This window comes from Triticum urartu, chromosome 3 (genome assembly GCF_003073215.2).
Source record: "Triticum urartu cultivar G1812 chromosome 3, Tu2.1, whole genome shotgun sequence".
Classification (NCBI taxonomy): domain Eukaryota; kingdom Viridiplantae; phylum Streptophyta; class Magnoliopsida; order Poales; family Poaceae; genus Triticum; species Triticum urartu.
In genome coordinates, this window is record NC_053024.1 from 130,738,096 (window position 1) to 130,808,089 (window position 69,994).

At 46.4% G+C, this 69,994-nt stretch overlaps 6 protein-coding genes across 11 annotated transcripts in view; 3 read left to right on the top strand and 3 right to left on the bottom strand.

Annotated features, from left to right (window-relative positions):
* Positions 1-22,502: 22,502 nt before the first annotated feature.
* LOC125543279 (D-3-phosphoglycerate dehydrogenase 3, chloroplastic-like) lies at positions 22,503-27,449 on the bottom strand. The gene is made up of 5 exons (XM_048706577.1): positions 26,718-27,449; positions 23,996-24,372; positions 23,791-23,901; positions 23,597-23,692; positions 22,503-23,502 (listed from the first exon to the last, which is right to left on the bottom strand). The coding sequence occupies exons 1-5, from the start codon at positions 27,319-27,321 to the stop codon at positions 22,828-22,830; spliced, it is 1,863 nt and encodes a 620-aa protein (XP_048562534.1). The 5' UTR covers positions 27,322-27,449; the 3' UTR covers positions 22,503-22,827.
* An 11,773-nt stretch (positions 27,450-39,222) lies between these two features.
* Positions 39,223-43,630, bottom strand: LOC125543280. 4 transcript variants are annotated; one of them, XM_048706579.1, is made up of 12 exons: positions 43,167-43,630; positions 42,999-43,068; positions 42,786-42,914; positions 42,561-42,677; positions 41,866-42,237; positions 41,221-41,534; positions 41,020-41,119; positions 40,861-40,920; positions 40,690-40,776; positions 40,041-40,181; positions 39,609-39,953; positions 39,223-39,286 (listed from the first exon to the last, which is right to left on the bottom strand). In XM_048706579.1, exons 1-12 carry the CDS (start codon positions 43,316-43,318, stop codon positions 39,275-39,277), a joined length of 1,899 nt encoding a protein of 632 aa, XP_048562536.1. In that variant the 5' UTR covers positions 43,319-43,630; the 3' UTR covers positions 39,223-39,274. The 4 variants fall into 4 exon arrangements, with proteins under 4 accessions (XP_048562536.1, XP_048562537.1, XP_048562538.1 ...); XM_048706580.1 differs by having other exon boundaries at positions 39,224-39,295; positions 39,618-39,953; XM_048706581.1 differs by lacking the exon at positions 39,223-39,286 and having other exon boundaries at positions 39,453-39,953; positions 42,999-43,053.
* Positions 43,631-45,937: 2,307 nt separating this feature from the next.
* Positions 45,938-50,453, top strand: LOC125543282. Of its 3 annotated transcripts, none has more exons than XM_048706582.1 (4): positions 45,938-46,098; positions 46,322-46,397; positions 48,421-48,602; positions 49,756-50,453. In XM_048706582.1, exons 3-4 carry the CDS (start codon positions 48,492-48,494, stop codon positions 50,206-50,208), a joined length of 564 nt encoding a protein of 187 aa, XP_048562539.1. In that variant the 5' UTR covers positions 45,938-46,098; positions 46,322-46,397; positions 48,421-48,491; the 3' UTR covers positions 50,209-50,453. The 3 variants fall into 3 exon arrangements, with proteins under 3 accessions (XP_048562539.1, XP_048562541.1, XP_048562540.1); XM_048706584.1 differs by having other exon boundaries at positions 45,944-46,098; positions 46,325-46,397; XM_048706583.1 differs by lacking the exons at positions 45,938-46,098; positions 46,322-46,397 and adding an exon at positions 47,061-47,385.
* A 1,395-nt stretch (positions 50,454-51,848) lies between these two features.
* Positions 51,849-54,016, top strand: LOC125548173 (VAN3-binding protein-like). The gene is made up of 6 exons (XM_048711846.1): positions 51,849-52,272; positions 52,367-52,751; positions 52,869-53,015; positions 53,198-53,251; positions 53,359-53,412; positions 53,524-54,016. Exons 1-6 carry the CDS (start codon positions 51,862-51,864, stop codon positions 53,757-53,759), a joined length of 1,287 nt encoding a protein of 428 aa, XP_048567803.1. The 5' UTR covers positions 51,849-51,861; the 3' UTR covers positions 53,760-54,016.
* Positions 54,017-59,276: 5,260 nt separating this feature from the next.
* On the top strand, positions 59,277-68,163 carry LOC125546732 (probable glycerol-3-phosphate acyltransferase 3). The gene is made up of 4 exons (XM_048710882.1): positions 59,277-63,124; positions 63,220-63,318; positions 64,584-64,683; positions 65,179-68,163. Exon 4 carries the CDS (start codon positions 65,726-65,728, stop codon positions 68,000-68,002), a length of 2,277 nt encoding a protein of 758 aa, XP_048566839.1. The 5' UTR covers positions 59,277-63,124; positions 63,220-63,318; positions 64,584-64,683; positions 65,179-65,725; the 3' UTR covers positions 68,003-68,163.
* Positions 68,164-69,835: 1,672 nt separating this feature from the next.
* The window catches only part of LOC125548174 (cell number regulator 6-like), a 4,423-nt gene continuing 4,264 nt past the window's right edge, over positions 69,836-69,994 (bottom strand). The window contains exon 4 of the mRNA XM_048711847.1: positions 69,836-69,994. This exon is cut by the window's right edge and continues 361 nt beyond it. The gene's annotated coding sequence lies outside the window, so the exon portion shown is untranslated.

Sequence of the window (69,994 nt, forward strand, 5' to 3'; positions counted from 1 at the left end):
GGCAAATTTTCGTTGGGTCTATCCCCATTTTGCGGATTGTGTCCTGATATATCAGGTTTAGACTGCTGCCACCGTCCATCGGGACTCGTGTGAAATGGTATCCGTCAATTATTGGGTCTAATACCAAGGCAGCCCATCCTGCACGCCGTATACTTGCTGAGTAATCCCGATGGTCGAAAGTGATCGGTTGAGACGACCAGTGGCAGGACTCCGCGGTGATAGGCCCTTGGGCATATTTCTCTGGGAGTGCCGCTTTGTTTCTCCCCTTGATCACATGTAACACATTCACTGTTTTGACTTCTGATGGAAATTTCTTTTGTTCCCCAGTGTCTTGCTTGAGAGGCTCATCCTCGTCTTCGCTTGGTGTATCCTCCCCCTTGTGTACGGCGTTGAGCTTGCCGGACTACTTGAAGACCCAACATTCTCTGTGGGTATGATTTGCAGGTTTATCGGGGGTGCTATGGATCTGACATATTTGGCCCAGAATTTTGTTTAGGATGGACAGTCCATCTCTGGCGCCTTTAGAGGGCGGCTTTTGCTGACCTGGCCGAGAACTTCTGAATCCGGCGTTTACCGCCGTGCTCTTCGGGTTGTCTTCTTCATTCCGGCGCTTATTATTTTTGCTGCGCCGTGATTTCCCGTTTCCATCTCTAACTTCGGATGTACTGGGGTCGCTGGTGCTGCATCTGGCTAGCCAGCTATCCTCACCCGCGCAAAAGCAGGTCATGAGGCTTGTTAATGCTGCCATTGTTCTCGGCTTTTCTTGGACGAGGTGTCTGGCAAGCCATTCGCCGCGGATGCTATGCTTAAAAGCTGCCAAGGCTTCGGCGTCTGGACAGTCGACTATTTGGTTCTTTTTAGTAAGAAACCTGTTCCAAAGCTTTCGGGCTGACTCTCCGGGCTGTTAAGTTATATGACTCAAATCATCCGCGTCCGAAGGTCGGACATAAGTCCCTTGAAAATTTGCCTGAAAAGCATCTTCGAGCTCTTCCCAGCTTCCAATGGAGCTTTCGGGGAGGCTTTTAAGCCAGTGCCGAGCTGGCCCTTTGAGTTTGAGGGGTAAATACTTGATGGCGTGGAGATCATCTCCTCGAGCCATATGGATATGGAGGATATAGTCCTCAATCCAGACCCCAGGGTATGTTGTTCCGTCGTATGCCTCTATGTTTAAGGGTTTGAATCCCTCTGGAAATTCATGGTCCAGCACCTCGTCGGTGAAACATAGGGGGTGTGCGGCACCCCTGTATCTGGGTGTACCGCGTTGTTCGGATGTTTGTTGTGTTGCATCGTATGCTGGAGCGCGCTTGCGTGGTCCATAGATGGATCTGGTTGTGCCGTCCTTTTGATGCGAGCCCTCGCGTGGATCGCATATTGGCTTATGTGCGGCGTTGTTTGCCGCTCTATGTTGGTCGTGAGGTCATCTATCCGGCTAGATGGCCGTTTTAATTTTTGGTTGCGGGGGATCTAAGGCCTCCTCATCAAATTCAGGTAGCAACTTCCACTTCGGGTAGCTCTTGGTGTGGCGATTACCGCCGTACTTCGCTACTGAGTTGAGTACTTTACTCCATCTGATTCGGAGTGTGTCTTGCGCAGCTTTGAGCCTTTGCTTCTACTTTTTTAGACTCCTCGCGGTGGCAACAAGCCTTTGACGGGCATTATGTTGCTCCGGGTGTCTGTCTGGTGTGATGTCGTCCGGACTATTATCTTTGACAGAGTCGGGTTGTTCAGTTTGATTCTCCGTATTGCCGTGGTCCGGGGATGGTTCACCCTGCTCTAACGTTGGGTCTATATGATCGTTGTTTCTGCCGAGGCGTGATTTGGAGCGGCGCTTACACCGCCGCTTTGACTGCTTCTCGAGGGGACAACCCTTCGTTGCATCCTTCCGTTCCTCGTCGTCGTCGTCTTTTGGTGTGTCCACCATGTATACATCATGTGATGAAGTGGGCGTCTAGTGCCCTGTGGGCAATGGTTCCTGTTTGTCTCCTGCATCATCGTCCATACCGTCGATGTCTTCGAAGTCGGAGTCGAGCATGTCGGTTAAGTCATCGACAGTGCCTACTAAGTGGGTGGTGGGTGGGCGGTGAATTTCTTCGTCATCCGCATCCCAATCTGTTCGGCCAGGATTCTCCTGACAAGGAGAGAGACCTTAATGAGTTCAGTATGTCGCCAAGGGGTGAGTGCTGAAAAATATCCGCGGAGGTAAACTCCATGATCGGCGCCCAAACGGATTCGCTAGGAACAGGCGCAGGCGGTTCGGAGTCCGTGGCCGGAGAAGGATCCGGCAGTTTGACAACACGGCTCTCGTGCAGGGTAAGGTCGATGTTCGGCTCGATTGCCGCTGAGGGTAAGGCCTCCGTGGCAGGGTCCATCAACCCGTCCATGGACGGCGCAACTGGCTCTGAATTGAGGGTCGGAGCGGCTGCCGGTGCGATCTCCTGAACACTGTCTGATGGTAGAGCTAAATCGTACTCATCGTGACCGCGTGACGCACAAGGCAGAGGCTCGAATCCATCGAAGATCTAGTCTCCGCAGATATCGACCGTGTAGTTTAAGCTTCCAAACCTGACCTGGTGGCCAGGGGCGTAACTTTCGATCTGCTCCGGATGGCCAAGCGAGTTGGCCCACAGTGTGAAGCCGCCGAACACAAAGATCTGTCGGGGGAGAAAAGTCTCACCCTGGACTGCATCGCTATCGATGATAGAAGGAGCCATCAAGCCTAACGGCGATGACACAGAGGAACTCTCAATGAAAGCACCAATGTCGGTGTCAAAACCGGTGGATCTTGGGTAGGGGGTCCCGAACTGTGCGTCTAAGGCGAATGGTAACAGGAGGCAGGGGACACGATGTTTTACCTAGGTTCGGGCCCTCTTGATGGAGGTAAAACCCTATGTCCTGCTTGATTAATATTGATGATATGGGTAGTACAAGAGTAGATCTACCACGAGATCAGAGAGGCTAAACCCTAGAAGCTAGCCTATGGTATGGTTGTATGTTGTCCTATGGACTAAAACCCTCCGGTTTATATAGACACCGGAGGGGGCTAGGGTTACACAAGGTCGGTTACAAAGGAGGAGATATACATATCCGTATTGCCTAGCTTGCCTTGCACGCCAAGTAGAGTCCCATCCGGACACGGGGCGAAGTCTTCAATCTTGTGTCTTCATAGTCCAACAATCCGGCCAAAGGATATAGTCCGGCTGTCTGGAGACCCCCTAATCCAGGACTCCCTCACCCGCGTGATCCTAATTTTTTTAGTGAAATTTGAGAAGAGAAGAGTTAAAACTCTACATCAGGATGCCTCACCAGAGCGACGAAGGGACTCAGGAGTAAAAAGAATCCTACTCTCCAATATATATAATCCTAAATGACTCAAAACATTTTTCTATACTCAACAACACCAACGATTCGATCAGGCAGGGGGTCCTAAGTCGGGGAAGGCTCTGATTACCAACTTGTAACACCCCACGATGCGGCTATATCTCCCACATGTCGGAGCACGACTTAGAGGCATAACCGCATTATAGGCAATGTCGCAAGAGGGGTAATCTTTACACATCCCATGTACTGAATAAGAAAAGAGGTACATAGTTGTCTTACAATTGCCACTTCACACAATAGCATAAGTATATCATTACAATCATCCAGATACAATCAAGGTCCGACTATGGAACCAAAATAAAGACAACCCCAAATGCATAATGTCCCCGATCGTCCCAACTAGGCTCCACTACTGATTGTCTGGAAAGGAAACGTAGTATCGTCCTGAGTCCTCATCGAACTCCCACTTGAGCTCAGTCGAATCTCCTGGAATGGCATCATCGGTCCCTGCATCTGATTTTGGAAGTAATCTGTGAGTCATGGGGACTCAGCAATCTCACACCCTCGCGATCAAGACTATTTAAGCTTATAGGTAGGTAAAAGGTATGAGGTGGAGCTGCGGCAAGCACTAGCATGGATGGTGGCTAACATACGCAAATGAGAGCGAGAAGAGAAGGCAAAGGCACGATCGATAAATTATGATCAAGAAGTGATCCTAGAACAACCTACGTTCAAACATAACACGAGACCGTGTTCTCCTCCCGGACTCCGCCGAAAAGAGATCAGCACGGCCACACACTCTGTTGATTCATTTTAATTAAGTTTAGTTTCAGGTTTTCTACAACCGGACATTAACAACTTCCCATCTGCCCATAACCGCGGGCACGGCTTTCGAAAGTTCAAAACCCTGCAGGGGTGTCCCAACTTAGCCCATCACAAGCTCTCACGGTCAACGAAGGATATTCCTTCTCCCAAGACAATCCAATCAGACTTGGAATCCCGATTACAAGACATCTCGACAATGGTAAAACTAAACCAGCAAAGCCGCCCGATGTGCCGACAAATCCCGATAGGAGTCGCACGTATCTCGTTCTCAGGGCACACCGGATAGGTCAAGCTACGAGTAAAACCAACCCTCGAGTTGCCCCGAGGTGGCCCCGTAGGCTGCCCATTTCGGACCAACACTCAAAGGAGCACTGGCCCGGGGGGGTTTAAAATAAAGATGACCCTTGAGTCCGCGGAACCCAAGGGAAAAAGAGACTAGGTGGTGAATGGTAAAACCAAGGTTGGGCCTTGCTGGAGGAGTTTTATTCAAGGCGAACTGTCAAGGGGTTCCCATTATAACCCAACCGTGTAAGGAACGCAAAATCAAGGAACATAACACCGGTATGACGGAAACTAGGGCGGCAAGAGTGGAACAAAACACCAGGCATAAGGCCGAGCCTTCCACCCTTTACCAAGTATATAGATGCATTAAAATAGACACGATATAATGGTGATATCCCAACAATAAACATGTCCCAACAAGGAACAAACTCCAATCTTCACCTGCAACTAGCAACGCTATAAGAGGGGCTGAGCAAAGCGGTAACATAGCCAAACAACGGTTTGCTAGGACAAGGTGGGTTAGAGGTTTGACATGGCAATATGGGAGGCATGGTAAAGCATGTGGTAGGTATCGTAGCATAGGCATAGCAAAAGAGCGAGCATCTAGCAAGCAAAGATAGAAGTGATTTCGAGGGTATGGTCATCTTGCCTGCAAAGTTCTCCGAGTTGACGTAAGCTTGATCCTCGTAAACGTTCTCAACGGGTTCCTCGATCATGTACTCGTCTCCTGTCTCTACCCAAAGCAAGAACACAAACAAAGGGAACCACAATCAACCTCGGTGCAATGCGCAAGAAACATGATGCAAAACATGACATGATGTGCGGGATGTGATATGCAATGCATATGCATGTTTCGGGAAGGAAAGATTGAACCTGGCCTCAACTTGGAAAACCAAGAGTGCCGCTGGAAAGATGAGTTGATTTCGGTCGAAATCGATATAAAGATCACCGGAAATGGATGCACGGTTTGCAAATGGCAAGCGAAACAATAATGGCACAAAGCTGCGATTAACAGCACGAGGCCATCTAAATGCATCAAGAACAACAAGCTACTGCACTCTAACATAACAACAAAGCACATGGCAGTGATCCACTCAATATTCTTGACAAAAGATGAACACTGAGCTACGCCCAATTCACTCAATAGCAGGTTCAAACAAGCATGGCAAAAGTGCAAAAGATAATAGGTTACAGACTTAGTGAAAATAACATGTCAGGAATTTAACATCAGGAAGCAATGTTTAGAGCAAGATATCAACATGCTACAGGAACATATCATGGCAAAGCAAGGCATGACATGAAACTACACAAAGCATACAACAAAAGTCCCTTACTGACCATAAGCCAAAAGGGATCAGAAAATACAATGGCAACCATGTGAACATAGCAAGTTTCGTTAACAGATTCAGACTTGGCAGAAAACTAGAACATGGCAAAACAGATTCATGTAGGCATGTTTACGAGCTCGATGCACTCACCACAAGGCATTTCATGACAAACTAAGCATACACCCAGCAAGTAGACATGACATAGAAGCTAAACATGGCAAGAACACTCTCATAGCATGCACGGATCAACTACAACAACCTCGGCAAAATTGCTTAACATGTAAACAATCTGCCAGAAACATTTTATAGCAAAATTAGAGCACGATTGAGTCACCCTAGATCACTCCATAATTGCAAACAAATACATGGATGGATAGAGCATAACAATATCTCCAAAACATACTTACTGAACATGCTCAAAAGAGGCATGGATCGCTCTGTAGCAACAAGAATACATGGCATAAAAATATTAACAGGGCAAAGACTTAGAAGATTTCTAAGTCCCTGAAATCAGCAACATTACGAGAGCTACTTTGCATGCTTGTGCTAGTCACCACAAAGATCACAAAAAATACATGGCATACACCCCTGTAACGATGGCATGGCATACTTTAAAACACATGAAGGGCTCAAGTTCATAGGAGGCACACATTAATCATGGCAAAAAAGACAAATGTCCAAATTCTGATAAGAATCTGAAACTAACATTGCATAGCACTCTTGCAACAGCATTTAGGGCATCAAGATGAACTCAAATGAACATGGTGCAATGGAATGAAATGAAGTACTCATCGAGACGAACAATTTGACATGCTACACGCCCAAAACGGAGCCACGGATGCAAAGTTATGGCATGATGAAATATTCTAAAATTATTAAGAACTAGGGCAAAAGCCAACCCTAATCTCAGATCCAGATCGGGCATGCGGATCGAGGTCCACCAAGATCTCGCCGGAATCCGTGGCTGCGGCGGCCGGAGCTCGACGAAGCTCGCCGAAGTTGCGGAGGTCGGCGGCCGGAGTTGCGGAGGTCGCCGGAAGCGGCCGGGAACGGGGTCGGCGAGGAGAGGCGCTAGGCGCCGGCGGGGAGGAGGCCGTGGCGGTGTAGCGGGCTCCGGTAGGGACGGTCGCCGGCGATGGCCGCGGAGGCGGCCCGCGACGGAGGCGTGGCGGGGCGAGGGAAGCGGCAGGGGCAGGGCGGTGACCGGCGCAGAGGAGCGGCTGGGCCTTGGGGGCCTGCCCCGGGCCTCGGCGGGCCGGCGGCGAAGGGAGGCGGCCGGGCGAATGGCGTGTTGCCACGTGGCGGCGGCGGCGCAGGTGGACACGTCCGGCCGGCTGATATTTGTCCGGCGGCACGAGGAGAGGGAGAGGTTAGGGTTGGACTGCGAGAATTTCGGGGGAGATGCCTTTTTATAGGTAGAGGGAGCTAGGAGGCTCCAAATTGAGCATGATTTTCGGCCACGTGATCGTGATCGAATGACCGAGATGATGGAGGGGGTTTGGCTGGGCTTTGGGCCACTTTGGAGATGTGTTGGGCTGCAACACACACGAGGCCTTTTCGGTTCCTCGGTTAACCATAGGAGTATCAAACGAAGTCCAAATGGCACGATACTTGACAAGCCGTCTACCGGTTGTAAACCAAGGCCGCATGGCAAGTCTTGGTCCAATCCAAGAACGTTTAACACCCGCACACGAAAAGAGGTAAAAGGGGACACCGGAGGACATAGGAGTGTCGGAATGCAAAACGGACAATGGGGAAAATGCTCGGATGCATGAGACGAACGCGGATGCAAATGCGATGCACATGATGACATGATATGAGATGCATGACAATGACAAAAACAACACGGAGACAAAAACCCAACAACAAGGAAAATCATAACTTAGTGCTGAAAATGGCAAGAGTTGGAATACAAATATGGCATGTTACATACGGGGCGTTGCAAAATCCCTATGCATAGGAAGTGGGTTAGACTTAAATGTGCTAATCATATTCTTCATGATGCTCTCTTTACATTTCAATTCTTATCTTTTATGTGAGCATCATTGAAATCATCATGCCTAGCTAGGGGCGTTAAACGATAGCGCTTGTTGGGAGGCAACCCAATTTTCTTTTTGTTCCTTGCTTTTTGTTCCTGTTTAGTAATAAATAATTCATATAGCCTCTGTTTAGATGTGGTTTTATTTTTTAATTAGTGTTTGTGCCAAGTAGAACCTTTGGGAAGACGTGGGTGAAGTCTTTGCGATCTTGCTGTAAAAACAGAAACTTTAGCGCTCACGAGATTTCCTGCCATTTTTTACTGGAGAGTGAGATTAAGTTGATTCTTTTTGAAGATGATTAATAGATAAATTCCTCACGTCCAGCAATTTATTTTAGAATTTTTGGGGTTCCATAAGTATACATTTGATCCAGATTACTATAGACTGTTATGTTTTTGACAGATTCTGTTTTCTATGTGTTGTTTGCTTATTTTGATGAATCTATGAGTAGTATCGGAGGGTATGAACCATAGATAAGTTGGAATATAGTAGATATTACACCAATATGAATTTAGAATGAGTTCACAACAGCACCGAAGTGGTGATTTATTTTCTTATACTAACAGAGCTTACGAGTTTTCTGTTAAGTTTTGTGTTGTGAAGTTCTCAAGTTTTGGGTAAAGATTCGATGGACTATGGAATAAGGAGTGGAAAGAGCCTAAGATTTGGGATGCCCAAGGCACCCCAAGGTAATATTCAAGTACAACCAAGAGCCTAAGCTTAGGGATGCCCCGGAAGGCATCCCCTCTTTCGTCTTCGTTCATCGGTAACTTTACTTGGAGCTATATTTTTATTCACCACATGATATGTGTTTTTCTTGGAGCGTCATTTTATTTTATTTAGTTTTGATTGCTGTTTGAATAATATCCAAGATCTGAAATTCTTAAATGTTATAGAGTCTTCACATAGTTTCATAATTATTCGACTACTCATTGATCTTCACTTATATCTTTCGGAGTAGTTTATCATTTGCTCTAGTGCTTCATTTATATCTTTCTAGAGAACGGTGGTGGTTTTATTTTGTAGAAATAGATGAACTATCATGCTTCAATTATATTATTTTGAGAGTCCTTTAGAACAGCATGGTAATTTGCTTTGGCTATAAAATTAGTCCTAATATGATAGGCATTCAAGATGGGTATAATAAAAACTTTCATATAAAGTGAATTGAATAATATGAGAAGTTTGATACTGGATAATTGTTTTGAGATATAAAGGTGGTAATATTAGAGTTGTGCTAGTTGAGTAATTGTGAAATTGAGAAATACTTGTGTTGAGGTTGGCAAGTCCTGTAGCATGCACGTATGGTAAACGTTGTGTGACAAATTTGAAGCATGGGGTGTTCTTTGATTGCTTTCCTTATGAGTGGCAGTCGGGGACGAGCTATGGTCTTTTCCTACCAATCTATCCCCCTACGGGCATGCGTAGTAGTACTTTTCTTCGAGGGCTAATAAACTTTTGCAATAAGTATATGAGTTCTTCATGACTAATGTGAGTCCATGGATATTATGCACTCTCACCCTTCCATCATTGCTAGCCTCTTCGGTACCGTGCATTGCCCTCTCTCGCCTTGAGAGTTGGTGCAAACTTCGCCGGTGCATCCAAACCCCGTGATACGATACGCTCTATCACACATAAACCTCCTTATATCTTCCACAAAACAGCCACCATACCTACCTATTATGGCATTTCCATAGCCATTCCGAGATATATTGCCATGCAACTTTCCACCGTTCCGTTTATTATGACACGCATCATCATTGTCATATTGCCTTGCATGATCATGTAGTTGACATCGTATTTGTGGCAAAGCCACCATGCTTATTTTTCATACATGTCACTCTTGTTTCATCGCACATCCCGGTACACCGTCGGAGGCATTCACATAGTCATATTTAGTTCTTTGTATCGACTTGTAATTCTTGAGTTGTAAGTAAATAAAAGTGTGATGATCATCATTATTAGAGCATTGTCCCATGTGAGGAAAGGATGATGGAGACTATGATTCCCCCACAAGTCGGGATGAGACTCCGGACGAAAAAAAAAAAAAGGAGAAAAAGAGGCCAAAAAAAAAAGAAAAGGCCAAAAAAACAAAAAAAACAAAAAAAACAAAAAAAAATGAGAGAAAAAGAGAGAAGGGGCAATGCTACTATCCTTTTACCACACTTGTGCTTCAAAGTAGCACCATGATCTTCATGATAGAGAGTCTCCTATGTTGTCACTTTCATATACTAGTGGGAATCTTTCATTATAGAACTTGGCTTGTATATTCTAATGATGGGCTTCCTCAAATGCCCTAGGTCTTCATGAGCAAGCAAGTTGGATGCACACCCACTTAGTTTCTTTGATGAGCTTTCACATATTTATAGCTCTAGTGCATCCGTTGCATGGCAATCCCTACTCCTTGCATTGACATTAATCGGTGGGCATCTCCATAGCCTGTTGATTAGCCGCGTCAATGTGAGACTTTCTTCCTTTTTGTCTTCTCACATAACCCATATCATCATAATCTATTCCACCCATAGTGCTATGTCCATGGCTTGCGCTCATGTATTGCGTAAGGGTGAAAAGGCTGAAGCGCGTTAAAGAGAATGAACCAATTGCTCGGCTTGTCATCGGGGTTGTGCATGATGGGAGCATTTTGTGTGACGAAAATGAAGCATGGCCAAACTATTTGATTTTGTAGGGATAAGCTTTCTTTGGCTATGTTATTTTGATAAGACATAATTGCTTGGTTAGTATGCTTCAAGTATTATTATCTTTATGTCAATATTAAACTTTTGTCTTGAATCTTATGGATCTGAATATTCTTGCCACAATAAAGATAATTACATGGATAAATATGTTAGGTAGCACTCCACATCAAAAATTCTATTTTTATCATTTACCTACTCGAGGACGAGAAGGAATTAAGCTTGGGGATGCTTGATACGTCTCCAACGTATCTATAATTTTTGATTGTTCCATGCTATTATATTATCAACATTGGATGTTTTATATGCATTCATATGCTATTTTATATGATTTTTGGGACTAACCTATTAACCTAGAGCCCAGTGCCAGTTTCTGTTTTTTCCTTGTTTTTGAGTTTTACAGAAAAGGAATACCAAACGGAGTCCAATTGACGTGCCAATTTTTGACGATTTTTTATGGACCAAAAGAAGACCCCGGAGTAACAGAGTTGGGCCAGAAGAGTCCCGGGCCGTCCACTAGGGTGGGGGGCGCGCCCACCCCTCGGGCGCGTGGGCCTACCTCATGGACGACTCGGGCACCTCCTTGACGTGAGACCGACGCCAAAAATTCCTATAAATACAGAAACCTCAGGAAAATAACCTAGTTCGGGAGTTCCGCTGCCAGACGCCTCTGTAGCCACCAAAAACCAATCTAGACCCGTTCCGTTACCCTACCGGAGGGGGGAATCCCTCTCCGGTGGCCATCTTCATCATCCCGGTGCTCTCCATGACGAGGAGGGAGTAGTTCTCCCTCGGGGCTGAGGGTATGTACCAGTAGCCATGTGTTTGATCTCTCTCTCTCTCTCTTTCTCTCTCTCGTGTTCTTGAGGTGGTACGATCTTGATGTATCACGAGCTTTGCTATTATATTTGGATCTTATGATGTTTCTCCCCCTCTACTCTCTTGTGATGAATTGAGTTTTCCCTTTGAAGTTATCTTATCGGATTGAGTCTTTAAGGATTTGAGAACACTTAATTTATGACTTGCATGTGCTTATCTATGGTGACAATGGGATATCACGTGATCCACTTGATGTATGTTTTGGTGATCAACTTGCGAGTTCCGTGACCTCGTGAGCTTATGCATAGGCGTTGGCACACGTTTTCGTCTTGACTCTCCGGTAGAAACTTTGGGGCACTCTTTGAAGTTTTTTGTGTTGGTTGAATAGATGAATCTGAGATTGTGTGATGCATATCGTATAATCATACCCACAGATACTTGAGGTGACATGGAGTATCTAGGTGACATTAGGGTTTTGGTTGATTTGTGTCTTAAGGTGTTATTCTAGTACGAACTCTATGATAGATTGAACGGAAAGAATAGCTTTGTGTTATTTTACTACGAACTCTTGAATAGATCGATCAGAAAGGATAACTTTGAGGTGGTTCCGTACCCTACCATGATCTCTTCGTTTGTTCTCCGCTATTAGTGACTTTGAGTGACTCTTTGTTGCATGTTGAGGGATTGTTATATGATCCAATTATGTTATTATTGTTGAGAGAACTTGCACTAGTGAAAGTGTGAACCCTAGGCCTGGTTTCCTAACATTGCAATACCGTTTGTGCTCACTTTTACCACTTGCTACCTTGCTATTTTTATATTTTCAGATTACAAAAACATTTATCTACTATCCATATTGCACTTGTATCACCATCTCTTCGCCGAACTAGTGCACCTATACAATTTACCATTGTATTGGGTGTGTTGGGGCACAAGAGACTCTTTGTTATTTGGTTGCAGGGTTGCTTGAGAGAGACCATCTTCATCCTACGCCTCCCACGGATTGATAAACCTTAGGTCATCCACTTAAGGGAAATTTGCTACTGTCCTACAAACCTCTGCACTTGGAGGCACAACAATGTCTACAAGAAGAAGGTAGTGTAGTAGGCATAAATCAGTGTGAACTATTACTTTAGAATCAACAATATAAGGTCTGAACTTATCACAAGCAAATACAGCTGCTAAAAATTCTTTTTCAGTAGTAGCATAATTTCTCTGGGCACTGTCTAGAGTTTTACTAGCATATTGGATAACATTTAATTTCTTATCAAGTCTTTGTCCTAAAACAGCGCCTACAACATAATCACTAGCATGACACATAATTTCAAAGGGTAAACTCCAATCAGGTGGCTGAACAATGGGTGTAGAAATCAAAGCTTTCTTGAGTATTTCAAATGCTTCTACACAATCATCATCAAAGACAAAAGGAACATCTTTTTGTAAGAGATTAGTCAGAGGCCTGGAAATTTTTGAGAAGTCTTTAATGAACCTCCTATAAAAACCGGCATGACCAAGGAAACTTCTTATACCTTTAATCTCCTTAGGGCACGACATCTTTTCAATAGTATCAACTTTAGCTTTATCAACTTCAATACCTCTTTCAGAAATTTTATGCCCCAAGACAATACCTTCATTAACCATAAAGTGGCACTTCTCCCAATTCAAGACAATATTAGTTTCTTCACATCTCTGCAAAACTCGATCAAGGTTGCTTAAGCAATCATCAAAAGAAGTTCCATATACAGAGAAATCATCCATGAAAACCTCAACAATCTTTTCACAAAAGTCAGAGAATATAGCAGTCATACATCTTTGAAAAGTAGCAGGTGCATTACATAAACCAAAAGGCATGCGTCTATAAGCAAAGGTACCAAAAGGACAAGTAAAAGTGGTCCTTTACTCATCCTCTTTTGACACATGTATTTGAGAGAAAACAGAATAACCGTCTAGAAAACAAAAATGTGTATGTTTGGATAATCTTTCTAGCATTTGATCAATGAAAGGTAGATGGTAATGATCCTTTTAGTAGCTTTATTTAATTTGCGGAAATAAATTACCATTCTATAACCTGTAACAATTCTTTGTGGGGTCAATTCATCTTTATCATTAGGAACAACAGTAATACCTCCCTTCTTAGGGACACAATGGACAGGACTTACCAACTGACTATCAGCAACATGATAAATTATACCTGCCTCCAGAAGCTTTAGTATTTCTTTTCTTACCACTTCTTTTATCTTAGGATTTAACCGTCGTTGGCGATCAACAACCGGTTTAGCATCTTTTTCCAATTTTATTTTGTGCTGGCATAGAGTGGGACTAATGCCCTTAAGATCAACAAGAGTATATCCAATAGAAGCACAATGCTTCTTCAAAGTTTTCAATAATTTATCTTCTTCTTGATCTGAAAGGTTAGCACTAATAATAATAGGATATGTCTTTTTTTCATCAAGATAAGCATATTTAAGAGTATCAGGCAATGGTTTAAGCTCAAACATGGGATCACCCTCGGGTGGAGGAGGATCCCCTAGAATTTTGATAGGCAAGTTGTGTTTCAAAATAGGTCCCTGTTTAAAGAATACTTCATCTATTTCCCTTCTTTCATTCATAAACATATCATTTTCATGATCTATCAAATATTGTTCTAAAGGATCCCTAGGAGGCACGACAATAGAAGCAAGACCAATAATTTCATATTTACTAGGCAATTCTTTATCATGGGGTTGTCTATGAAATTTAGGAAAATTAGAATCATGAGACATATCCCCTGAACCAACAGAAACAATATCCTTTTTGCAGTCCATCTTAGCATTAACAGTATTCAAGAAGGGTCTACCAAATATAATGGGACAAAAGTCATCTTGTGGGGAACCAAGAACAAAAAAATCAGCAGGATATTTAACTTTCCCACACAAGACTTCAACATCTCTAACAATCCCAACCGGTTAAATAGTATCTCTATTGGCAAGCTTAATTGTAACATCAATACCTTCTAACTCAGCAGGTGCAATATCATGCATAATTTCTTCATATAAAGAATGAGGTATTGCACACGCACTAGCACCCATATCACATAAGCCATGGTAGCAATGATCTCCTATTTTAACAGAAATAACAGGCATGCCTACAACAGGTCTATGTTTATTTTTAGAATCGGGTCTAGCAATTTTAGCAGCTTCATCACAAAAGTAAATAACATGCCCATCAATATTATCGGACAAGAGATCTTTAACCATAGCAATACTAGGTTCAGCTTTAATTTTCTCAGATGGTGTAGGTGTTCTAGTATTACTCTTACAAACCATAGTTGAAGCTTTAGCATGATCCTTTATTCTAGTAGGGAAAGGTGGTTTCTCAATATAAGCGGTAGGAACAATAGGATCAACATTATAAGTGATAGTCTTTTCTTCAACTTTAATAGGTTCAACTACTTTTACTTCAATGGGAGGATGATATTTAAGCCACTTCTCCTTCGGGAGATCAACATGAGTAGCAAATGATTCACAGAAAGAAGCTACTATTTTAGAGTCAAGTCCATATTTAGTGCTAAATTCACGAAAAGCATCGGTATCCATAAAAGATTTAACACAATCAAACTTAGGTGTTATACCTGACTCCTTACCTTCCCGAGTTCCCAATCTTCAGAGTTGCATTTAATTATTTCCAATAAATCCCATTTGAATTCAATAGTCCTCATCATAAAAGATCCAGTACAAGAAGTATCGAGCATGGACGATTATTGAGAGAAAGCCGAGAATAATTTTTTTGAATAATAATTTCTCTTGAGAGCTCATGATTGGGGCATGAATATAACATTGACTTAAGCCTCCCCCAAGCTTGAGCGATGCTTTCTACTTCACGAGGCCAAAAATTATATATATAATTACGATCACGATGAACCAGATGCATAGGATAAAACTTCTGGTGAAATTCCAATTTCAAGCGGTTGTAGTTCCATGATCCAATATCATCACATAGCCTGAACCATGTCAATGCCTTTCCCTTCAAAGATAAAGGGAATACCTTCTTATTGATAACATCCTCGGGCATACCCGCAAGCTTAAATAATCCACAAACTTCATCCACATAGATTAGGTGCAAATCGGGATGCAATGTTCCATCTCCTGTAAAAGGATTAGCTAGCAATTTTTCTATCATACCTGAAGGAATTTCAAAGTAAACATTTTCAGTAGGTTCGGTAGGTTGAGGAGCAACTCTGTGCTCTACTGGTCGGGGTGAAGATACCCCGAACAAGCCCCTCAAAGGATTGCTTTCCATAGTAACAAGTGACAGTAAATTTCAGCACACTATATATTTTTTCCTTACCAAATTCCACCAACCAAAGGCGCTTCACTCCCCAGCAACGGCGCCGGAAAAGAGTCTTGATGACCCACAAGTATACGGGATCTATCATAGTCCTTTCGATAAGTAAGAGTGTCGAACCCAACGAGGAGCAGAAGGAAAAGATAAGCAGTTTTCAGTAAGGTATTCTCTGCAAGCACTGAAATTATCGGTAACAAATAGTTTTATGATAAGGTAATTTGTAACGGGTAACAAGTACAAAAAGTAAATAAGGTGCAGCAAGATGGCCCAATCCTTTTTGTAGCAAAGTACAAGCCTGGACAAACTCTTATATAAAGGAAAACGCTCCCGAGGACACATGGGAATTATCGTCAAGCTAGTTTTTATCACGCTCATATGATTCGCGTTCGGTACTTTGATAATTTGATATGTGGGTGGACCAGTGCTTGGGTACTGCCCTTACTTGGACAAGCATCCCACTTATGATTAACCCCTCTTGCAAGCATCTGCAACTACAAAAGAAGTATTAAGGTAACCCTAACCATAGCATGAAACATATGGATCCAAATCAGCCCCTTACGAAGCAACACATAAACTAGGGTTTAAGCTTGTGTCACTCTAGTGACCCATCATCTACTTATTACTTCCCAATGCCTTCCCCTAGGCCCAAACAATGGTGAAGTGTCATGTAGTCGATGTTCACATGACACAACTAGAGGAAAGACAACATACATCTCATCAAAATATCGAACGAATACCAAATTCACATGACTACTTATAACAAGACTTCTCCCATGTCCTCAGGAACAAAAGTAACTACTCACAAATCATATTCATGTTCATAATCAGAGGGGTATAATATGCATAAAGGATCTGAACATATGATCTTCCACCAAATAAACCAACTAGCATCAACTACAAGGAGTAATCAACACTACTAGCAACCCATAGGTACCAATCTGAGGTTTTTGAGACAAAGATTGGATACAAGAGATGAACTGGGGTTTGAGATGAGATGGTGCCGGTGAAGATGTTGATGGAGATTGACCCCCTCCCAATGAGAGGATCAATGGTGATGATGATGGTGATGATTTCCCCCTCCCGGAGGGATGTTTCCCCGGCAGAACAGCTTCGCCGGAGCCCTAGATTGGTTCCGCCAAGGTTCCGCCTCGTGGCGGCGGAGTTTCATCCAGAGAGCTTCCTTCTTATTTTTTCCAGGGAGAAAGACTTCATATAGCCAAAGATGGGCACCGGAGGCCTGCCAGGGGGCCCATGAGACAGGCGGGCGCGCCTCCCACCCTCGTGGATGGTGGGTGGCCCCCCTCTGGTGCTTCCTTCGCCCAATATTTTTATATATTCTAAAAATGACTCCCGTGGAGTTTTAGGACTTTTGGAGTTGTGCAGAATAGGTCTCTAATATTTGCTCCTTTTCCAGCCTAGAATTCCAGCTGCCGGCATTCTCCCTCTTCATGCAAACCTTGTAAAATAAGAGAGAATAGGCATAAGTATTGTGACATAATGTGTAATAATAGCCCATAATGCAATAAATATCGATATAAAAGCATGATGCAAAATGGGCGTATCACGATTCAAATCGCGGAAGATCCGATCAAGCGCCGAACGGACAGCGCCTCCGCTTTCAACACACGTATAGCCCGGGGACGTCTCCTCCTTGTCCTCCGCTGGTGGTGGATGTGGATCACGACGGCGACTGGATGTGGAGCCTGCCGAGCTCCATCCTCCGCAGCCGACTCGAGCGGGCGCTCCTCGAGGATCCCCGGTGGCGTCGCCATGGGAAGATGAGCACGGGAGCGACGACGACGACCGCGCGGTAGGAGGAGGCGGCCATGGTGGCCCGGTGGCAAGGGCGAGGCGCTAGAGCTGGCCGGGGCGGCGAGGAGGCGTCGAATCTGGCCGAAATCGACCGGTGACGGCAGCAGCAAAGGGATCAATAGTTGAAAACTTTCATGATGACGGTTGGTTGACGCGTGGCTGGCCGTTTTACATCTAGGTTTACATTTCCAGCGGTTGGAGATGCAAATTTGTATCTTTAAATGTTGTATTTACATTATCTGAAGCAGGTGATGTAAAAATATATACATCTACATCATCCGTTGGAGCGGCATTTTTAGGCCTTGATGATGTAAAAGATAGTTATTTATACACCTATATCATTTATTGGAGATGCTTTTATAATTCAAAAAATGTATCGCCCCTTAAGGCCACGACAATTCACATCCAAGGAAGATCTTGGCATTAATGTCATATGAGTACATTTTTTTCTTTTGTTTTGAGATGAGGCCAAAGACTGCGCTGTTTTAGGTAATGCGTAACTAAAATGTTCACATCCGAAATCCTCTCTTTAACCCAAATGATAAGTGTTATATGTGTGGCACGTAGTAACACCATTCTCGCGTTTTTACAACTAAAATTACCATAAAAAAGGGAAACAAAATCTAGAAAACTAAAACTGTTCATCCAAACAGAAAGTTGTCATACTTCACATCCCCGGGTAACTAAAGGTACCATCAAAAAAGTCAAAGCAAAATTGCTGCATGCCATACATGTGGCACTTATCAGAGTCCCTCTTTAATTTCTATAAAAATTGTTATTTTATGCTTGTTTTTGGTAGAGAGGCCATATTTTTTTGCTTCTCTCGCTTATCCATAATAATTGTCGTTGATTTAGTACATCCATATTAATTATCATTGATTTAGTACAATTAATATGTTATTTTAGAATCAGTACAATTAATATGGAAAAAAAAGCTAGTGGTCAACTGACCGATCTTTTCTCTCAAGTCCATGAGGTTCTACGCTTGACACACGTCTTATGGGCCATCACACCGCTTCTCTCCTTCATCCCTTTCTCTACTGAAATGGCCGCATATTTTATCTCTTCTATCCATGCGTTGAATCTAACCTTCGCCTGCAATCTCTTTATGGATCTCATCTGAACATACAAAATGCTCCGTACCGCAGTTCTTGCAACCGGGCACCCGTTTCGAAAAGGCATACCGCAACAAACAGCATGATGCAGAGACCACGGGGTGCTCTCACCGTTGCAGCCGTCGGCGTTCTTACAAGTTTTCGCAACGATAGTACTATTACAGGAATACATAGGAGAAGCTGGAGATGTTTGGTCATATTGCAATGAAGGTTTTGCAACGAGAGTCTTGTTACAGAAAAATAGAGAAGAAGTTTTGCATCAAGGGTTTTGTTGCAAAAAATAGAGAAGAATATTTTTTTTGCAACAGGGTCTTGTTACGGTATATCATAGAAGAGAAGATTTTGCAACAGAGGTCTTGTTACACAAAATTAGAGAAGAAGGAATTTTGTAACATGTCTCTGCTGCAGAAAGTTAGAGAAGAAAAGATTTTCCAACAAGAGCATTGTTGCAGGAAATTAGACAAGAAGAACTGGGCACCTGGTTCGAAAAGGCATACCGCAACAAACAGCGTGATGCAGAGACCACGGGGTGCTCTCACCGTTGCAGCCGTCGGCGTTCTTACAGGTTTTTGCAACAATAGTATTATTGCAGGAATACATAGGAGAAGCTGGAGATGTTTGGTCATATTGCAATGAAGGTTTTGCAACGAGAGTCTTATTACGGAAAATAAAGAAGAAGTTTTGCATCAAGGGTTTTGTTGCAAAAAAATAGAGAAGAATATTTTTTGCAACAAGGTCTTGTTGCGGTATATCAACGAAGAGAAGATTTTGCAACAGAGGTCTTGTTACACAAAATTAGAGAAAAAGGATTTTTGTAACATGACTCTTGCTGCAGAAAGTTAGAGAAGAAAATATTTTCCAACCAGAGTGTTGTTGCAGGAAATTAAACAAGAAGAACGGACGGCACAATCGGACGGCTCGCGAGGCGGTGGATGCCTGACGACGCGTAGCATGGCCCAATTAATATGGATACGAGGGTGAAAACTGAAAAAATAGCGGGCCTCGTGGTGGGCTGCCCGGTGCATGGACCGGGTCCTTGTGTGTGCTGAGCGGGAGCGGGCTTTGTAAAGTGCGAAGGCGCGGGGTCAGCGTGCCTGCCATCCGGCGAGTGACGCCTCCATTCAAAATGAATCGTGTCGGTCTCGGTAACGACCCACCCGCGCGTGCCGCGTGGTATGGCACAGGGGGAGCGGAAGAGACGAACGGCATTCGCTTTGCCTCGCTATCCACCCATTCACAGAATCAACTGATCTCGATTGGGACCTGAGAAGAAAAGGAGTCCACGGATTTTGGAACCTAAACCGAGAACAACTCTATGTTTGCAGGAGTTTCGAAGAAATTTCCGAAGGGCTCGTGCAACGTTTCACACCCGTGGAATCTGGGACAACATTTTTCTATGCTTTTTTTGACACCAAACATTTTATATCCTTATGACTAAGGGCATCTTCAACGGCAACCTATAAATATCTTCCCACATCTGTCCGTTGACACGGGACCAGTCCACGGATACGGATGTGGGAGGGCCATCCAACGCTAGCCGCATACATTTCAAACCACATTTTAACTAATCGGATAAAATTCATGCAAAGTGGCCGATACTAATCAAAGTTCGGATAGAAAACAACACAAATCATCCATACATAGCATGCAAACTAAGTCTAGTACAACAATGTCTGAACACTTGATCTGTGCATTGTGTCATTGCCAAACATACAACTTAGCTATGCTAACATTTGAACATCATGTGATTCACCACATGTATGAAGAACATCCAGAGAATTGATATTTGCCAAACTTCAAAATGAGTATAGGGAGCATCCACAGAATATATTAACAACAAAAATCAAAAGAAAGAAGCTTCTTGGGGCACATCCAACATAACAAAACCATCGAGCAGGTTTTAGGTTTTGTAACTTAGAAAACAACATCATAACAGAGAAGGTCGCCCAAGCAAGGTCATTCCTCTTCTGCAAAAAAAAAAAAAGCAAGGTCGTTCCTGCTACCATTGCAATTGCAGTTCCATATCATGTGGATTGCAGATAACTAGATTAGGACAAGCAACATTCCATACAGTTCATGCATTCTGATGATCAGATCATGCAAGACACCAAAAGATTTAGGAGAATCCTGGAATTAAATTTCTTCCATTTTGGGATGACTGACTCTCGGAACAAAGTACTAAACCGTACGGTATTTTGAAACATGGCAAATTATAGTTCAACCATTTCCAGCTAGGTTTACATGGTTCTAAGTGAATAACAGTTACCAAGTCCTTAGAGGATCTACAGTCAGACTTGGCAAATCCGACCCACTATACGTCTATAGACGCTCCTGGGCAAGCCCGCGGGTGTATCCGGACGGGCCCTTATAATTCACTCCCAGCATTCACATATCTCAAATCTGGACTCTCAAATCCATGCAAATCCATGCACGTCGATCATAAAAGTCAATGTCGTACATAAATAACAAATGTTGGTACTGAGCATAGATAGTGTTTACATAAAATTTATTCTAAGTGCACAAATAAAGCATTAGCTCCTTGGTTTTCATTGTGGGCCCACATGTGCTCCACAAGATCATTGGGTAGCTGTGTGTACATATGATGATCTTGAAGATTCTGATGCATCTGCTGAAAATTCATAAGCTGAGCCACATCTTGATATTTCAGGATTTCAACTTGTTCTCCAGGTGCTTCAAAATCATTGGTTTGGGATACACCATCACCCTCATCCTCGGCAATCATATTGTGCAGAATAACACAATATGTCATCAACTACCACAAAGTTTATGATTCTCACATCATTGCAGCGCTCTACACAATTCCCCAACGAGATTGAAGCACACCAAATGCCCTCTCGACATCCTTTCTAGCCGCTTTCCGCATTGTTGCAAAGTGGCTCTGTTTATTACCATGCGGTTCGAATATGGTCTTCACAAACACCACCCACTGAGGTTAGATACCATCGGCAACATAGTATCACATGTTGTAGTCTCGACCGTTGACGGTGTAGTTGCACGGCGGTGATTTCCCATTGCAAAGCCTCCTGAACACCGGAGATCGTTGAAGGACGTTGATGTCGTTGTGAAAACCCGACATTCCAAAGAAAGCACGCGAAACCCATAAGTCATGTGATGCCACCGCTTCTAGTATGATGGTGGCATCTCTGGTGTTATCTTGATACATTCCCCACAAACCTTTAGGACAATTTTTCCCTTGCCAATGCATGCAATCAATTGATCCGAACATTCTTAGAAACCCCCTTGCCTCTCCAATAGCCAACAACTTCTTCGTGTCCTGCACATTTGGTTCTCCGAGATACTCAGGTCTAAACACCTCCACCACAGCAGGAGAGTGGATTGCTCTACCAGAGCTGGCGGCGCAGAGGCTAGGAACGGCTGCGGAGTGCGCGCGGCGGCGGAGCTGCGAGACGAGCGACGTGGAGGAGGAAAAAGAAAGAAGATAGCAAATGGATCCGACAGGTCTAGGGGGTGGAATTGGTGTAATTTACGATGGGATCGGGCTGTCGGATCCGACATGGCGGACATGTTCAGACGCCCCATATCCATCCCATATTTGGGTTGGATATAAGGTGTCAGTCAGCTCGTACGTTTGAGGCCTGTTTGAGAGAGACATCTAGGTTGAAAAATCGTGACCAAACAGTAACCGGGCAGCCTGCCCGAACGTATGAGGCCGATTTGTGCGCCCGATTGTAGATGCTCTTACGAATTAAAGGTGCACAAAAAAGTTCGCTTGCTATCCTTTTCCCAGGTGATGTTCACCAGTTATCATTACCCTGGAGTTTTCCCAGTTGGGTGTATTCTCCCTTCCTGATTTACCGGTTGGCAACCAGCACAAATCTCTCCCTTCCTCTTAAGTTCGTATTCGTAACTTTGTTTTTCTCCAACTTTATTATAGGCTTATAGCATCCTGCTGTCTTTATAAGTAAATAAAAATAGAAATAAAATGACATGTAAATCATCACCATTACATACAAAATATTTGTGTCTGTATTGCAAGTTTGCAACACACAAACAATTATATCTAGCCAAACAATATAATACTATGATACGACTCTCCATAAACAAGCGCTAGGCGCACAGGTTGACACACACAGCATATACCATACACACACATCGTTCTTATTCAAACGGAGGCCAAACCAAGGCGCCGTGGAAGGATCACTTCACCCCACTCCGCGTGGCATCAAACCAATATGATGCTGCTGCGATGCCACTTATTCTAGCGAGGAGTGGAGCGAGCGCCCCCCGTCCATCATAGCTCGAGGAACACAAACTCCTCGACGGCCGGGATGGCCCCAATCTTCTCGAGCGTCTTCTTGTCCGGCTCCTCGTCCACGCCGATGGCCATGATCGCCTGCTTGCCACGGGAGGTGCGGCCGACGCTCATGAAGCTGACGTTCACGTTCCTCTTCCCGAGGATGTTCCCGACCTTGCCGATCATCCCGGGCTGGTCGACCTGCCGGCACAGGATCAGGTTCCCCTCCAGGCTGACGTCGACCTCGTAGGGCCCGACGACGGTCAGGTGGGGCACGCCGTACTTGACCCTGCCGACCACGACGATGTCCCCGCCGTCGCTGATCGCCCCGGCGAACCTGGACTGCACGTGCGAAAGGCGCACCTGGATGGACTCCAGCGGCGCCTCGGCGGCGGCGTTGTCGTGGGAGACCCGCTCCTCGGCGATGCGCAGGCCGCGCTGCTTCGCCGTGTAGTCCGCGTTCACGAGGTTGACGAAGGTGCTGGACACGGGCTCCACGATGCCCTTGGTGACCATCGCCCGGAGGAGCCTCGTGTCGAGGTCGTCGGGGTCCCTGGCTGAGGTGTACACCACCTTGACGCCCTTGATGCCGCTCTCCCCGGCGACGAGCTGCACTGCCAGCCTCCCCAGCTTCTCCGCCAGGGAAACATACGGAGCTAGCTCTGACATGACCTGTAAAAGGAAGAAACAGATTCAGAAGAAAGATTTGCCGCATAATCACAGTCTATCACCGACATCTCAACTTCTCAAGAAGCTTCATGCGTACCTCTGCTGGGACCATGGGAGCATTCACGGCGGTCGCTGTGAGCTCACCTCTCAGTGCGCCGCCGACGGCTTCAGCAATTTCGATGGCAACGCCTTCCTGCAATGCGGCAAGTTCGGGTGTGTTGGTACCTCAAAAAGAGCGGCAAGTGGTTTGATTACATCCACTGAAACATTTATCGTAGCCAAGACGCCGACCTGCGCCTCCACTGTGCTTGCTCCAAGATGGGGCGTGACAGTGACATTCTCATGAAGAACCAGCTTGTTGTCCTTCGCCGGGGGCTCCACAGTGAAAACATCAAGAGCTGCCTGATCCAGATTGGCAAACAAAACCTCCACCTTTCAGAGAAATCTCCACACCGGCGAGCCAGAAGAAAGCTGAGAAGAGGAAGCTTCGAATCACCTGAGCAACTTTGCCGGAGTCCAGTGCCCTGACCAGAGCATCCTCATCGATCACTCCGCCCCTGGCCACATTGACGATCCGCACGCCGGTCTTCATCTTCCCGAAGGATTCGTCGTTGAAGACCTTGGATGTCGCCGGGGTGAGCGGCATGTGGAGGGAGATGAAGTCTGCCTTGGCGATGGCCTCCTCGAAGGACACCAGCTCTGCTCCAATGGCACGGGCCTTATCGACCGGGGCATAGGGGTCATGGGCAATCACATGCATCCCTAGCCCTTTCGCTCGCCTTGCCACCTCTGAGCCAACCTTTCCAAAGCCCATGATGGCAAGAGTCTTTCCAACTAGGGAAACTCCAACGTACTTGGCTCTTTGCCATTTGCCTGTGGGAAATCAGTTCAATACTTTTATTAGTAAGAATGAACGAGTTCACTCGCATCACCTGTGGAATTTTTTTGCTTTTGTATTCCGTGATTAAAAGTTACTCCCTCCATCCCGAATTACTCGTCGCTCAAACAGATGATCTAGCACTACAATACGTCTAGATACATCCGTTTGAGCGACAAGTAATTCCACAAAAGAAGTATTTAAGTGTTAAGTTTATGCGACAATGTAAACATGCAAGATAGGAGCATAATCAATTTGACATATCTAGATTGGAAACACTGCTAAGGGCCTCTTTGATTCGTAGGATTTTGAAAATGTAGGAATAGGAAAAGTATAGGGTTGAAGTTTCATGCCCACTTGAATGTTAGCAACAGGATTTCCCCACACTCTGTTACACCCTCCCTTGGGGGACCCGGTTGTTAAACGGCGAGGTGAATTCATCGTTAAAACTTCATGGTAAAAAACTGAAAATACCTACTAGATAGTTAGATAGGATCATATAGCAACTTTTGCAGGCAAAACAAAGGCAGCCTACATCCATCGAATTTCCTCCTTGACAACGCATAATTTTGTTGGCTTCATAAGTGCCAGAAAGCAACAAGTTCCAAAATATCATAGACCGATTTTGCCTCTACATGTAGCACTAAATTTTTGCCACATAGCAGATGAAAATGCTAAAGTTGAACAGGGATCATATTCCCCACTAAGCTGAGGTATCATGCTTGGGACCCATCAAATTTTATTAGTTTCATATTGCCAAAATAGTTTTGCACAGATTCCTCAGTACGAAAAAGGCATCATCCTGCTGAATTTGCAACCGCTTATCACGAGAAAGGTAAAGCCCAACGAAAGTGGACCAGAGAATCTAAAATTATATTCCACTTCCGTTGCTGCTATTTAGTAGTACTACTAAGTAGCAATCATGACATTCAATAGTTTTCATACATATTCACTTTAGTACGCTTCAGTGTGTGATTACACTTAGATTCGCAAAGATGTTGAAAGCATAACTTCCTACTATCTGAACTAATCCCAGAAAGCAAAGACTCCTCACCCACAGCTTTGATGCACCCCTTTTGGCTACACTGGTAAGCTGTCATGATCTTCAAACAGACTTCAGAGACACACAAAAGATGCAATATACTGTACTCAATCAATCACCCACGGCAAGCAGGTCGTCGATATCACAACCCAAATGTCATCTGAAGGCTCTTACCAAATACATTGTTCATTTTCCGTTGTAACGGTTCATCATACTGATACAGTTGGGTTATGGGGGTCATGCGTGTGTACTTTTCCTCCGTTTTCAACACAAAGAGGGAGGTACATTTGTTTATTTTTGGATTTGAGTGCATACAGCTATTACAAAGTGATTAAAAGGAAATCAAACTAGAGATTAATGCTCTCGTGGAGTCACCCTGACAATTGATCTGCTTTTTTTGAGCTGAAACCCTAGAACAGTCGTTCTATGGTAATTTTATTAAATATTATAACTTGCTAATGGGGCATTTTTTATGTTCACAAGTCGAAGGCTGATTTTTCGAAGAAAACCTATCCTGAATATCGTCGGCTCAATCATTGCTGGCTAGTAAAGCGAAGAGCAAAATACTATAATCCCAAAGCAAGCACACGAGCAAACCTCAATTGATCATACGTACTACTAGCTTGTGTGGTTTTTACTTGACTGATCACTACCCTTATATCAGAAAACAGCAAATCTAATTTCCACTGTATGAGCTGACAGAAAAGGAGAGAAGGTAGCAAGGGACAATTATTTCATGGATCAAGACACGTACGCAAGCCTGTGGTCACGACGGCTTCTTTGGTGGTGCCAGCCTAGAAAAATGCGGGTCCTAGCGACGTGGCGGTGTTCATAGGACGCAATAATTTAACATAGGCTCCAACGGAGAGATTCAATCGCCGTCATGCAGATTTACTTTTGAGCTTTAGTGGTTACTTCTTTGTAGCATGCCGCTTCATCCACCTCCGCTTTGGTTCGCCGGCTATTACCCTCTTTGATACGACAACCGTTGCTTTCTACTACTAGCATTGATCCTAAGTATTGAAAGGTGTCCGTCTTAGACACAATATGTCCATGTAAAGTCTAAATTTACCTTTCTCTCGCACCCAACACCACTAAAGTGACACCACCAAATTGGAAATTTAATCACGTGTTCCTATTCTGAGGAGGAGTGAGCGCCAAAGATTATTTGTGGTGTTAATCTGCCGCCCTCCTTCAGAATCGGACGTCGATGTCAAAAATAGTGCTAAAATCTGGAACAATGGCAACTAAAACGGACGTAACTAAACACCATCACAAATGAAGCGATCGGTCACTCACCGGCCTTGAGCGCGGCGTCTGCCTGCGAGACGTTGCGGGCCATGCAGGCGAGCAGCGCGATGCCATGCTCCGCCGCGGCGACGGTGTTGGCCGTGGGGGCGTTCACGACGAGGCACCCCGCCTCCGTCGACGCCTGCAGGTCCACGTTGTCTATCCCGACGCCGGCCCGGCCGACCACCCGCAGCCGCCCGCGCCCCGCCTCCAGCACCTCCCTCGTCACCTTGGTGCCGCTCCGCACGATGAGCGCGTCGAACTGCGCCACCTTGGCCAGGAGCTCGGCGGGGGACATGCCGTACGCGCACTCCACGTCCGCGAACTGACGCAGCACCTCCAGCCCGGCCTCGCCCAGCTTCTCCGCCACCAGGACCGCAGGCTTCGCCAGCGGCGCCGAGTCCGACACGGAGCGCGAGATCCGGCGCTTCGGCTCAGCAGAGGTCACCGGCACAGTGGCCGCCGGCGACGACAGGATCGCGGTCCGGGCGCGGAGAGCGCCGGAGCGCGCGAACGGGATCGAGGGCGCGGCGAGGCGGGCCGGCGCCGCTCTCGTGAAGGTCCGGCTCGCAACCCCGTGCGGGCTCGAGAGGAGGGCGCGTGAGGCGGACATGTTCAAACAGGCTCGTGCCTCACGCCGGTGATATTTGGTTACCGGAAGAGAGGGAGGCGGAGGAACAAGACTGGTCTTTTCTCTGTTGAGGCAAAGTAGGAGGAGCAACGATTGGCTGGTTAACGCGAGGGTATGGGGAAGTTGGTGGAAGTTATTTTGGGGAAATAAATTTTGACGGGTGGATGGGGCCGGAAATTATTGCTTGGGGGCCCTGGAAATGCAATACATGGATTAAGACATGAGAGGAACACACCAGGAAACAAAGCTCAAAAGTGGAGAAGTACCCCCAAAGCAAGCCCTCTGCAACACAGATGGCTCCAGATTGTATAAACCTCCATCGTCCACGTGCCAGGGATCACGTGGGGGGATGGCGCATCGCCCTCGTCGGAGTTGGAAGACGGCAAGCCGCTCTGCCCCGAGTGCGATGAAGCCATGTCTGGCTGAGGCGAGCAGCAAGCGGGGGAGAGTATCTTGAAGTACAAGAACGTAGGGGTGGGATGCTAGTACTTAAACTAGGTTGCTAAACTGATCAACAGAGCCTTAAATACATCACAGAACAAAAAGTCTCTGAGAAAATTTCCCTTCTATTAAGCGATAAAAAGCAATTGACGAAGTCAGCAGAAAGTCCGTGAAGGAAGGGACCAAACTTCGACTCGATCCACATGGATGAGCATGCCGTACCGCGTTGCTCCGGGCGGCGGCGCCACCCGGCGGTTGGGTGCCAAGAAGCCCTGCATCTCCTTCACCTTCCAGCGACGCGCGGCAGCACCCATAGCATGTGCTTGGTGGGAATGTGGGCGACATCCCATGCCCAGAGCCAGCAGACAAAAGTCTTGGTGTCGCCACGCTCGAGCATTCTGTCGAGAAAGTCCACGCGCACCTTGTCGCGAAGGAGACTACGCCTTTCAGGGACCAGTACTGCATCTGCACCTTCTCGATGACGACCCTGGCGTGGAGGTTGAAGTTGCCGAAGCCCGCATGGTCATGCTCATGCCACGACGCAATGTTGAAGACGGCGCCATCGACCCGGAATGGACCTGCGCCTGGCAGCGTTGACGTGGTCCGCCGGCTGGTTGAAGATAATGAATAAATGCTCCGGATGGTGAGCCGTCAAGTCAGCAAACTCTACCGCCCCCCTTGTAGAGCTACCACAGGCGGCCACATAAGACAACTCCGATCCCCGCGGCGATTCGGTGGAGGCGTTCTTCGTCGCCGCCAAGAAGCCATTGGCAACCTAGGCCGCGGTAGACTGCATGGCCAACGAGCTGCAGGCAGCGGCTAACGCTGCGGTCGCAGCCCCGCTGGACTTCATCAACAGTGAGCAGAAGGAAAGTGTGGGTCCCGAAGACCAGCTGGATGTGTTTGGCCCCATGCTCTCTGGCCCACGGGCGAGCCCAGTCAATTTCCACCGCCAAGCCCCACCACCCGCATGCACCATGGAGGTCCAACTAGGCGCGGTCACCCGCCAGGTCTGCCAGCTAGAAACCGTCGGCGACGAGGAGAGCATCTAGCCCCGCCGCCTCTTTTGAGACATCCCGACTCTAGTCTTCGCCAACGCGCCTCCCCAACACCCCACAGTCCTGCCCAAGTCGTGTGCTGCCTCGGTCCCCGTCGCCACAACGCGCGCCAGGCTGCGATCGCGTCCAAGGCTACAGTGGCTCACTGAGCTTCTCTTCGCATTGTCAAGGAGCTCGGGCTGCTTAGGCCAAAGGAGAAGATGACTACTAAAGTGGCAGAGGCGCTAACTCACCGTTTTGATTGGGGGCAATCATATTCGGAGTGGGCTGAAATTAAGAAAAAACTTTAAACTTATTTTGCCTCTCGCCGTCAAGAACAAATAGAAAAAAAATTGGCTCAAAGAAAAGAAGTCTTGCCAATTGGTAAAAGCAAAAAAGAATGACGATTTGAAGAGTGAAAGTGTACAATTGAAATGGCTGAATCAACTAGTGTGTGTTTTGAATCCATCATATCCAAAAAGGCAAGTATCATTATGAAAGAGCATGGCAAGTATGGCAAAACAACCGTGTTTGATTTTTCTAAAGTGAACCTACTTCCTGCCCTATGAGTTTCGTCCCATAGAAATTGATGAGCCTAAAGGACGAGAGCAAGTAGCTGAACAAAGTTTGATTGACAAAGATCTTCGAAGTAGTGATGCACAGAATCAAGAAAAGAGGACTGCAAGGTGTTGGGGAGTCATCCAAAGGCAAAGCAAGATATTGTTCAAGTCACATCACCATTATGCTCTCCCAATATATTTGAAGAGGTATGTCTAGGAAATAATTTGCCTATTCTCATATTTAGCCATAACTTTGCTGTCAGTGCATCCATTAGAAAAATCCATATAACAAATCTTGAGAGACCAATGAAGAGGGGTAATTTATTTGTTATATCCATCATGGGACAAGTATGATACGAGGGCACATTCTACATCTTATTTTAGACCGTCTCACAACCGATATCTAGCTCCAAGAAGATCAACATTTGATGAACAATCACATGTCAAAGACCATTTCAATCATAAGAAATCGGTCCGGAGCTCAAGAGAGAAGAAAGAGCCGGTCAAACAAGTATATCGCATCAAAGAAGATTGTCGTAAGTGTGCCACTTCGGATTTGATTTCAAATGGCAAATAAACAATTAAGGTGTTGACATTGGCTACTAAAAGCAATGAGATGATGCAATCAATTGTTCAAAATCCAAAATGCCAAACCTGAAGAAAAGAAGTTGGGAGCGCATAAGGCCAAGAAAGAGAGACCCTTGTCCAAAATGGAATCACAGCCGAGGTGCCCGCTCGGCTTATCGTATTGGCAAAATAAGAAATTGCAAAAGCGTAGTGCACAAGAACTTGAAAAGAGGAACATGCCATGGGTTCCCAAAGGAAGTACTCTAAACAAGAATAATGTGCAAGCTTGTATTGCAAGAAGTGCAGCGAAGGCAGGAAAATAGTGAAAACTATGAACAACTAACATAAGGTTTACATCTAACCACCAGAATCTTCGGTTATCACATCATCCATATTCTTCAACCATGTCATTGATGCATATGCCATGTAATTCATCACCAGGTATGATTGGTTATCCCCCATTGGCTTATTTTGATCCATGGATGCAATACAATTTCCTAGGTCATGAAAGGGTATTACCAAATCACTATACATTTGATTAGCTACATTTTTTGTTGCTGATTCAAAGGATCTAAATATTTGGTTTGTTATTTCATTTGTTTATTTTGGATATACATGCTTTGGTGGATGAAGTTTACATGAACCTTGTGGTAATGGCCGATATTTATCTATCGCCCAAAGAATATATCTAAGCATGACAGGTGTGGTATTCTAACATCGTACTTAGTTTAATTAGAGACCGAGACAAGGTATGCATTCATTTAAAAATATGCTTATATCAATATTGCTTACGTGGAGTTGAGACATTATAATTGATCCATTCAATATATGTTGCATAGACCAATTCATAGTTGTAGAACTGGTGAGTGCGCTTATGCTTTGGCTGGATATGATTTGGCTCATTAATTTATTATGTATGAAAAGCCAAATCATTGTTAGTTTTATTGCTGAGCATTGGACAGAGGTCATGCATAATATTTATATTCACATGGTTTCTCTAGTACCATGGAGATTATATTTTGATGGTTCAATTCATACCAATGGTCAAGGTGTCGGTGTTATTTATATATATCTCCTTGTGGTTCTATTTTGTGAATCCTCATGCCGCTCAAAATATTTTTGCATAAATAATCAAAGCCGAATATGCATATTATTCGGTTTGGGGCTTTTGGTTGTTATAGGTGCTACACATATTGAGGCTTCCGGTGATTCGTTATAATTTATCTTGAGGAATTCCTAGATGTAATATTCACCTTGGGATGCTTTAATATGGCTCATATGTCTAGACATGACGATTGGCGAGCAAATGAGTTAGCACAACAAGCATCCGGCTACCATATTGATAATGGTGTATTGCATATGTATCAATAGCCGATGGTTAGTGTCACCGACAAAGGTAAGGCCGAACTGGATCCCATTGCTTCGGCCACTAATGAATTTTTTGGCAAGCGAAAGTAGGGATTGAGGAAAGTTCATTGTTAATTATATCCAAGATACTAGCAAAAGGGTGGACAATACAGATGGCTTTGAGATGCACAATTGTATATGAAAATTTTATTGTCGAATTGTTGATGGTGTTCTTTTCAAGCGCTTGGATGAAAACTAAGCAAGGAATTGAGGAAGTTCCACCAAGGTTTGCATCAAGAAAGTTTAAGAATGCAATGGCCGATATATACTTATCATCCTAAGCATACAAAATGGCCAATGAAGTGTTGGTATAGTCCTTAGAACGGACTCGGTGAAAGTTAGTTTTTGGCAAGCTAGCTTTGCCAAAAAACAGGGGGCATGTGTTGATGCTCAAAAGTGACACAATCATGAAGAGAAGCTTGATGGTATAGCAAGATGACACCAAAATTATGGTTGGAAGTCACCATTGGATAGCCTTCTTTGAGAAGATCAAGATGGATATGAAGGTGGTCCAAAACAGAGCTCGACCGTAAAAGATATGATAAATCCAACGAAGCATATGTTGACATCAGATTTTGGCATGGCTAGAAACACAATTAAGATGGCCTCAAATGAAAATAGTTGCTACACAAAAAATCTTTGTCTCGTCGAAACAGTCGATTTTGATATAAAAATCATCATAATCCGAGGTTGTATGCATCATGTAGAGCCAAAATAAGGTTAGGGACAGAAGCTGCACAATCTCTTTGGACAGACAAAGTGGATTTGATTCGGTGAGACCAAATGGATGTCAAAAAAATTGTCATGAGACACCCAATGCACTCGATGAGACCGAGTGAAACCACTCAGGAATTTCTAAGTGGGACACAGAAGAGTACATAAGAGCAACTCTAGCAGACCCCGCAAAACGTGTATGCAGTTCGCGCAAAACAGCTTTTACGGGCCGGCGCGGGCTGGCACAGATGCAGACCCTCCAAACGGATCTGTAAAAAAGTATATTCACGAAATATGCTTTTTTACGGGTCGGCTATGCGGGTTCTGCTCTTTGCGCCGCTGCATCGTCGCAAATCATCAGCCCGCAAATCTCAAATCCAACATAATTCAACAATCGAAAACAAACTGAATTATTCAAATCAAACATAAAATAATAACCATCCGTATTACAAATAATTATTCAAATCACCGTAGCAAACTTAAAATAATGCAATACGAAACTTGTCATGAATACAAATACAAATGAATACAAAAATTAGTCACTGTCCAGCCCTTTGCCAATGGTGCTCAATGAGATCTTCCTGCAGTTGAAAGTGTGTGTCTGCATTTTCAATCTCCTTGTATGTCTGAAGAAAAGCTCTAATGCGGTTTGGGTCTCTAGCTGGTTTGACACGGCTACCCACATTATTATGAAAGAATTCTAAGTCCATTCCTCTCTCATCTTTAAGAATCATATTGTGCAGGATAACATGCCAAGTCATATCATATTGTGCAGGATAACACGCCAAGTCATGATGTTCTTCAGGGTTTTCTTATCCCAAAAACGAGCAGGACCTCGGACAATAGCAAACCTAGATTGCAAAACACCGAATGCTCTTTCAATGTCTTTTCGGGGTGCCTCTTGCACCCTTGCAAATTCACATTATTTTTTTATTTTGGGTTCTTTGATGCTCTTGACAAATGTGCACCAAGGAGGATATATATCATCTGCAAGATAGTACCGCTTTGTGTATTCATGCCCATTGATAATGTAGTCGCAAGAAGGAGCATCACCGGTAGCAAGCCTAGCAAACAAATGAGAGCGTTGCAAAACATTGATATCATTGAGTGTGCCGGGCATACCAAAAAAGCAATGCCAAATCCATAAATCCTCGGATGCTACGGCCTCTAGCACAATTGTTGCATCACGAGACTTGCCACAATACATTCCTTGCCAAGCCTTGGGGTAATTTTTCCAATTCCAATGCATACAATCAATGCTACCTAGCATCCCAGGCCAACCTCTCCTCTCATTAGCTGCCATCAATTTCTTTGTGCCATCTTCATTTGGTGCCCGAAGATACTCGGGACCAAAGACACGAACGATCACTTTCGTAAATCTACGCACAAACTCAATTGTGCTATCTTCACCAATGCGAAGATACTCATCAGCATAGTCAGCCGGGACGCCATATGCAATCACCCGCATAGCTGCGGAGATTTTTTGATATGCACTAAATCCCTTTAAGCCCGTGGCATTCCTTCTCTAATTGAAATACCGGCAATTTGCCTCGCAAGCTTCAACAATTTTCACAAAAAGGGATCGGCGCATTCGGTACCTTCTGCGGAAGAGGTGTGCAGGATATGTAGGATTCTCCGAAAAATAATCTTGCATCAACATCTTGTTTCCAAGATGGCGATTCCGCAGAATGCACAGACGCCCGACAGTAGATCCTCGCCTCCTCTTTCGGTACTCGTCTTCATGCTCCTTCACGGCAAGCGCCATGACCAATGTTTGCTGCCGAAAGGTCGCAAGCATGGTCTCCACATCCAAGTCGTCCGAATCGGACGAATCGGATAGCAGGAACTTCTCGCACGGGGTCAACTCCATCTACACGCACGCCGGCACGTCAATCTACTACACAGCTTGCGAAAATCATAAAAAAGGGGACTAACTGGTGGCGAGTGATCCCGGGCGGCGACGAGGGTGGTGCGCTCGATGGTGGTCGGTCCCAGCGGCGGCGGCGACTGGGGGGCGGCTCTTCTCGCCGGATCTGGAGGGGCGGTGCAGCGGCTCGGCACGGGAGGGTGTGGGGTGGCCCCGCGGAGCGATTCCGCCCGTAGATATGGCCGGAATCGTCGGCGGCGGGCGGGCGGCGGCGGAAGGAAGGGGGAAAAGAGCGCGGGCTGAAATGTCCCTCCCGCCAACTGCTTCTCTATGATGCAGGGCACCGCAGCCGCGAGGGGGAAACCCGCGTTTTCCCGGGTTGGGGCCGGAAATTTGCCGCGCCTCCTAAATTTTTTTGCGGGCCGGGGCGGGATGCGGGGTCTGGTCGGGCAGGCTTTCCAGCCCCCACCCGCATTTTGGCGGTTATTTTGCGGGTCGGGGGCTTTTGCGGGGTCTGCTAGAGTTACTCTTAAGGTTGGCCATGTTCACTCGGTGAGACCGGACCAAACCACTCGGAGGCTCAGAATGGATCCGAAAAATTGCCAAAGATTCCTGTCCGAGTTAGATTAGGGTTTTTTATGTTTTGGATGAAATTTTCAGTCATTTCCTTGTACGGGAAGTCCATCCGCCTCATAAATAGATGAGAGGTGACGACCGATTGAGCAACACACAATCGACAAATCGATCTATGCCTTTTTTACCTTTTACCTTCTCCCTTATTCTTCTTCTTCCTCGTTCTTCATTCGTTCATCTTGTTGCAGACGGTGAACCTCGAGGTCCTAGGGGCGATCAGGTCGACCTAGGGCAGCCTATATCCGCCGTGCGCCCTGACTGGGCCTCTCTTGGGCGTGTGAGGTTTCGGGTCTACAAAAGCGCCCGTTGGATTGCTTGCATACCGTGCTTCTCGTTAGGTCTCCTTCAACGTGAGCTGCAGTGCATCATCCCCGGCATTGAGAATACACAGTGACGTGTTCATGTGCGAACATCTACTTCCAGATCAACCCCCCCCCCCCCAAATTACACCGTGAGGCCCAGTTCCCCTGACTTTCTAAATAAATCTTGCAGCACACCCTGTAGCTTCAAACCCGTAAAATATGCCTTAAGGGTGTATTTGGTTTGAGGACCAAAATTCATGGAATGTCATGGTTCCATTTCCGAGGAATCGGTCGGTTCCGTTCTTGTGTTTGGTTGAAGATAGAAAATGGCATGGGTTGGTTCTGTTCCTGCGTTTAGTTCTAGGGATAGAAGGAGGAGAATCTGATTCCACTCATCTCTTTCATAGGAATTGTCAGGCTACTTCCATATGGATATGGTGTAAAATATGAACAAAAGTATCGCTTTGCATCTTTAGCAGACGTAAATTCGCAGGGGCACACACCTACGGAAATGTTCGCAGTCGTTGATCTACGATGTGATCCAAACATATGTTCTCACCAAAATTGGTTGAAAATGGATGAAAATTCTTAACCCTCTGAATACGAGACATTATACGTGCTTATTTTAAATTAATATTTCTGTGGGCTATTCTTATATGTCTTTTCTACCTATGCGTATGCCACATCACGTTCTGTTACACAAACTGTTCAACGAGTTCCCTACACTGTTCAACTTATTCTTCTTTCGTTCTTGTCATGTTCCGCTCTTCGGTTCCGGTACTGTTTCCTCCTCTCCTTTCTATATTTGTTTTCCTTCTCTACAATTACTTTCCTTTACATGATGTGGACTCATCAGTTCGTCCGGTCCCGCGCCTTCGCAAATTCATGCCATCGTTCCTCCCATGAAAAATTGCTACACTTTTTTTTTGCAACTTTTGATTTTCTTTTCCCTCAAATATTCATCCATCTATTCTCCAGCACTCGCAAATTCATGCCATCGTCCTTCCCATCAAAAATTGCTACACCTTTTTTTTCAATATTTGATTTTCTCTTCTGTCAAATATTCATCCTTCTATTCTTCAACACTTGCATGCTTGTACTGTGAAATATTATTTTGTTGAAAGACGTCAATGCCTTCCTTATGAATTTGCCCCTACCAGATACCATTTCGATTTCGTTCTTCAACAGCTTTTTGTATGATTTCATTTCAATTTCAGTCCTAACATTTTGGTTCTTGTTCTACGAATGACTTTCTTTTTAGCAAACTTACTCAGTAGCTTCAGTTTTGAACGTACGAACTTGTGCACATTCTGTTGCTCAAATTTATATGATTTATTACTGTGCGCACCTAACAAGTTGTGTCGCCGAGTTACCTAACATTTATTTTTGTGGTGTGCACTCCGCAGACGCATCAAATTCTCTATCGCTCCTCTTTCTCCCTCGTCTTGTTCCTTTCAACTGTCGTCGTGTAGATCTACTCTCTTTAGACTCCTACCAGACATTGCTTCCACCACTTGTCGGAAGTCGACGACCATAATCGTCAACAAGGACTACAGATACTACCGGTGGTCATCTACATTCCCCTTGCAACTCACGATACAAAAGAAAATCCCAATGGACCTAAATGCAGTTCATGAAATGGATGTAAGTCACTATGGATCCTTCCTAATCTCGTCCAAATCAGGTTCGACTACTTTTTTTTGTACTAAACTCTCTGTTGGTACTATTCTAGTGCCCAATTTGTTACGACTTCAGATGCTTGTGCGATGAGGACAACGTTTCGAAGAACAACTGCTTCTCCCTCCTTTTTACGCCAAACTGTAAAGAAAGAACGATAAGTTTCCAATACTTATTCCAATCTTGTTCATCAGATGTCTGATTTGCTTGTTAGTTCATTATAGCTTTTTCCATAACTACGTGCTCCTTTATTGACTAAACAAGATGTAGATCCAACATTCATTCAATTGCATGTGATTATTTCATCATGTTTTCAAAATTTTTCCTATTAGTCCAACCTAGAACTCGTACCGACATTTTGCATACTGTTGGATCAGTATGCAAGGATACATCAATTCTGTTTGGATACCAATTTCATATTCATGTCTACCTATCTGTAATTTTCACGTTTTTGTAACATCACAATTCTTACATTTCAATATTAAGCCTACACATCGTCATACGAAATATAGTCTTCACAGAAAATAATCTCACCAACATACAATTTTCTTTTTGTAAGAATATCCAGTTCATAGTTCTCTGTAAGAACACTTCTTTATTTACTTCCATTTTGACATCCCCTGCTTTGCAAGAAATGATTACCTTAAACTCGTGGGCATTGCAATATATGTTGCAGCTTTGCTTGAGACAAAAGAAGGGTTCACTTTTGTTGTGGATGTCGCCAGTAATCAAGCAAAAACATATTTCACTGGTAACTCTTGGACACAGTTCTATATGTGTACCACCGCACCTTAGTTGATAAAGAGATGCACCTCACTTTACGTTCCAACCCAGATCGCTCCATATCTGTCCAGCTATTCATCCATGTATGTATCTTACTACCATAGTTTTGTCCAAATTCCCTTCTCTCGTACCTCCACATTTTTATAACATTATCATTAGTTACTACTTGTACTAATACAACGTTCTTTACTACTACATAGTTTTATCCAAATTCCCTTCTCTTGTACCTCCACATTTTTTATAATATCATCATTAGTTACTACTCCTTTATGAAAAAAAATCATTAGTTACTACTTGTACTGATACAACGTTCTTTACTAGTACATCGTACTATCCAAATTCCCTTCTGTTGTACTTTGACATTTTTATAGTATTATCATTAGTTACTACTTCCTTCGGTTCTTTTTACTCCGCGTTTTATATTTGTCTGAAGCCAAACTTTGCTAAGTTTGACCAAATTTATATTAGAAATTATTAACATCTATAATATCTAATAAATATAATACGAAAATATATTCCAAGATGGATCTAATGATTTTCGTGTTGTTATGTGAATGTTAATAATTTTTATATAGACTTGGTCAAACTTTGAAGAGTTTTACTTCAGACAAACCTAATATGCAGAGTAAAAAGAACCGGAGGGAGTACTTGTACTTGTACGTTCTTTACTCCTTCGCCTGAAGTTCCACCTTACTATCTTACTAACATTTCTTATATACATGTCGTAGCTTATCTTCAACTGAATAAAAAACAGAGACATATTGTGAGGCGCATTGATACTACATATGGCACAACAGAAACCTAGAAAGACATTGGCCATGGAATTAAGTTTATTAAGCGTATTAGTGGTTTCTAAAGGAATATGAATTCAAATTCCCGATCGTACATACGTTCCACTGCTGCACACTTTGACGAAGTCAGACATCAAGAAAAAAATTGTTGGTAATATTTTTATTGTTGAATACTCTTTGAATGCTAAGTATGATTGGTTAGACATAGTAAACTTTATGATTCAAGTGATGAAGATGTTGAATTTGATGATGAAGAAAAAGTTAATGGCCCCTCTTATGATGAGTGGGTAGCTAAATATCCTAGGGAGGAAATTACCTTAGATGTTGTGAGGTGTAGTATACCGCGGCGGCCACAACGGTGTGCCAGGGTATCTGGTTGGCTCGTCTCTCGATGATTTGCTGAATCGAGACGCCTCCCCGATGACACGCTTCATTGACAACAAGTCCACATTTATTCTGGATTTATTTCAGGATTTTCGGCGATGCACGTTTAGTGGGAGGGGACGTTCCCGTCGACTACGAGATACCTACGATGACTTCGTAAAATCTCAAGATGATATGCCGGCTCAGTTTCTCGGAGGTGCTCATAAGGGTAGGATATACGTGTGTGCGTTCATAGGGATGAGTGTATGCGTGTTTATGTGAACGCTTGCGTCTGTACTGTGTTAAGAAAAACAAGTTTACCATCTCGCTCTCCAAGAACTAGTGCTCCATGATCGCAGCAAACACATCAACAAGCGCTGCCACTTCATCCACAGCTGTGTTGAGAAAGGCACGGTGGCCGTGTTTCATCAAAACAGGCGAGCGGAGGGCGAACATCCTGACAAAGGCCCTCGGTCGTGTTCAACCCTGCCACGGCACGCAGCCAAATAAAGTCCTGCACAAACTCGATCGTAGGATGACGCGGTCAGTAGTGGGGCGCGATGCACGGCGCGTTTTCTTTCAACAGAAAAAAGAGGAGGAGAAAGAACAAAAACGCTGCAACGTACGCAGCACAAAATCTTCAGTTTGAGTTACAGATGAGACCCAGTAAACTTCATCCATGCTTTGATTGCTAGTTTGAGTTTCACATCATCATCTCAATCCCAAAACCATATATATATACTGTACTTAGTACTCGGCAGCTGCAGCCAGCAGCTACGAAGGCGAGGACAATCTAGGCCAGCACCGCGGCGGCGGAACCAGATCCTCTAACATTAAGAAGGGATGTTAGAGAAGCTACAATACTCTAACTTTTCTTTTTTCTATTCATATAATTATGTCTAAAATAATTTAAATTAATTTGCAATTTGATGATCTACCGTATACATTTATAGTAATTATATGCAAACAAATTGATGATGAAATAAAATTAAATTTAAAGTATTTATATCTACAGTAAATACCAACACTAAACAATCTATTAATTATCTACTAACAATCCCTAACTTTCCTTCTTGATTTTACACTATCCTAACACTGTAGCACGGTGACATTCAGGATCCGGTTCTCGCGGCGGCTTGCTTGTCGACCATGCTCCTGGCGAAGGCGTAGCGGAACCTGGCGTTGTACGGGAGCCACTCGAAGGCCTGCGACGCCCTGCGCCGGCCGCCGGCTCCTGCTGCGGCGGCGGCGCACCGCTGGATGGCCTCCTGCGCGGCCCGGCCGTCCAAGTTGTCGCGCGTCCACGCGAGGACGCCGTCGCCGGCGGGGAGGCCGGCCTCCTTGGCGTACCGCTCCACGAGGCGCGGCAGGAACACCTTCCTCGACTTGCGCACCACCACGCCGGCCTGCAGGAACTCCCGCTTCGCCCGCTCCAGCTCCTCCGTCACGTTCTTCGCCGTGTACACCTTGAGCTGCAGCGCAACGCGACGCCGGAGCTCAGCTCAGGCCTCGAGGAGATCGATCAAGTACGGTGTCGGCGTCAGGGTGTACGTACGTACCGTGGGGTCGGAGGAGGCACCGGTGCACAGCGCGAACAGGGCCTGGGGCTGGCAGTCCGGCAGGCCGAACTTGAGCTGGACCAGCTGCTTCTCGTCGGCGCATCTCTTCCGCATCGCCGTCGACAGTATCGATTCAAACCACTGCGGGTAAAATTGGATCAGACCTCACTTCTCCAGAAATCAGGTTTCCCTCCCTGTGCTAATTTGACACTCCTAGAGTGTTCTTGGTTAGTTTTTTCTGAATTCATGAACAGTTGACCAAGCTGAATTTAGGGCCTTGGTTCACAAGTATTGAGTTCTTCAAGCATAAACAGCCCGCTTCCTAGAAAGTATCCTAAATGTAGAATTTAAAAAATGATTTTTGATGTTTTATCTGAAGCCGTCGATGTTACATGAATTATCTGAATTTATACTCAAAACTTAGGCATGAGATAGAAGGTCGTACGTACTTACACAAGTTGGCAGCCCTCAGTGTGCTAATTTGATTACTAGCGTGTTATTCATGTTGTTCCGTTTGTTTCAGTGAATTTGATGAATAGTTTACCAAACTGAATTTTAGGGTCTTGAATTTTATTTGAAGCTGTCAGCTTCACATGAACTATCTGAATCTAAATTCAGGATTTGGCATGAGATCACAAATCATACGGACACGACCAATCCGCGGGGATCTGCAGCACAGCAAGGAGTGTTCAATGGAGTTGGCTGTCACGGCATATCCACCAACATTGTAGGCAGCCTGCAATATGTGAGTTATTTGTTAGCCACGTCATTATGAACTCCAGCACTCCAGGGACAACTGTAACTAAAATATCCTTTTCACCTTGTGAAATAGAGCCATTCTTTTCAGAGAGCTGTTTGGAATTCCATATGCTAGATATGCCTGCAAAGCGAATCACACGTGGGATGACACACTGGCAAAATTACAAAATTTTAAAGAATAAGAAAACAGAGAAACCAGTGTAGAGTTTTCGGCAATTACATGCATGACAAGAGAATTGTACACGTTGATCCAAAAGGCCAGTTTGATACTGGTTTCTGATATACTCAGATCAACCCTTTCAAGCTGCTCCACAAGCAACCTAAGCTCAAAGCAACACCATGAAATTTGTTATACAATTATTCGGTAAATAAATTACTCTCCAGGATATAAAGCACGATAATCATCATTTTTCCAACAAACCTGTAGTGGGTAATTGCACAGGAGACATCCGGCGTCTGATTCTTTTCGACTGTGATTGAACATACTTCGACAATGCTTTTGTTACTTGATGGATTAGTCTCCTCGCCGTTACCCCTCCGAGGAAGAATGACACTTGTTGATGATCTTGACAAGAACGGCGAGCGAACCTTTTCAGGCTTTTCTGGTGACTCCGTGCGCAGAAGACAGTATATGGAGGCCATGCATCTAACCATTTCTTCAGATATCTTGCTTGGACATTGGTAGAGATGATCTTTCAGAGTACGTGCCAAAGAACTACTCCCTGAATAAGGCAGCTATTTGTAAAGAAAAAAAAGGCAAAACAAAGGAAAAACAGCAGTTAAAATAAGTTCAATATGTGCATTTTCTGCTTGAAAGTACTACATTAATCACAGCATCTCCTGATTTAAATTCAGCGGGTTCAGACGTACAAAATTGGGACAAAAGGCATGCTCCTGAAAGTACAACAATGCAGAGAATTTGCATTCGAGTATAAAAAGGCCATACATCTGACTGTAAATATTAGCAAAGGGAGTAATACATAAAAAAATTAATATAGAGTAGAATACACTACATTTAATTTTTGTATGTATTTAAAGAAACTATATTTTCTTTTGTATGTTTTACCTTCCTTGGATCTGATGCAAGGGAGGCAGGACGAACATCCAACGTTTCGCTGGAGAAAGATTCATGCTTGATCTTGGTCTTGAGCATGTTCTTCGTCCTACCCGACTCCGACACTGATGTCATGATATGGAAAGGTTGGAGAGGCAGCTTCTTAGATGAGCAAAATGCACTTGATATTATGCTCGATTGTCGTCGTCTCGTCCTTGAACTTATGCTCTTGGCATGAGCCGGGGATGAAATACCGGAACTCTGCCCTGATGATGGCCCAGATACGCACTGATCAAATATACTTCTGTAGAGTGAGAGGACGTGCTGCTTGCGGTTCGCGATTTCCTCTTCGAGCAATTCAATCTCTGCTATCAGTTCCTTTGTCTGCAGGAATAGCAACAAGAATCACACTCATCAGCGCACAATTGAAATTGTACTCATTTTGTGCCAGCCATCTGAAATTGCACTTTTTTTCTGCGAATATCTGAAAAACTGTGCTTGGAACAGCATGGAGTGTGAGGTGACACTTTCCCCTGTGTGCTATCTTCACCCGACAATTGCACTGCTTCTATTCAACAAAATGCTAAAATTACACTAGCCTGACGATTGGAAGTAAAATAAAAATCATGGATGGAAATGTAAACAGTTTTTTGGAGGAATTTTGTCGTTGTCATTGTGCAGTAGAAACTGTAGGAGATGAACGGTACCTGAGCTGGAAAGTGCCGATGACCAGGAGACAGAGTGCTGGAAGCCCGGCCGATCGCCCGGTCAAGCATGATCCGGATGGACCTCTCCTGATGCAGATGCAGCTGCAGCTGCGAGACCTGCCACGATCCAGCAATTGCCAACACCAATTACTCAGACGCAAAAAAGAAGCCGTGGTGCACCATAGCGTCAGGAGAACAGCGGCTAATTGTTCTTTTTGTACTCACGTCATTCTCCAGCGAGACGCGGTGGTTCGGCGACGCCGTGGCCGTGCTCGTCCGTTGATCCCTCGGCGGTGCCCGGTGAACCGAAGAACCATCCGTGGAGCAAGAAGACTTCCTCGGGTCCGGCGGGTTCTGCCATGGAATTTTCACAGAATCCGATCAGTAATTTGCACATGTGCTTGCTTGATCAGTAATCTCCGCTCATGAAAGCATCACCTGTGCTTGGTTGAAGCGTTGCTCCATGGTGACATGCTTGCAAGTCTCCAGGTTCCTGCCCGAAGAAGCACTGGACAATGGACACAGACAGAAAAAGAGAACCAGGTTTGAGATGAGCGGCAAGCAAAACCAAGGCGGAGAAAAACCCGGCAAAGGCGCGGCAGAGACCTCTTGGATCGCCGGTGATGCGGCGCAGCAGCGGTGGCGGCCGCCGCGGCCTTGGGCGCCGACGCCGCCTCGGGAGCCTCGCCGCCGACCTTGCCCGGTTCTTGCGCTCCGTTCACGGCCTGCTCCACGTTCCCTTGTTGGGCTGCCGCCATGCCAGCGCCACCAACCTAGCTGCTACATGGCAACAGTCCAGAAGGGCGACGCATGAGCATTATATGAGCAGGGTCCGGGCGGGCGGATTGATCTCGTGGCGCGGGGGGCAAAGAGCATCCCGCGCACAGGGCCGTGCCCACTCCCTGGGCCGCGCTGCGACGCCGGCGGTTTAATACGGCGTGGCACGCGGTAGTAAACCGCTGCTGCCGCGGCAGCGAAGTCGCAGAGGAAGAGGAAGAGCGGGTCGGCGACGGAGAGCGACAGGGAGACTGGAGACGGATGGCGGGGGGAAGTGGGAGGAGTAACTGCGTGGAAGCGAATGAGTTGGTGAGCCGCGTTAGGCCCCCTTTGTTTGGGCTACAGATTCCTGAATATGGGCCAACTTCTCCCCGTTATTACAATGGAAATGCCACCGCCTCCCCCAGCTCAACTTCTCCATCGACGAGTCCTTCCTTCGTCAGTTCGCATCTCATCCACACCGAACAGCCCCCGTCGATGGCTCTCTAGGGTTCGCCCGCCGCCACCTTCGCAAGCCCCGTCGCCGGCCCCGTCTCTCCCCCGCCCCGTTGCCGGCCCGCCCCCGCCCCGTCGCCGACCCTCCCCCGCCCCGTCGCCGGCCCCGTAGCCGCCCTGTCGCCGGCCCCTTGGCCAGCCAGGTCGCCGGCCCACGCACCACGCCGGAGGTCCCCCTTGCCCCCCGTCTCCACGTCCTCCCTGACTGCACCAGCTCTGCCCCATCTCCTTCCTGTGAGGAGAAAAGGTAATTGTTCAGTCCCAAAAAATGTAATTGTTCAGATTTAGTAATAGGTTAGTAATTGTTCAGATTAGTAATAGGCCTTGATTCCATGCTGAATGTTCTGTAAATTGCTGATGGATTGATGGCGGATCAAGTATAGTTTCACATATTATTTGATGAGACTATGATGATTGGTGCATATTTTGGATGATATGTGTACGTATGTAAGACTATGATGTTTAGTACATATTTTGGATGATATGTGCACGTATGTAAGACTGATGGTTGGTCCATATATGGATGATATATTTCGTATGGAAGACTACGAGGGTTGATTCTTTTTTTGGATGTTACTTTTCCTATGTTTGTGTCGGATGATATATTCATACCATCATGTCATTTTTCCATAAATATATTCTATATATTGTGTTTTTGTGCTAGTTTTCACTTTATCAAGTCAAAACATATAACTTGTGCTTTGATCTGCATATAAACATCACAGTCAGCAGTCGAAGGTGTTACTGACATTTCACAACACCCACAACTGCTAAAGCTGACAAACAGCAGGGCAAACAAACAACCAGATTCTGATTCTTAGGAATCCAGAGCCACAGCTGATTCTCAGAAATCCATAGCAAAGTGATTCTCAGGAATCTGTAGCCCAAACAAAGGGGGCCTGAAAGGGGGTTAGTGGCAGCTCCGGAATCAGCAAAATCGCAGATTCCAGCTTCCGCCCGCTGTCCAGTGCAATTAGCAGAATCGATTCTGGGCAGCTGGCCTACGAATCTGCCTCTTTGTTTGTGAATCCGATTTTGACTAGGCTAGAATCCGGGAATCACAATCTGTAACCCAAACAAAGGCCACCTTAATGCACTGACGCGCGCACTGCGGCGGAGTAAATGGCACGAGCAAGAACTCGCCATGCCGTGACATGGCTTCGACTCCGCGATGTCTCTCGCCGGCCCTACGTGACTGCCGAAGTCGCAGTAAGTCGTACCGCTGGCCACTCTCTCCCAAGTTTTTACTGTATAAACTTTCCGAGCGAGTGGCTCTGCTCCTAACATGCTCGTGATATTCTACTCCAAGGAAGAAAAAAGAGTAGAATTCTAGAAGAAGCTGCACGCTGCAGCTCCAAGTCAGAGAAACGCCGCCGCGACTACTCCAAGTCCCCGACGATCAACAGGGCACAAGGGCGCAGCACAGGAGTGCTTACGTGAGAAACTGTTGCATGACGACCCGTCAGAGAAACTGCTGCCGGTGCTACAGTTCTAGACGAACCTCGGCAGCGGATCGACCTTCATGGCTACGGCTACGAGATATGTGATTCCTTCCCTGGCTGGCCTACCCCTACCGGTATGCGTGTTCTCTCCTCCTCCACGGCATTGACCTGAGCTACCTACCGGCGATCGCATGCATGCAGCATGTCACGAGGTAGGCAGGCGACAGGCATGAATGCGGGCGTTCAATGGCCCCTGTACCAGCGTCTAGCGCTAGCAGCGCAGTGGGAAAAGCTAGCTTCCGTCGACAAGGGAACCCGACGACGAGCCGGGTGTACGACTTACGACACCCCGGCGTAATGATCCACCAGCCATCTGAAACCGAGACCAACCGCATGTACAATGTACTCTACTCTACGCGGCCAGAGCCAGGGAGAGCGAGCTAGTGGTAGGATGCGTTTGGATGCTGGGCTATCCCTCTATGGGACAGGGATAGCCGTTTTTTAGGTGGATGGCGGTCGTTTGTTTCACGGACGAGTTGGGATAGGGATGACCAGATGCTTCGAATATTCCTCCAAAACTCGGCTCCGCGGGTCCGCGAAAATCTCGCGGATGTGGGCATCCCGCGCGCGCGGGGGGCCCGAAGAGAGCCCGCGAAACGTTTTTCGGCGCCGTCTCGTTTCATTCACCTACCACAAAAGGGCAACCCTATCTCTTTTCCCCTTTCCATCTCTCTTTTCTCCGTTCCAGCGGCGGCGACAGATCGAAGCCCGACGACGGCGGTGAGTGCGCAGCGGCGCCGGCAGATCGAAGCCCGGCGACGACGGTGAGTGCGCAGCGTCGTGACTCTCTCCTTCCTTTCCTCCGCTCCTCATCTGCCATCAGAGGTCACATGGCGGCGGCGGTCAACACCGGTGAGTGCCGCGCGCGGCCGCCGGAGCCCAGTGGATGTCGCGTGCTGCACGGACCATATGTACTAATACGTGATTTCTCCATTGATTTTCTATCCAACATGCTAATCTTTTTTTGTTGTTTTTTTTGTGCTGCAGCAGCTCAGGTCAAAGGCGACAGGGAAGTCAGGGACTACTACATCTTCCTATTGTTGATTTCTCCCCAAAATCTGAGGTAACTCTTCTCCTATTTACTGCTTGACAGAGAATGTGCATGTTGACTTGTTCCTATTGAAGTTATATCATTTGTACTATTATATTGTAGATGGACAAAAAGACAAAGACGTTAATTTGTGCGGCAATGGCACAATGGTTTACCAATATGATAGCTTTGGTTGTTCAATCTAGAAAAAGAAAAAAGGAGAGAAGCAATTACATATGCCCCAATTGATGAGAGAGATAGGATGAGAAGAGAGTACTTTGATAACAAAGTATGGAAAAATGATACAATTAGTGTGAACATGCTCAGGCTTCGGAGGGCACCATTCTTTCGGTTTTGTCAACTCTTTAGAGATCGCAATTTGCTAAAAGACACGGTCCATATGTCTATTGAGCAACAAGTAGCAATGTTTTTGCACACCGTTGGTCATAATGTCAGGAATAGGGTAATTGGAGGGAATTTTGGTAGATCCGGGGAAGTTGTTAGCCGGTATTTCCATAGAGTACTCCATGCAATTGGTGAGCTTGTCCACAATCAGCTCACAATTGCAAGTGCAATCTAGAATGACCAATTTTTGGCAATTCTGGGCAATCCCACAAAATAAAACTGTTCGTTTTAAACAAGTACCCCTATTGGGCACTGAAATTATGGCCAAAATGCCACTCCCCGACCCAACAGACCCGAGCGCAACTCCTTCCTCCTGTGCCCGCAAACTCCTTTCGTCCCCAACCTTCGTTCTGCTAGGGTTGGCGCCGCCAGGCTGCTCCCCGCCGCCGGCCGCCGCTGCTGCTCACCACGGAAGCAGGACACCGCCCTGACCCGGCTGCCCTCCTCATCGTCTCCTCCTCGCCCGGCCGCCCCTCCCCAAGTCCTTCCCCGGCCGCCCTCCTGCTCGAATCCTCCCTGGCCGGCCCTCCTTTCCCTCCGCCCGGAAGCAGGCCGCCACCACCGCGCCCAGCTGCCCCGTCTCCTCTGCGGCCAGCCACCACCGCGCCTGCTGCTGGTGAGTTCCCTTCTGTCTCCCTCGAATATGGATTGATGGATGCAGTAAAAAAATTGGAATAGGTTTACTGGTTAGTTAAATTGTATGTTAACTTGTTAGTTAAAGTGTATTCGAATATGCCCCTCTGCCCAGCCACCACCTATTTGGGATGCAGTAAAATAATTGTATGTTAACTTGTTAGTTAAATTGTATTTACTGGTTTGAATATGCAACATTTAGCAAAAAAATTGTATGGACAATCTGTAAGGAATGTATTTCTATAGATTAAAACATTGACATGTGAATGTTGTAGATGGATAAAGGGAAGCAGAAAGCAATTTGGGATGCTGCGGCTCATTCCATATATATGGATGTGTGCGTAGAGGAGGTGCGAGCAAACCACCGCGCCATAGGAAACACCACTTTGTCCGATGTAGGGCAAGCTAATTTGTTTACTAAGTTTAATGAGCACTCCGGGGGAAACTATTGTAATATTATATATTTTATGAGATTTGCAGCTCGTTTTCGTGTTCATATTAGACATGAAACTGACCGAAATAACTAGGCATTACCAATTCATCACTCACTTCAATCTAGGGGCATTGCAGACATTTCAACAGACAACTCATACAACAATCACAGGCTAGAATAACAGAAAAGAACTGGACAGGCAATTCTGTGGGCAGACAATTCTGTAGGCAGTTTCCTAGAATTATAATTCTCCAGAATTATGAGGCAGAAAGAACTGGCCCTAAGTGGCTGGCGCAAAACCCACATAACTGCCATGCGGCTGACGCGGCTATTGCCCCATTGCCACATTACATCCTGAGTAGTACTCACCCAAGTAATTGTTGCAGTTTATCTCAAATATTGCTTCAAATTTGTCCCAATTTGATTCAGAGCACTAGTATCCCCACTTAAGATCTGCCCCTGGTGTCTGATGAGTCGTCATCTTGTAGGAACTACAAATGTGTGGCTTTGTTGTGTAGGACTGCCACTGTGAAGCAAATTAGCTGAAGAATTTTGAGCTCTAAAATAACTTCCTTTCTTGCACAGTGACCTGGAGCTTATGCTACAAGTAATCCATGCTTAGTATTTGTTGAGCATTGAGGGTGCTTGAGATAAAGATGCTGAAGAACATCTTGAGTCAGTCATGGAGGAGGGGAGCGCATGTCCTACGGGAAGGGCATCCAGCTGAAGCAATGTATGCTTGTTCAAGTCAATTTCACAGCGGGCAGGTAATAAAACACATTTTTATTCTCTGCCTGTTATCTGGTGATAATCAACCCTTGAAGCATCTATGTTGTTATAGTGCTTGAATTTTAGCAACTTGGATATGTTGATGAAAATTAGTTGGCATTAGCTACTAGAATTTTTGTTGTGATAACTTAGAAATGCTTGTAATAACAAGATAGCTTGGTAATGCTTATGAATAAACTAATGTAATCCTGTCTGAAATCTAGACTACTTGCAGTGACTGCATACCTGCATAGTATGTGATACTGTCTGAAGGCTACAAGTTTCCTGTGGCTGCATGAGCCAAACATTTGTTGTCCTTCTACAATCATTTATATTTCCAGCACAATTTAGATGTTCATTAATGAGCTGAAAAATTCACTTACTTGAGACACATCCCACCAAAGATTCGTTCAAAATTTCGAACCTTGGCTCAAAGTTATGTCAAACAGGTCTAGTAAAGCATTTCCAGTCATTCTTACTACCCTATGCATGTCAGTCTTATGTATATACTGGCTAAATAATGGCTTTAAGTTTAACAATCTATTGCAACTGTACCTGATTCAGTGTACGGATTACCTTTTTTTTTTTAGATTACAGCGGCATCCACAATTCATTTCATCAATTAGTTACACTGAATACACTGGACAATTCAGTCACTTTCATCTACATTTCATTGTAAAGACACTTGGCAGTGCATTGAAGGAATTCATTCGTATAACTTGTTGTAATCACCCGGGTATACAACTGTTTATAAAAGTTTGGTGCTGCCGCAAGAGCTCAAGTCTTGAAGTTGCCTCTGGATTCTTTGGCTGGACTTATGCAGTCAGTTTACAAACATGTATAGGTCTTGTACATTTATAAACCCTGAAATTAGTTGAACAATTCATTTAGCTTACCTCTTTAGACCAAGCGTTTAGCTCTTCAAAAGTTTGTTTACCTGAGATGCAACCTCACACACAATCTATTCAAATTCTGACCCTGCTTCAGACACTTCATTCTGTTGATATATGTTCCACCTTCAATTCAAATTCAAACTCAGTGCAATGGACGCTTCAGTCTGTTGATCCATGTTTCGCTTTCAGCTCCACTCACTAAAAATCTAAAGTAGATAGAAGTCGCCGCTCTGACCTCTTGATTCATTCATTGATTCAGGTGTTGAGGTCGGCGAGGAGCTTCTTTGGCGTGGAGGACTTCATGGACGAGGACAACAGCAAGCCCTACACGTACAAGAAGGAGAAGCGGTCCAAGAACCCGCACAAGCACATCTCGTTCAAGCAGCGGACGATCGCGCACATGGAGCCCTTCACCCTGGATGTGTTCATCTCGAAGCGGTTTGTGTCGGCGTCGCTGACCCACCGGTCGACGTGCCGGCAGGTGGCGGTTGCGGGCACCAACTCCAAGGACGTGAAGGCGGCGCTGACGTCGCGGTCGGACGTGCCGGCGTGCCTGTCAGTGGGGTGGTTCCTGGCGGAGCGGGCCAAGGAGGCGGACGTGTACGCGTGCACCTACACGCCCCGGGAGCGGGACCGGTTCGAGGGCAAGATCAGGGCCGTCGTGCAGTCGCTCATCGACAACGGCATCCACGTCAAGCTCTACCTCGACTGATCCTTTCTCTTTTTTTGCTGGTGTGTGTCTGTTGCCGCTCTGCTTTCTACGCCTGCTGCTGAGGAAGAGTGTTGGCTTGGTTGAATGCGCTGTGACTTTTGCGGATGTCCAATGTCTGTTGCAAGAAATTTCGCAGACTTTTCACGGCTTTACCAGGGTAGCTCTTCTCCGTGTGAAGATGTCAACCACACTTGACATTTTGGTGCCTTGTTTTCTACTAGTAGGAGTACCATTTCTGTTGTTAAGATGGTGATGATATGGTTTTCTACAGCCGAAATGGAAGCCTGGGTTTGGTGTGGGCTGGTGCAGCGCCCGCGACGGATTCCCGGCGTGCGCAACGGCTGAGGAGACGCGCTGGTGGTCTCTGCCCACTTTTCCCACGCCTCCGATGGACGAGGGAGGGAGGTGAGGCCCTCTCCCGTCGCAGGCGCCGGTGCTCTTTATCTATCTGCTCCTTTGGTGATGGCAAAAGTGCGGCCGAGTGAAAAGAGGCAGCCAGCGAGCGATTCTGGCCGTCCCACCCTCCTGTATCTATCTGTATCCATCATGAAGGCCTTCGTTGCCACACTCAATCATGAAATAGGCACGAGGCAAACACCATCATCGCCTGCCGTAGCTCCCTTGGCCGGTTAAAAATCCCGGCCGACTGATGCTGATCATACATTCATACTCGCATGACGAGGAAACGCGTGCCGTTCCTTGAAACTCCTACTAGTTGATACGTACATACTGTACTACTGTACACAGTGTTTTGTTGGGACATGACCGATCCGTCGCTTCCAAGGGACGAGACGCTCATCAGCTACTAACTAGTAATAGTACCATACAACACTAGCATACCTCTCACACATGTGGTAGCACACTTGTTTTGGCGGGAAAAGTTGCATCATGGGTGTTCCCTAAACTGACCAAACAAACCCAAACGTCGAAAAAACAAACCACGGTCGATGCCGTTGCGAACAGGTTACGGCGACCGATTCCCTGCTCAGTCTCAGACTCTTGTTAATCAAGCAGGCAACACGATGATTTGGGTCAGCAGGCAAGTGCTGCCCAATCATGGGGCCGGCCGGGCTTTGGGCACGTTGTTAGTGGAGGGTAGAAGAGGGCATGGCCATCGACCGATGATGGCGATAACGCAGGCGCGCGTGGGACGAGATTCCACTCCGGTGGGGGTGGCGGTGGCCCTGATCATTGGGCGCGCCACTCGTCACCTCGCGCGCGCACGCTCGACATGCTCGACATGCTCAGGGACGGGACAAACATCTCGCATCTCCTGCGACGGTGGCAGGGGCGACCACCTCACGGCACGACACGTAGCAGCACAGCACGTATGGTGCGTACGAGTATTGTTTTTATTTCTGCACTGCCCAGTCCCACCAGCACCTGGGGAGCTTTATACTGCTCGAAAAAACTAATGCTGCTGCTCCTGCCTTGGCGCCTTGGCGGTCGATCAAGCGGCTTGACCGTTCCACCGAGTTTGAAGATCGAAACAAAGGAGATCGATCGATCGCCCTCACGTACCCTACAGATGTACGTGGAAACGGAGACATAGGCCACGCATCAAGCCCCACCGCACCTGAAAATTGAAAAAAGAAACAGACACAGAGAGCCAGAGACGCACAAGCATGAGTAGAATTCAAACAAGCAATATGGATGGATACATGCAACCCAAGACCGATGAAGCAGACCGACCGGCGTCCAGCTTACCGGGTGACGGGTCTCCTGTCGTCAAGCTCCTCCTCGCACCTTGACCGGCCTCCAAGCGCAGCCGTCGCATACATCTATCCCTTCGTGTTAATTAGCGGGAACGCCGGCATCGTCGGCATCGATGTGGTCGAGGAGGAGGAGGATGCGGCGGCGGCGGCGATACCGCCGCCGCAGACGCCGCTCGAGCCCATGGAGTACCTGTCGAGGTCCTGGAGCGTGTCCGCGTCGGAGATATCCAAGATCCTCGTCGGAGGCAAGAAGAGCTGCCTCAACAGGCTGCCGCTGCAGGAGATGGGCATACCGGAGGCCTCCGCCGTGCTCGCCGCCACGGCCATCGTCCCGAGCTATCGACACCACGTCAGCGAGCAGTCCACTGCCCACTCACTCCCATCCTTTCTTTGCTCTCTCCTTTCTGAATGTTTCCGTCTGTTGTCTGCCCATTTTCGAGCAGACGGAAGCAAGGCGGAGTTCCATCAGCGGCATCGGCCACCACCAGTCCATCGGCAAATGGTTCCAGCACAAGGACGCGAGCCGGTCCAGGCAGAGCAGCAACGAGAAGCTGCGCGCCGACAGGGCCCACGTGCACGCCATGGTGTCCGTGGTCCGCGTCGCGGCCGCGGTGGCCGCCGTTGCGGCGGCGTCCACCAGCTCCGACACCCAGGCCTCCAAGATGGCCGCCGCCATGGCGCCGGCCACGGAGCTGCTGGCCTCGCACTGCGTGGAGGCGGCAAGGCTTGCCGGGGCGACACACGAGCAGGTGGCCTCCGCCGTCCAGTCCGCGGTCGGCGTAAGGAGCGCCGGCGATCTGACGACGCTCACAGCCGCAGCGGCAACCGGTAAGGGTTCGACGCGGCGAACGGCCGTGCCGCCATTGCCATCACAATGTGCACTCCCGTTTCCGTATGTTATCTCGTGCAAGAATCAAAGCTGAGTTCGTGTGGAATTCGTGTCAGCGCTGCGAGGAGCTGCGACGATGAAGCAGAGGGTCCAGCGGGAGGCGGCGAGGAGCAACGCGAGCGTTCTTCCTTACGAGAAGGGCCATTCGTGGAGCCCTGATGTCTGGTGCAAGGAGGGTGAGCTGCTGAAACGCACAAGAAAAGGTACAGACATTCAGACAACACAGCCGAGTAATATTCAGAACATTCAGTCATGTGCCAACATTTTACATATACATAATTCGGAAGAGATGAATTAAAATCTTATAATCTACTAGTAACGTGTAAAATTAACACCAAACAATACAATTAAGGTGCACAATCTGAATTTATTTTTCCTGGTGCAGGGGATTTACACAGGACAAAAGTATCTGTCTACATCAACAGGAGGTCTCAGGTAGAAAAAAACTCTGACTGGACAATATCAAATTATTGTCCATTTGTCCTACCAAAAATAAAATAAAATGTGTGTTCAATTACTGACGGCATAGCCAAATGATAATAGGCATGCTGAAGCTGAAAAGCAAGCACATTGGAGGTGCACTGTCCAAGAACAACAAGAGTAAGTTCAGCAGCACCCGAAACAAACATCATATGCTACCATTTCTGCCTCTGTCAGCGTAGTTTGTGAGATTTTAACACTGAGCGTTCCGCCTGTAATTATCGTCTGCAGGCGTGGTTTACGGCGTATACAGTGAGCTTCCGACGTGGGTGATCGAGCCGGGAAAGGCCTTCATGGATGAGAAATGCTGCTTCGGCCTGAGCACGGCGCAAGGGATCGTGGAATTCGAGTGTCAGGACGGCACGAGTAAGCAGAACTGGGTCGATGATGTGCAGAACCTGCTTCGACAGGTTGCTCCAGATGATCGTGTGGGAAATAAGCTGGAGTCGGTAGTGAAAATGGGTTGATGTGTGAGCCGTTTTCTCGGTGTTAAGGTGATAGTATGTTGTGATATAAGGGGGTTGTTACATATGACATAATGATGTTGATGATACTCTTGTGAGGCAGTTTAGTTTAGCTCTGTATTTGTAATGCATACAAAAGGATGTGATAGAGAGTTAGTAGATTTTACTATGTGTGTTCCTCTATTAAGCTCGCCGTGTTAGTGACAAAATGGCAGATTTCATGCCTTTGGTGCAAAGAAATGAGAGAAGACTCACTGGTTGCTCCACACTTGTATCCTGTGGGGGCAAACTTGCAGCTACTTTAGTTAGTTTTCTCTTCCATGCCAGCATTCTACATGTGCTCCAGCAGATGCCATTGATCAGATTAATAAATTCATCACCGGTTGTTTATGAAGAAAGCATGCCAGGGGGGATAAAGGACCATCTCTCATTGCATGAACCAAAGTTTGCAAAGCAAAATCACAAGGTGGACTAGGAGTCTTTTGTGGCAAAATTGGACCTATGAAGGCCCAATTTTTTGGCTTCTCTGAGTTGCTTGCTCAAGTGCAGCCTACGAGAGAATCTAGACACTTGGAGCTACATCTGACAATCAGGAAATTTCTGGCCCATGAAATTACACGCAAGTCATGGTGACCCAACATACTGTAGGTCCTTTCAACTGGCTATGACAAAGCTGTTGTAAACTGAAACATAAAGTTTTCTTGCTTGTACTGCAACTAACAAGAGAATTACAAAGGGAAAACATGCACCTCCCAAGGAAAGTTACATGACGGTGTGCTATACCGGTAGGGGTGGTCCGTCGGGAGGCAAGCCGGCCGCTGGGCTAGCGGGCCATGAGGATTCTACGGGCCTCAGACCAATGTAGGAAGCCTCCCAAGCAAAGTCTGCCGTCTAGGCGCGCAAGCAAATGACTCTTTTACCGAAGAGAACCCTACGTCGGTTTAGTATTCTTGTAATCATAGGCCTCGTCCTAGGCCAGGGGATAGCTGGGGGCATCGACATCATTGTCATCGTCTCAGCGGAAGCAGTAAGAATTTGCGTAACATTTTTTGTCCTACCCTCCCGTGGAAACGGGTCCTAATGGAAACTAAGAGTAATTAAGACGCTCATTTTAATAGAGAACCGGAACAAAGCATTAACACACTGTGAATACATGAACTCCTGAAGTTAAAATCATCCCCATCGATATCCCAAGTCATGGTCACCTTGGGGTTCTAAGGTTCAGAATAATAACAGGTGCATACAACTTGCAGGTAAAATCAGGAACGTAAATATATGCATAAGAGCAACATGTTCAGATCTGAAATCACGACACTCGGATCCTAGTGACAAGCATTAAGCATAGCAAAGTCATAGCAATATCAATCTCAGAACATAGTAGATACTAAGGATCAAGCCTTAGCAAATTGACATGATTACATATGAAATATCATCCATCTCAATCTACCTCCAGTATGCCTACAAGGGAATTACTCACATATGATTGCGAGCATCATGGAATTGTTGATGGAGAAGGGTTGGCGATGACGACGACGATAACTCCCTCTCTCTGGAGCTACGAAAAAACTCTAGATTAGGGCTCCCGACGAAGAACGGGAGGTGACGACGACTCCATATTATAAAACACGATGAAACTTTCTATCTCATTTTTTTCCTTGAAGGAAGTGAATATATAGCGCTGGAATTAAGTCAGAGAATGTCCAAGGGGCCCACATGGCCAGGTGGCGTGACCTGGGGGGTGGCCGCGCCACCAACCCATGTGGCCACCCCCTGGCGTTTCTCTGGTGGATTTTGGTTCCAAGATTTTTCATTTATTCTAAAATAATTCTTCGTAAATTTTCATTAAATTCCTAGAATTTTTATTTTGCACAAATAAATCACCAAGGTAGTTCTGTTGAAAACAACGTCAACTCGGGTTACTTTCACTCAAATCATGGAAATTATGGGGGAAAACAAGAGCAAAAGTGTTCCAAAAAGTAGATATGATGGAGACGTATCACACGTATCACCACCACGTGTGCGTGCTAGACGCTCCCTCTAGATTTCGGTTTTTAATTTTCTGTATGCGTTTTTGGGATTTCAATGGTTTTTTTGGGGCGTTTTCGATTTTCTCTTGGTTTTCCTTGGTTTTGGAGATTTTTTTTTGTGAATCACAAATGTGCTTCTTGAAAAAGAAAAAAAATATGTGCTTCCACTAGAAGCACATATTTGCTCTCTGCTTCTCGTAAAGAAAAGACAATATGCGCTTCCATGAGAAGCACATATTTGCTTCTCGCGGAAGCACAAATTTGCTTTTGCGAGAAGCACAATTTAAGAAAAAAAAAAGTGATTTCACGAGTAGCACAAATTTGCTTCTTGTGGAAGCATAGACTTGCTTCCGTAAAAAGTGTACTTCTAAGGAAAAAGTATGTGCTTTCACAAGAAGCACATGTTTGCTTCTTGTGGAAGCAAATGCTTGCTTCCGTGAGAAGTGTGCCAAGTGAAAAATGTATGCTTCCAAGAGAAGCACAATTGTGTTTTTTGGAAAGGGAAAAAAGTGAAACCCGCTACCGTGCTTTCGGGCTTAGGATTTTATTCGGCCTTCTTCTTTTATATTCATTTATTTTAGTTTTTTTCTTTGATATTTAGCCTTTTCATGGAAAAGTTCATCGAAACCTACTAACATGTGTTCTAGTTTCGAATTCTTGACCCGATAAATCCAACGGTGAAAACGGTTCGGGATTTGGACCATGGTTCAAGAGATCAAATGTTTTAAATAAACAAAATTACAAAAAAAATCCTCTCAGGTTACGATTGATGGTGCACATGCAGTGCGTCACTTGTCAGCCTAGAAGGTGGGGGTGACCTTTGCAAGGGGTAACTCTTAACTAGTGATTTCGTTTTCTTTAGGGCTCGTTGTTTGTTTGTTTTGAGAAAGTAAGCTGTTGTTGGTAGTGAAGGGCCGCTTCCAACAAAAGGAAAGGAAGGCCCAAACTGCGGAGATCATCAGACCTTTTTTTTGAGACATTCTCGCCAGGCTTTATTCAAACTGTCCCAACATTTACAGGAATAAAATTTAAGTTTCCGGGTTGGCCTAATCAAACATGGCGACCAAACCCTAAAGAAAGTGCATGCCTAGCGAGATTGTGAGCCTCGAAATTCGAGCTCCTATACTCGTGAACAATGTTACAAGCAGTAAAAGAACAAGAGCGATCTATGATTTCATGTATGATTGCAGCATGTCCGGCCAACGATCCCTGCTTGATATCATCCACCACCTTTTTGCAATCAGAAGCCACTTGTATTACATACAGATCCTCCGCAAGTGAAAGTGACTCACGTATTGCTAAAACTTCAAGTGTAACAGGGTTATGTATATGTTTGAAAGTGATTGCCGATGCACCCAAAAATACTCCATTGATGTCTCTGCAGACCACAGCAACGGCTCCCATATTATCATTTAGTACTGCAGCGTCAACATTCATCTTCACATGATCTTGTGGTGGTGGTAACCACTGTGATGGTCTGCTCAAAGTGCTCTTGATTGTCTGGTTCAGTATCTCTAGAATTTGAATGTCCTTCAAGAAAGAATTGATGAAGTGATTGATTTGCAACGGACTGTCATATATTGTCACCACCATATCGCCCAAAGTGTCACCACCATGCGCGTGAACTCCTCATGAGGCAGAAGTTCATGCATCGTGAACACCCAATTTTTTGCATTCAGACTCAAATTATCACACATTGTTTCAACTAGCTCATCAGATGATAAAGACCACGCGCACCTCGAAACGACACAATCAATTAGGGCATGCTTCCAGCTGTCCTCTGCCGAACAGAAGGCACAGACACAGCTCGTTGCCATATGCCTATGCTGTAAAACATCCGCGGTCGGTATCGAGTCGTTACACAATCTCCATATAAAGTTCTTTAATTTTGACGAAACCTTGATATTCCACACGGACTTCCAAGCTTTCTGCTCTCGTACCATAGCTGACGATCCTCCCGTCCTGTCCAAGAGATTTTCCCGCTGCCTCTTTAAGTTGGACAACAATTTATACGCTAAACTTATTGAAAACTTGCCACGACAGTCTTCTCTCCAAGCCCAGAAATCTTCTATCTTTTTTGTACACAGTGGGATTTTTAGTATCTCCTCAACATCAACAGGTACAAATATTCTCCGTAGCTCTTCCTCTCGCCATGACGAAGATGAGGCATCAATGAGTTCTGAGACCAAAATAGGTGACTGGGTTACCAGTGAGCAGATCGGCCTCATAAGACCCGTCCTTGGCAACCAGTTTTGATTCCATATACTTGTTTTCTCTTCTGTACCAATCCTTCTAATGATGCCTTGAGCTATCACGTCCCTTTCATCCAAAATAGCTCTCCATATTTGTGAGGGGTGATTACCCAACTCCGAATCCAAGAAAGAAACAGAAGGATAATATACTGACTTAAGTATTCTTGCGCTCAGCGTCATAGGTCCTTCAATCAATCGCCAAGCCTGTCTTGCGAGGAGTGATAAATTGAAAAGCTCAATATCCCGAAACCTAAACCTCTCAAAGATTTTGGTTTAGTGCATACGTCCCAAGCGACCCAACAAGGCTTCCTCTTGCCTCTCTTACTGCCCCACCAGAATTGTCGAATCATCTATGTAATATTTTCACATATACCTCGTGGCAGCCTGAAGCACGCCATAGAATAAACCGGAGATCATCAGACCTGAACAAAGAGTCAAAGACTGTTGGGCCTTGAACCCATCAAGTCGGCTTGGTGGGCCATATGTTTACCGGTCCATACAATAGCCCCGCGGGATAGCGACTGAACAGGACTCCAATTCCTGGTTCTTCCCGAACGCGATTAAAATTTGAAGTGTGATACAATAGGCAAGCACGTAGTCGAGTAGGAATTTCGTTTGGCGCATACTAGTATAGCAGATATAAATGCATGCGGGTTCGGCTCCTCTGCAGTCGAACTATTACTGCACGGGTGCTGTAGGCCTTCATACCAGCCGTCAATTTCCATCTGACCGCCTGCATTTTACCTACTTAATTCTGTTAATAAAAAAAGCCTTTATGCATTCAGATAATTGCTTCCGTTCACACTGCACACCACGCACTAACTAGACTGATGAGGCAGGAGCGAGCAGAAGACCTCACCGCCGGCGAGGGTTCGTATATCCGGCCAAGCGCACTCCCTCACCGAGCGACGGTCCGGCAGATGGCCCTCCATGCCCGCCTGCTGCGCCGCGGCTGCGTCCCCGGCTTTCTCAGGATCTGCCGCAAGGCGCCGTTCCCTGGGCTCGCCGGCCGACGCCGTCGACGGCAGGTATGTGGGAGCACTCCGCCTTCCTCAGGCCGCGCCGCCCGACGCCCTCCACCTCGATGGAAGCTGCCCGCTTCCTCCAGCCTCTCGCAGATGGGGATCTGCCGGCCCCGCGCCGCCACCGCCCAGGAAGGAGTTATTCCTCCGCCTCTCCGGCGCGTGGGAGTCCGCCGTGCAGGCGCTTCTCGAGCTCGGGAGAGGCACCGATCAGTACGTGGCTATCTCCTACCTTGTAGTGTTTAGCATGACAATATGTTTGGTCCCTTGTCCATTGATCTTGTCCGTGCAAATCTTCAAAATTATATGTATGTAGCTTGTGTTTCTGAATGTTGCTGTATTGTGGTCTAAATATCTTACTGCAATTGCATTTGATTTGACTGCGCTGTTGTGTCGTCGTCTCACTATCCATAGAGATTTTGGCATGGTTCTGACTAGCAAATTTCTAGACTACTGTAAATCAGGTTTTGATGATCTTAAAACTATTTGAAAAAGGCTAAGTTGAGGTTCATCTCGTTTGGAAACCAGGATACTGTGATGCAAATGCTAAGTCCTTGCCAATTCACACATCAGCAAAACTAGGTGCTACTCTACTTCTATTTTTCCTGACTTTAAAACAGATAAACAGAAGCAAACGTTCCTCTTCCTTTCTCTTTGCCTACAGGAATTACAAATACCAGAATAGGATGCAAAGGCTGCTCTCTCTGTATTTGCCTTAAGTACTAAACACATAGAAGGAATTACTAGCTGCATTTCACGGCTATAGTGACGACTGTAGTTGTGGTTGACGTAGAGGAGCCGAATCCCACAAATGCATGACTCTCATCTTATTTCCCTATCAAACTATTATCATATCGGAGGAAAATATGGATTCTTTTCCAAGTCCCAAATGTCATCGGCTTCACTCTGTAAATTAAAGAGAGACATAACAGATTACACAAAAATCATATTGCTTACAAATGGATTTTAGGAATTTTGGACAAGATAAGTGGAATACCGTTAGTAAACGAGCATAGTACCCATAGTCCCGCAAACCATCTGCATTTGTTCCAGTCATTTTCTCTGTAGGTGCTTCGCATTGTGCAACTGGAATGTACTTCTCTCCTCTCTATGCAAAATATAAATCAGAACAAACATTAGTTGAGTTATTAGTAAATCTATAGGCTGTTTCGATAAGTGATAAGAGATTTACAGAAGAAGATTGTTTTTCGGGAATGACTTTAGCTGCCCCTTTTTTCTTTTTACTGGGATGTTGATTATCAAGCCATGATTTCTTCCTTTTTGAAGTCTTCTGCTGAATTTCCTTTTTCTTCAGGCAAGCTGTTTGCAAACAAATGTCTGGTTCCTGAGATATGGCTTCAGTTCTGCATGTAGTAGTAGGAGCTTTGTCTTCAACTTGCTTCTTTAGATTCTTCAAAGCATCATCTACTAATTTGATGCACTCTTCTGATGCAACTGCTTGGGAAGCTATGCCAAGGAACTCGTGCATGAAAAACTTCAGCTGCTGCCTATCTTCCGATCTAGGGTCTTCCAAAACAATGTTGCCATGGCTGTTTTGAATAGTGCCGCTTCGTGCTTCTCGAGTCCATCGCTTCAAAATATAGTGGCTTGTGTTAGAGTACGTAATGGGCCTAATGGCCTGGGCTGGCGGTATAGCCCGTTAGTCTTAGGGTTAATTAGAGATAAGGGTCGCTTGCTTAGGGGTCAAGTAAGCCTTGCTTGGGAGTCAAGTAAACCTCTCTATATAAAGAAAGGAGATGTATCAATCTAATTAAGCAAGAATTAAGAAGGAAATCCCTTCCCTCTTGCCCGGCCATGGGCAAAAAGGCCCCCGGCCGGCCCTCTCGCGCCCTCCTTCTAGCAGCGCCATAACAATTTGGTATCGCTAGCTTCGGTTCGATCATGTCTTCACCGCCGCCCAACCCGTCTCTTCCGCTGCCGGTCACGACCGTCGCCCCGCTCCTGCCCGCGCCGGGATCCTCCGTCGCGCCCGCCCCCGTCGTCCTCACCCCGGAGGTGTCCGGGGCGCTGCGGGACCTAACACAGGCGGTCCAGGAGATCCACCTGTTCTTGGCCGGGTCCTATGGGCCGCACCCGGCTGCGCCGCCCATCACCGCCACCGCACCGCCGTGGCTGCCGTGGCAGCCGCCGCACCAAGAGGCCCCCGCGCGCTCGCCGGGCTACTGCAGCAGCCGCTGCAGCTGCCATCCATCGCCCCGTCCTGGCTGTCATGGCAGCCGCCGCACCAGGCGGCCTCCGCCGCGCTCGTCGGGCTGCTGCAGCAGCCGCTGCAACTGCCATCCACCGCCACCACCGCCCCGTCCTGGCTGCCGTGGCAGCCGCCGCACCAGGTGGCCTCCGCCGCGCTCATCGGGCCGCTGCAGCAGCTGCCATCCACCGCCCCGCCCTGGCTGCACTGGCAGCCACCGCTCCTGGCGACCTCCGCCGCGCCCGGCGCTCCGCCGCAGCAGCCGCTGCAACTGCAGCAGCCATCACCGGTCAGCTCCGGCCCCGCATCGACCGCGCCGACGGGAGTCCCGATCCACCAGATCAAGTTCCCGCCGTCGCCATCACCGCTTCCCCAGGGCGTCCCCATCCAGCAGATCAAGCTTCCGCCGTCGCCGTCACCACTTCCAGCTTGGATCACTACCCGCCACGTGTCGGCGATGGTGAGGCTGCAGGCTGCTGCATGCGGCCTCCTAGCGCGTCGGCGTGTGCGGGAGTTGCGTGGTCTGCAGCTGCCGCTCCTCCCAGTTGCGCTTCGCTGCGCAAAGGACCTCGATCTCGTCCACTGCGTCAGGGATCTTGGGCATGCTGTTTTCCCCACGGGCAGCGACCTCCAAGTCTGCAACATTGGCGGTTGGGGGAGCGCACCCCTCCTCGTCATTCTCCATCGCAAGCCCCCCACTCTTCTCTGTGCGGTGCAGACCAACAGCCGTCCGGCAGGAAGAAGGCATGGTGTCACCGACAACAACGCACCACGTAGCACCACTGCATTCCGTCACCGGGCGCCGCAAGGGCGCCTCTGCTGGTCACTCTTGCGACCACTTCCAGGTGGCCATACACATGCACTCCTTTTGTCCAGATGGTGTCCATGGGATCCAGGTGGTTGTACGCGTGCACGTCCGACGTGCGGATGGTATCCACTTTTTATTAAGAGGTCCAAAATAAATCATCCCGGTCCATTTCAGGTTGAGAGTAATAAAACAAGCCGAGATGTAAAAGGCTTGTTTTTAGGTGTTAGATCTGTGTTGCGTCGAGTCATGGTTATAAGTTGGTTAGGCTGCAGCTCGAGGACAAGCTGCATGTCTAGGTGGGTTGTAGTGTTAGAGTACGTAATGGGCCTAATGGCCTGGGCTGGCGGTATAGCCCGTTAGCCTTAGGGTTAATTAGAGATAAGGGTCGCTTGCTTAGGGGTCAAGTAAGCCTTGCTTGGGAGTCAAGTAAACCTCTCTATATAAAGAAAGGAGATGTATCAATCTAATTAAGCAAGAATTAAGAAGGAAATCCCTTCCCTCTTGCCCGGCCGTGGGCAAAAAGGCCCCCGGCCGGCCCTCTCGCGCCCTCCTTCTAGCAGCGCCATAACAGCTTGGAAGATACTTAATATTCATGACATCCAGAGCTTTCAAAGCATGACTACACAATATACCAACTCTTTCAAATTGGCCACAGCTACATAGAACTTTTTGCTCTTCATCAACTATAACTTTGCATTCTTCTTCATAAGAGCATTCCGGATCAAGATTGGCAATTGCAACAGTATATGCATTGTCTTCCTCCGATGGCTTGATGTACGCTGAGATGGATCTTTCGTATTCATTCTGAAAATCTTCAAATATGCTAGGTGTGTAAACTTTGCTTGCTTGTATTACTGTAGGAGTTCTTATTCTAACTCTAGGTAATTTTTTCCTCGACTCATATTCCTCATTTACCTCTTTATCTCTCTTTCCTTGCACAACCCTCTCTACGTGCTTGAAAAAACGAAGAATGTCAAGATCAGACTTCAAATGGTCTTTCAAGTCACTATTCAAGCTCTCACTTAATTGTGTGCTTCTCATGCCTATAGTGTAAGCATTTCTCATGTAACATCTTGCCCATTTCTCTTTTACTTTATAGATACTGTCCAACCAAGTCTGTGTATCCACATTGATTCTTATGGCAGTGAAAGCTTCTTCAAAGTCTTCCTCTTCCTCGTACTTGTACATGCAAGCACTGAAATCAGCAAGTACATTTGGGCCATCCTCGTCTTTTTTCTTATGAGGTAAATGTTTGATGGCATTTTGCATTATGTGAAAAGTGCACAATCCATGCCATGCTTCTGTAAATACCGCCCGAATTGCATTACCCATTGCTACGTCCTGGCCAGTAAAGATAGTTCTAGGCTGTTTTTTGTTATGTATGGATAAGAAAGTGTTGAACAACCATTTGAAGGATTCAAATGTCTCGTCGTATAGAAGTGCAACACCAAAAATGACCATTTCTCTAAAATGGTTGAAGCCAACAAATACACCAAAGGGTCTGTACTCTTTATTTGTCCCAAATGTAGTATCAAACGTAACAACATCACCAAAGTGAGCATAGTCAATGATCATCTTTGCATCAGCCCAGAAGATATTTGCTATTTGTTCATCGCAATCGTGTTGTACATCATATTCAAATGCAGGATTCTCATTTTTTTATCTCGAAAGTACTTGAGCATACTTCCAGCTTCACCATACATCAACTCCCTTTGACGCTTGGTTCGCAAATAGTTCTTGTGATCACGAGGTGTGTAGGTAAGGTTTAATGACCCACCAACTTGCCGACTTGCCAGCTCATGGGCTGCTTTTGGTACAATTCCTGAATCATCTGCAGTTTCAATGTCAAAAGCTTGCAAGGTCGATATCTTCCGTTGTGATGGCATCAAGTGGCATGTTCCAGGCAATTGCAAGACATGGTTGTGTTCAGTGACTAACTCGTGTACTTCGTAATTTCCTGTTTCTCGGTCGATGGTGATTCCCATTCGAACTTTACAACCAGTCCTTGTTTCTGCACGAGGACGCTTGGTATTATGATCTCTTTTGTCTATTCTTCTGTAGCCCTCGTTGGAACAAACGTATCTCGCGGAAGTGATTGCCCCATCAAGTTTGCTCTTATTTTCATAATTTACCCTTACGTCAAAACCAATATGACCTCCATAACAAGTCCAAAATCCCCAGGCCTCTTTTGTGGAATTAAATTTCATACCAATTTGAGGCATCCAACTAGGAATCATGTTTTTCCTGTAAAAAATAGGCATATCTTAATTTATTTGTCTAGTTACACTACAAGAAATATGATGATATGGCATGAGAATTTAACAAAATTGAGTGTACCTGTTTGAATCTTTGTTGGAGTTGGTCATATTCTCCATTACACCTTTTCGTTTCCTTTTTTGTAATCTGAGATAGTCAGTCTATAGGAATTCTCTTGCTGCCTTGAGAACATGAATACAGTTAGAGCATATGTTACATACCTCGAGATTGATCGTCTTTTTTTTTTTGCTAGGAGAAGGAAGGCAAAAGGGAGATCATCTACATTAATCTCCTGTCAAGTATTGGAAATCCCAAGTATTTCATGAGCAAAGCACCTATGGTACAACTTGCATGTAAAGATCTAACTACATTCATGTATTTTATCTTGAGATTATTCAAAACAATAGAGATCACTTCTGTTAGCAAAGCACCTATGGTACAACTTGCATGTACAGTTCTGACTACATTCATGTATTTCATCTTGAGCTTATTTAGAACAATAGAGATCACTTATGTTCAAATATATTTTTTCACTCTAACATCATCCAAAAGGTGCAGGAATAAATTTTGGATCTCCTTCCTCCCTTGTCACTACTGATTTTCTACTAGTTGTTTGGAGGATTCGGCTCCTCTGCAATTTAGCTACTGAATTTATTAAAATTGATGGTACCTGTTTGAATCTTCATTGCCGTTAATCATATTCTCCACTAAACCTTGTCTTTTTTTTTGTAATCTGTGATCATATAGCAAAATCAGTCTAGGAATTCTCTTGTTGCCTTGAGAACATGGATAGAATCAGATCACATGTCACATACCTTGAGATTGATCAGCTTCTTTTTTGTTGCTAGGAGAAGGATGGTAAAAGTGAGTTCAAAAGGGAGATCATCCACACCACTTGCAGATCAGCGGGAGAAGAACAATCAATAGAGAGATAGGGCAAAAGGGAGATCTTTATGCCACATAAACTTGCAGATCAGCGTGAGGAGGACAGATATAGGGCAAAAGAGGATCTCTATGCCGCCCATAGATCAACATATACCTTGGTCACGTTCTGGCTACAAGAAGGATGATCAAGGAGGACTGGGGAAGACCGGCGGGACGAAGGCATGGAGATCGCTGTTTGGCGCCAATGTGCGTTCTGTTTGGCGCCAAGCAGCCGTAGGAGATATTTCACCGGACAAATTGGGGTGTTTGTTTTCATTCTTTAAAAGAATTAAGTGGGGAAATTAGAGCGGTCAGATTGGAATTGACGGCTGATGTAGATGTCTACAGCACCCGTGCAGTAATAGTTGGACTGCAGAGGAGCCGAACCCCGTGGAAGAGGAGAGTTTCCGAGACACCGCACAACAGATCGAGAAATCCTGAGGCTAAATCACGGTACATGCGCGGGCGCGCATGGCCATGGCGATGTCAACCGGCGACGGCGTCGTCCACCGCATGCTCAGCCTCCACCGAGTCGTCAAGAGCAATCTCGTCGCCGGTCTCCTCCGGTTCATCCCGACTGCGCCGACGACGACGGCAGCACCGGCGGTGGAGACGCCCGCGTGCCTGCTCGGAAACGGCATCAAGACCGTGGTGCTCGAAGTCGACGCGCTGCTCCTCAAGTCTTCACCGCCGTCGGCCGCGACGCTGTTCCCTCCTTTCTTCCTCGTCGCCGTCGAGGCCGGCAGCTTCGCCCGAGGCCTCCTCCTGCTCGCGCTCTACCCGTTCCTGCACATCATGACGCACGCGATGTGTGTAGAGGCCATGGTCATGGTCAGCTTCTGCGGGCTGCGGCGCGACGAGGCGGCGAGGATCGGCAGGGCCGTGCTGCCCAAGTACTTCTCCAAGGAGGCGGCGCGCGTGGAGGCGCTGGGGGAGGCGAGGGAGGCGACGGCGAGTGAGGTGAAGGTGGCGGCGGCGAGCAGGTCGTTCCCGACGGTGATGGTGGAGGCGTTCTTGAAGGATTACGTGGGCTTCGACGCGGTGATCGGCAGGGAGGTCAAGACGGGCTACGGATACTTCGCCGGTGTAATGGACGACGGGAACACGTACGCGGAGAGGCTTAGGGCTGCGGTCAAGAGAGCCGAAGAGAACACTACGTACCACTACCCGAAGCCCATGATCTTCCACGACGGGCGGCTGGCGTTCACCGACACCGCGGCCGCGCTCGCCATGTACGTCTACTTCCCCTTTCGCCGTCGTGCTCTCTGTCGTGCACATCGCCATCTATACCCTCCCTCCGCGCGCCTGATAGGCCCAGCCGCCGCGCTCGCCGGCGTGCGGGTGCGCGTCACCGGCGCCCCTCCCGCCGCCGCGCCGCCCGCGTGCCTGCTCGGAAACGGCATCAAGACCGTGGTGCTCGAAGTCGACGCGCTGCTCCTCAAGTCTTCACCGCCGTCGGCCGCGACGCTGTTCCCTCCTTTCTTCCTCGTCGCCGTCGAGGCCGGCAGCTTCGCCCGAGGCCTCCTCCTGCTCGCGCTCTACCCGTTCCTGCACATCATGACGCACGCGATGTGTGTAGAGGCCATGGTCATGGTCAGCTTCTGCGGGCTGCGGCGCGACGAGGCGGCGAGGATCGGCAGGGCCGTGCTGCCCAAGTACTTCTCCAAGGAGGCGGCGCGCGTGGAGGCGCTGGGGGAGGCGAGGGAGGCGACGGCGAGTGAGGTGAAGGTGGCGGCGGCGAGCAGGTCGTTCCCGACGGTGATGGTGGAGGCGTTCTTGAAGGATTACGTGGGCTTCGACGCGGTGATCGGCAGGGAGGTCAAGACGGGCTACGGATACTTCGCCGGTGTAATGGACGACGGGAACACGTACGCGGAGAGGCTTAGGGCTGCGGTCAAGAGAGCCGAAGAGAACACTACGTACCACTACCCGAAGCCCATGATCTTCCACGACGGGCGGCTGGCGTTCACGCCGACACCGGCGGCCGCGCTCGCCATGTACGTCTACTTCCCCTTCGCCGTCGTGCTCTCTGTCGTGCACATCGCCATCTATACCCTCCTCCCGCGGCGCCTGATAGGCCCAGCCGCCGCGCTCGCCGGCGTGCGGGTGCGCGTCACCGGCGCCCCTCCCGCCGCCGCGAACGGCGAGAGCGGCGCCTCGGGCGGCCGGTTCTACGCGTGCAACCACCGCACGCTCCTCGACCCGATTGCCATCTCGAGCGCGCTGGGGAAGCCCGTGTTCGCCGTGACGTACAGCCTGAGCCCGCTGTCGGAGCTGCTCTCGCCGATCCCGCTGCTGCGCCTCACCCGCGGCCGCGACGAGGACCGGTGCCGCATGTCGGAGCTGCTGGAGCGGGGCGACGTGGTGGTGTGCCCGGAGGGGACGACGTGCCGCGAGCCGTACCTGCTCAGGTTCAGCCCGCTGTTCGCCGAGCTCGCCGACGAGGTGAGCCCCGTGGCGGTGGACGAGCGCTCCACCATGTTCTACGGCACGTCGACGTCGCCGGGCGCCAAGTGCTTGGACTCGGTCTTTTTCCTGATGAACCCACGGCCGGAGTACTCGGTCCACTTCCTGGAGCCCGTGCGCACAGACAACCCGCGTGGCAGCATCGAGGTCGCGAACCAGGTGCAGGGCGTGCTGGCCGGCGCTCTCGGGTTCACGCCCACGGCGCTGACGAGGAAGGACAAGTACTTGCTGCTCGCTGGTAACGAGGGGGTCGTGGCGACCAAGACGAGCAAAGTCATCTAGGATTGTAGGGATGCTTAGAATATATACATAGTAGAGTGTTGTTTTGCGTTACTGTACATTGCACTGCATAACCACATTTTTTGTATGCCGGATTGATGAACTGGGTATGTTTGGAACGTTAAAGTTTCATATATTTCACATGGGATGGGACACATTATTCATCAGCTGCCTGGATTCCCTGGAAAAATATCTAAGCGCTAGTCAAATTTCTCCTTCGTGTAGCTTCTTCCTCTTGCCGCGCTTCGACTCCGGCCGAATTGCCGGTCTCCTTGCTACCCCCACCCTCCCCAAACTGTCATCTCCACAGAAAAGGCATTTACATTCGTGTTCCGTTCACAGCGTGTATCTCCACTGTCTAAATCTACCCATGATGTATGTGAGAAAGCTGAGAAGGGCCCTACTAAGACCCAGGTTAGTCTTGTCCAGTAGTAGGTGACGCGCTATTGATAGATTCACTTTACCCCTCCGATGGTGGAATTAATTCTTGTGATTATCTCTCTAGCCTATTTTGTTGGAAGTAATTTAAACATCACAAAATTAAAATATCATGTTATTGAAATTGTTCTCAAAGAATGTTCTTTAAATAGTTTTAAATAAAACCAAACTGCATCCCGCAAAAAAACATAGAACCAAACTTTATTAAACTGGTTTATGAACTTTGCCATGACAAATAGAAGTACTTTTGGAAAACTCTGGCATAGCTCGCAATTTTTGAAAAATAGGTAGAGAACATGTTAACCGTATTTTTGGAACTTTATCGCCAAAACTCAAAGAACTTTTTATTTTTATTGGTTTCTTCAAAAATCCTTCTGATTTTCATAGCAAAGTTCAGGCACATTCTTCATAAAGTTCGATAAAGCCTTCATAAAAATTGCACGCGCGTGATTTTTTAGTGAGGCTGTGGGTTAACATGTAATAATCCTACAGTAACTAGTGACATTATCCTGCAACAAAAAGTAACTAGCGACGTTAATTATCCATGCCAGATATAATTATGAGGCTGGCTTGCCACTAAACAGGAGCATGGGAGGGAAAAGTGCATAGAGCATGCACAGGACCTAGGTAGAGAAACGAATCTACTAGCCTGTGGCTGGTGCATGGCTGACACAATGATGGGCCTAACTGATTGGACAGCATGCTTGATGGCCGGCTCGGATTCACACTGCATACAGAACGCGAACATAAAAAACCGCGTCCCCATCTCCACTGGTCTGCCACGGCACTTGGCCACCCCTCTAAGTCCATCCTCTTCTCCGGTGCCGGCAACCCCCTCGCCGTCCCCCCGTGTTGGCCCCGGCTTGGCATCGTCAATTCACCATGCCCGGCTGCATCACCCCATCTCCGCCTCACCATCTTCTCTTCCCAAAGGGCTTGCAAATAGCAAACACGATTTCATATAAATTTGCAAGAATTACACGTAAATGCTAATCTACACTACATCAAAGGAGATTTGCCTAAACCTCTTCATATAGTTGTACCATACACTTAGGCCTCCTTTGATTTGTAAGAATATTATAGGATAGGATTCCTATAGGAAAATTTTCATTGGAGCTCTTTGGTTTGTAAGATTTCCTAGTAGGATTATCCTTCACATTTCAAAGAAAAAGAAAATTAGCTCAAACCTTATGGAAAATTTCCTATCCTACGAATCGAATAGCACCTCTTTTCCTATAGAAAATGAGATGAATATCTCTTTTCTATTCCTATGATATTCCTATCCTTTGAACCAAAGCAGGCCTTAACTTTCATGAACGAGAAGTCGAGAACACAGGCAATGCATAATGTGGATAGAACATAGGACATACCACTCACAAATGTAAATATATCCACACATATATTATATGCCCACGGGAAACATTCTATCATAGGTAGTAATGGTCTCCACACATATATATTATATGCCCACGGGCAGCACTCTATCATAGGTAGTAATGGTCTCCACACATATATTACATGCCCACGGTCAACATTCTATCATAGGTAGTAATGGTC

Bases quoted from the DNA above. Each gene is read 5' to 3' on its own strand.
- LOC125543279 (XM_048706577.1), bottom strand. From the start codon at position 27,321: ATGTCCGCCTCACGCGCCCTCCTCTCGAGCCCGCACGGGGTTGCGAGC. The intron at 23,902-23,995 runs GTGATTCGAAGC...AATCTGGATCAG, and splicing joins ACTCCGGCAAAGTTGCTCAG to GCAGCTCTTGATGTTTTCAC. The intron at 23,503-23,596 runs GTACGCATGAAG...TTCCTTTTACAG, and splicing joins CTCCCATGGTCCCAGCAGAG to GTCATGTCAGAGCTAGCTCC.
- LOC125543280 (XM_048706578.1), bottom strand. From the start codon at position 43,318: ATGGCGGCAGCCCAACAAGGGAACGTGGAGCAGGCCGTGAACGGAGCG. The intron at 42,678-42,785 runs GTGAGTACAAAA...GGATCGTGGCAG, and splicing joins GCGTCTCGCTGGAGAATGAC to GTCTCGCAGCTGCAGCTGCA. The intron at 41,120-41,220 runs GTTTGTTGGAAA...CTTTGAGCTTAG, and splicing joins TGTGCAATTACCCACTACAG to GTTGCTTGTGGAGCAGCTTG.
- LOC125543282 (XM_048706582.1), top strand. From the start codon at position 48,492: ATGCTGAAGAACATCTTGAGTCAGTCATGGAGGAGGGGAGCGCATGTC. The intron at 48,603-49,755 runs GTAATAAAACAC...TCATTGATTCAG, and splicing joins GTCAATTTCACAGCGGGCAG to GTGTTGAGGTCGGCGAGGAG.
- LOC125548173 (XM_048711846.1), top strand. From the start codon at position 51,862: ATGGATACATGCAACCCAAGACCGATGAAGCAGACCGACCGGCGTCCA. The intron at 53,016-53,197 runs GTACAGACATTC...TTCCTGGTGCAG, and splicing joins GCTGAAACGCACAAGAAAAG to GGGATTTACACAGGACAAAA. The intron at 53,413-53,523 runs GTAAGTTCAGCA...TATCGTCTGCAG, and splicing joins ACTGTCCAAGAACAACAAGA to GCGTGGTTTACGGCGTATAC.
- LOC125546732 (XM_048710882.1), top strand. From the start codon at position 65,726: ATGGCCATGGCGATGTCAACCGGCGACGGCGTCGTCCACCGCATGCTC.